Genomic DNA, 69,810 nt, shown 5'->3' on the forward strand with positions numbered 1-69,810 from the left:
CTTCCCTCCAGTGAATCCTCATGAAGTTGACCACGCCCCCTTCTATTAGGAGATCTTGCCCTTTCTCGAGCTTGTCGTTCATCCACAACATCCAGCTAAGGAAACGATCTAATACATAATTGAAACTAAATACTAATTTGACTAGGAAACTACCAGCTAACTAGGAAAGTAATAACTACAGCTAATGAGTTTTAATCGGGTTTCTTTGATTTCCCCACGTTTTCGTTATTTAGTAGGATTCATAAATTACGGGGTCTCTTCCCAAACCTCCTAATTTGCATCATAGAAACTCGAAGGAAAAAACAAAATGGTAATTGGCGAGGAAAATGCCCAAATACCTGAAGGATCGAACATACTGAAGGTCGTAGATATGGACCCGTAACTTAACATCTCAAACTAAACCTCCCTCAAACCAACTCTACAGCCTGCAACAAGACTGAAAACAACAACCCCCATCAACCTTTTAAACTTGCATCCATCTTAATTGATAGGTTATGAATCCTAGAGAGCATAATCATATACCTATTCAAATACCTTCACAGAAAAGCAGCTACACACATTTGTTAAAATACATTGTCTGTAAGAAGATACTTCCAACAACAGAAAAATCCCCCCGCCCTAAAATGAATGCCTTTTAGGATGACAAAAAAAAATACACTGGAAAATTTGGTTCTACCTGATTAAAATTCCATCCCCAATGTGACAATAGAGCATAATACAACCTGAAAAATTGGATAATATAGCAAATTTCTCATCTTCGTTCACTCTTATCAACCAAACAGGTTTAGTTTTTAGTGAAAAATCTTGTAGAATCAGAAACACAGAGTCAAACGAAAAAAGAAGCAAATTCTTCAACTTTATTTTCTAAACCTTCCTCCATTTCAAAATTCTTCATTTTCTTGGAATTCCCACTTAATTTTACCTCAAAATTGATTTCAAGGTAACGAAAAAAGGTAAAAAATTTCCTTGATGCTCCACTACAAAGCTGAAAATAGAGTGTCTTTAACCTTGTTGTAGAAAGGGTAAGCTTCGTACTGGTAAAGAACAATGTCCCGAGGTATCAATTTCTCCGTCAGCAATGCTTCCTTAGCGTGCACCTCTTGCATCAAAGAGGAATTTGTGACGGAGAAAAGCACAGTGCCAGCAACACTGCGCACGATGCAGGGGTTTGATATTCCAAAATGATAAGTTATTCCCTGAGAGAAACTCTGAGAATTTGAGGCTGCGAAAATAGCTCGGCTCCGGACGGTTAGTTGGTTTTAGAAAAATTTATTGTTCCAAATTAGTTACATTTTATTAATTAATTAATTAATTAATTTAAAAAAATATATATAAACAAATAAATAAAACTTATAATCTATAAAAAATGATAAGAATATTTCTATATAGAATTTTTTTCTTCTAATTATATATATTTTTTCTTTAAAATAAACTCATGACATAACTAATATAATATTGTTAATTATTCTTTGAGCATCATAAAATTTCTCATTAATGAACTCTCGCTCTTTAGAGTTTTATGGGTGTTTTTATAAATGATTAGGGATTGAGCTTAAAAATTAAACATGTTTTTGGTGCTTAATATATGGATGAAGGGAAAAAAAAATTGGGTCAACTTAGTCCATATTAATATTAATTTATTTATACTACTAAGATAATAATAATAAAAAAAGGATGAAGAGTTATATCCTACAATAATTGTTAAAGGTTATAACTCTTCCTCTTATAAATATATATGTTAATAATAACAAACAATAACAAAAAAAGTAAGAGGATTAAATATATATAAAAAAACATATTTTGTGTCAAAAAACAAAAGTAATTGTTATATGCAAACTTGAAAAGTAATTGTCATGCATTATTTACAGTGGATATACTGCCTACCGGATATTTGCTTGGTTTTGATGCAATTCAAAAACAAGAGTCCACTAGATGTGTTGAAACACAATTGATTCTATATATAATCTATATTGCAAGATTTTTCGACAGAGATAAGTCTTGCCAAGTGGCGTACCTCTAGGATGGAAGACCAGGGTTCGATTTCCACAAATGTTATATTTTTGTTGAATAAAAACTAAACATTTAAATGTCGGATTTGTCGCGTGTGGGGTATCGCCTCAGCATAACAGCTCTTTACCACTAGGCTGTTGCTTGGTTTTTTGTACAATAAGAAACATATATTTTATATACCGGAGTTTGCGTACAGTTGATAAAATAAATAATTGAAACTGCTTCTGTCAAGAATCGAACTTGGTTGGCCAAGTGAAAAGTAAGAACCTTACACGCCTACCACTGGAATACTATGTATTTTCTACGTGTATGTACATTAATAATAAAATTGTCTATTAATGATCTAATTAATGATGTGCCATTAATTATTTATAATCTATATTAATGGCGTGCCATTAATTATTTGTGCGATTCTGTTCAAATGAATCATCTATTGATTGACATGCATGTATTGAGATTTTTTTTTAATTAATATAAATTTTTTGAGAGCTTGCGTGGAACTTAATTAATTTTACAGGTCCTAAAATTAATAACTATGTAAGCTTTTAGTGGACTTGAGGTTTGTGGGACTCGAACTGGTGATCTTTAGGAAACAAATTCAGAACCTGACCAGTTGAGATACATCCCTTGTAATTAGAAAATTATTTTTTTAATTATACTAGCTTGAGTTTTTTTTCTCTCCATTAAAGGGAAAAACTTTGTTACCACAACAATAATGTTGGACTAGAGCTAAGAATATTTGAGAGTGTGATTGCGGTTGCTTTTTAAAGTGCTTTTCATTCCAAAACACATTAAAATAATATATTTTTTTATTTTTTTAAAAGTATTTTTGACATCAGCACTTGATGATCAAAAAACATTAAAAACATATTAATTTTAAAAAAATAAAATAAATTTTTTTTTTTAAAAAAAATAAATTTTGATCACAGTGTCAAATACAGTCTTATCATGGGATCCAGAAGTCAGTAGTATAGCATGTGGGGGTGGTCGGTGTATAACAAGTATATATTTTTTGACCCACGGTGTTATTTGAGGTTAAAAAACTCTATTACTACAATAATTAATGTGAAGGTATAATGTCTTACTAGAGCTTTTATTGTGGGATTCAGAATTCCAATAGTATCCCTTAAAAGAGAAAGCATGCCAGGTGGCCGATGTACAACAAGGGTATTATCGGCATAAAAGACGAACGCACGCTATAAATACAGAGTACCCCATCGTCGTACTTCCCAATTACTGATAGCCAAAAGCGTTGGGAGGCATCGCCGTCTAAAAAACCCTAGACTCAAGTCCTCTAGCGCGAGTTGGTTCGATTTGATTCGGGTTTTTTCTGCTGGATTTCTAGCAAATCGAAGAAACAAAAGCGATTTTATTTATTTGTTAATACCCCTTTGATCTTGGGTGGGTAATTCTAGTTACAGATCCAGATCCATTAACCAATGTCTCGGTGCTTCCCTTACCCGCCTCCGGGCTACTACCGGATCGAGTCGATTAAGGTTTGTTGGGCAAGTTTGATTTTTGCGTCTAATGCTCGACTTGCTTTCGTTGCAAAACTGCACTTGTAATTGTGTTCTAAATGCTTGCTAGCCTTCTTCGGCCTCAAGACTTGACCTATAGACTTTAGGGTTTTATCACTTAATTCAACTAATTAAGTTAAGTAATTAATCCATGTCTAGATATTGCAATCTTGATTCTTCCGCAATCCTATTCTTGATTGGGTTTTTTTGCATGTGTCATTAGGGGTTTGAATATAAAGAATCGTAAGAAAATTGGTAGAAATATTACTCCTGGAAAGTCAATTTTTAGGATGTGGGATGAATTCAAGAAAGCAAAGCAAAACAATTTAGTATGGAGTCGAATCTTGAGGATGAAGCCCATGAATTGACAAGTGATTTAACCTCTTGCAATGAATTTTAACGTATAATGTCTTAGCTTCCTGTTTCTTGACATAAATTTGGCAAGTGTTCATTTTGTGGGAAGATTTTGTAATTCGTGAGTTGGGTAATTCATACTACTTTGATCCTGGCCATCTATTCTAAAATTGTTCTTATGGTACATAAAAGATCCAAAAGGAAAAGGAGCTTTCTGTAACAGAAAGCTATAGAGAGGCAAAGAAGGAGAAGAAAGGAAGGAGGCAGAGGAAAGAAAACAGTAACCAAACTGGTTATTACGGGGTTAAGTCTCAGCAAGAGGGGAAAGGAAGGCTTCCAAAGGAAAAAAGGGAAGAAGCTGAAAAGAGTGGTCTTACTGAAGAACACAATGAGCCCGTATGCCTTCAAAATGTTTGCTATTTGTCTGATGATGGCATTCGGAGCAACAAGAGGAGGAAACTGGACTCCTCAACAACTACTGATGACAAACCTCGTGAGTTTTGCTCATTTCTTCGTTGATTGGTATATTTAATTGGTCTTGTTATTTCTCGCCGGCTTGTTTAATTTTCAAGTTGTTGTTATCATCATCAATCAGGCAATGTCTTTCGCATTCGGCTGCCCTTGACAAGGCATAAAGAGCCAGATGTGTCTCTCAATAGTAAAGGGTTGTGCTCTACTTCGGGTGGGGCAGATTCTGTTTCTGGGCAGAGTGAAATTGTCCGTTTATCTGATCAAGAAACTGTCAACTCAAAGGCTGGGGAACTTGCATCTCCACCAGAAAATATACCTTGCAGTTCAGTTTCAGATAAGTTGGAGAGCTCTGTTTCCGAAACTTCTTGGTTCAGATTTCATGATCGCAAGACGTTGAAAGCTGACTCACAATACAAAGGTTTAGTTGAGGATTGGGTTCCACCACCTCTTCAGTTTGAGCTTAAAGATTCTGACGATGAAGAGTGGCTTTTTGGGACCTTAAAGCAAGAAAGGCATGGAAACAAGAGACTAAACGCACGCCATGATATCTCGTGTCGTGAAAGTTCTACTCTGTGGCCACGAGCACATTACTTGCCCGAGTCTGATGTTTACGCTTTACCGTATACAATTCCATTTTGATGTGAAGCATCCGTTAATGGAGCCAATTTTGAATTTGTAGTGCAGATTTTACTATTGACATGATAGACAGGTTTAGAGCAGCCAGCGTGTACAACTTGTAAATGAATGTAATTCTTTTTTGTTCTTTGTTATGTACAACAGGTTTAGAGCAGCCAAGTGGATGTTACCCGCTCAGAATGTAATTCTTTGTTATCCTGTCAGAAACATTCTGTCTTTGAACATTTTTTGATGCCCTGGATCTTTTTAATATTTTCGTTGATTGAATTATCCATTGATTAAATAAAGAAAACATTTTTCCTTCAATACCGAAAGATTGAATTTCAGTCACCGAGCATAGATCTGGGTTGATTATGCAATGTCACGGTGCTTCCAGTGCCTTTGGGCTGCCTGACCGAATCTTGAAGTTTTGAAAATTGACACTTCTTTTAGTCTTTGCCAAGTGATGTTCCTGTTCTAAATTTGTTATTTCGGCACACAAAAGCTCCAAAGGGAGAGTGTCGAAACGGAAAAGCGTAAAGGGAGAGAAGGACAGGAGAAAAAGCTGAAAAGAGCGATCTTACTGAGGAAGACAAGCAGCCTGTGTCTTCTCAGAGCCTTTGCTACTTGTCTGATGGTGGGAAATCTCATGGTGAGTTTGTGCAATTGATTGGAAGCGCGAGTCTTACCATTTCGTGCTGGCATTTTGTAATCTTTCAGCTGTTATGATGATCAATCAGGTACCATCATTCGTATACAGCTGGCATTGAGAAGGCATAGAGGGCCTGATGCGTCTGTTGATGGGGAAGGGGTAGGGTTGCTCTCTACTATGGGAAAGCGGATTCTTTCTCAGGAGCATCAAATTATTGAAACTTCTTCGGGGTCTAGAATGTATGATGATAAGAGGCGGAAAGCAGAATCACTTTACCAAGGTTTGATTGCGAATTTAAAGGAATTTTTTTTTCATTTTGAGCTAAACAATCCTGATTTTGGGACACAACAAAGCAAGAAGCATGGGTGCCAAAGATTGAAAGTTTGCCGTGATGTCTCATGTCATGCTGAATCTACGTCAAGGCTGCGTTCACAGTACCTGCCCGAGGCTGATGTTTAGGAAAACACTTAGAGCATGGCCAAGAACTTGTAAGACGTTCATGGTGCCCAGTGCTTTTTTTGTTAAGGTGTCCATGAATGACCCTCTGTTGGGCACTGTTAGTGTCAATGCGGGAATTGCGATAAAAGGGGCTAGAAGCTGAGTGAGCCACTGTAATGTTTTTGTATTTCTTCTACATCTAATGCAATTTCCTTTCTATTCTTTTTACAATCTTGTGTTCATTTTCAACCATTGTATAAAATTCTTTCTTTTGCAAATCTAACACATGCCCATATACGGTCAATCTTATGGACAGTTTAAAGCCATATAAATCTTCAAATATAATCAAACCATTGGATCATTCCCAGAACATGTGCTGTTCCAGTTAAACCAAAATTCGGTTCTGCTTAGCTCCTTTTGGAACCAGTTTGAATTCTGCTGCCACCCGTTGGTGACTATCATCCTCCCAAACCATTCTTAAGCCTCGATAAACACTCCCTTACTCACTTCACATGAATCTTCCAAATGTTTTTCACAAGTTCTTTTTAATATAGGCCATTAAGTTCCACAGTGCAAACTGAGATTGGTAGTGAATGGGAATGGGATCTTTCTCATTGAAAAAATAGAAGAAAGAATGAAAAAAATGCTGTATGCAACAAAAGTCTCTTATTTTGGTGCAAACTGAGATCGGTAGTGAAATCCATTACGGCGAACTCACTGTGTATTTCAGTCGTCAACAACCAACCCTCTACTTCACATCCTATATGCCACCTTTTGGTTGCATCGGAACCAAGCAAGAAGGGAATGCAGCAAAATGATCAACCCTGCGATTCTTTCAGGTAGTCTCTCAACATAGAGCGGCTCTTTCGTCCTGCCCTACTTGGCGTAGTGACATCAACTCTACTTAATGATGCAGTATCAACACTACTATGTGATGCATCATCATCATTTAATTGCAGAAATGAAGTCTCCAGCCCTGGTTTGCAGCCAAAATCCAGGAAAAGGTCATCAAGTTCCTCATCACTTGACTTTTTTAAATCATTAGCATAGCTGTTCACCCATTCTCCTTCGTCTTTTTCACCTCTTAATAGCTCAAGTATCTGGAGCAGGGATGATTGAAATGAAAGTCCTTGTTAGCTTGAACTCAAATGTTATCAAAGAGAATTGAACCAAGTTAAGCTTCTAATATTTAATTGGCATGGCCAAACAATCTTTAAATTCAAATTTTTCTTGTCCACTGTTAGTCAAAACAAATTCTAGAGAAGCCTGTAGCAAGGTCTTGGCAATTTAGCTCGAAGCGTTGGTGATGTTTATGGATTCTTAAACCAAAACCGCATGTGATTTACAGGTTATTTTAACTAGGAAGAGATCGCAATTGTAACAGTCCTATATCGCTGTTTAGTACCTGGCTAATTTTAGGACGTAATCTAGCTGTTTGTCTGACACAGAGTGTTGCTGCAAGAACCATTCTTTGCATTTGAACAACGTCAAAGTTTCCATTCGTCTTTGGATCCAGCAAAGCTTTTAGATTCCCACTCTCTAATAACGGTGTTGCCTGCATTAGGTTATTCATCAATTTTGTTAGGTCATCCATTGAAACAGTGGTTTTGGGGAACTAAGAAGCAAGAACATCACTAAGATCAGCAACCAGTGAAGAGAGAGTGGGAAAACTCTTACCCACTTAATCAGGCTCTCCTGTCCTTTCAGATCTTTGGAAATGATTGGTTTCTTTCCTGTTAACAATTCAAGGAGAACTATGCCAAAGGAGTACACATCAATTTTGTCACTGACCCTCCCATTCATGAAATATTCAGGAGCTATATAACCAAAAGTTCCAACAACATCACTATGTATTGCATATGCTGAATCAGCAGGTCCCCATATGGCAAGCCCAAAATCAGATAACTGCATAGATAGAATTAGAACAGCATCAAGATTACGGTGCTTGGAATAAATTTTGCCTTGAAAAGTTGTTTTGATGTGCAACAATTTGTTTGCAATAGTACCTGTGGCTGAAAATCTTTTGATAGGAGAATGTTCGAAGATTTAACATCTCTGTGAATAACAGGCCGAGAGCATTCGTTGTGAAGATGATTTAGAGCCTCGGCAATCGCAATAGCCACTTTGAACCTCACTTTCCATGGCAATACAGACTTCCTTCTCTTACCTGCATCACCATTGACACTCGAATAACTACACTTATTCCTGCATCATGTCTAAAGAAGCAACCTAGATGCTCAAAGATACTTGCCTTGTAGTCTCTCATCTAAGCTCCCCTGGGATAAGAAATCATAGACCAGAATTAAATGGTTATCCTCGACGCATATGCCAATTAGAGGTGTAATGTGCTTATGCTTTAACGAAGACATGATATCTATTTCCAAGGAGAAGTCACTCCATGCTTCCTTGTACTGTTTTAGAATCTTCACTGCCACTTGCTTACCTCCAGGGAGATATCCTTTATATACGTTGCTACACCCTCCCTCTCCGACGAAGTTCTCTGTTGTAGAAAACAAATTCATATCAACAAAACAATTTGTCAAATAAATGAATCTACAACTCCTTGCCTTATCTAGTTGTGCTATTAGAAAAGAGAATTGAACCTGAGGAGAATTGACGAGTTGCTCTCTTCAGCTCCTCATAACCAAACTGTTTGCAGCCAGACGTGCACACTTTAAAGAAACAGTCCATCTTCTTTGGCAGCTTCATTGGCGCTGCTAAGCAAGCCCCCATATTCTTATCCTTGTAACCACGCATCTTGTTTTCAACATAGCTCTCTACTTCTTTGGAAACAAAATCAATTTGAAATTTCGTAGTTGCTTCTTCAGATCGATCGGTTAGACTCGAAACCCATTGAACCACTGAAAATTTTTCAGCCTGAGATTCTTGAAAAGATTCTAAAGATGCAGAAGTTTTTACACGGAGAAGAGGCCAGCCAGGCCCTGATCGTGTGGAGTTTTTGGTAAGTACATAATCTGGATGTGAAGAAACTTCCGGCTTAAAGCCAAATCTCGCATCTTCTCCATTGCTGCTGCCATCTCTTGACCGATTTTCAGAGGTATGAAACAATTGGATAACAGTCCCTTCAATCTTGCATTCCTTGACAATAGAATAATCTGTTTTGAGATTAGAAGGAATCTTCATTTCATTTGAATTCCTTTCGACCAGTGACATATTCCCTACTTCCGAATTTCTCAACGTGTCCAGAGCTGAACGATTGGTTCTTGGAAGAAGAGGCCAACCAAGCTCTGACTCAGGCAGCGCTCTTCTGATTACAGAAATTGATCTAAAAGTAACTTTTGCCTTGTAACCATTGCTGTCTTTCAAGTAAGCACTGTCATCTCTTGATACCTCTTCAATTCTTCGAAATGTGCAAGATGTGATTTCATTAACATCAGGCACCCTTTCTTCTCTTAAACCGGCATGGTTTGTATCAAGACAAGGCTTAGGATTTAACTTGAAACCTGCAAAATATGATCGAAATCAGAGTCTCTTTTTTTACAACTTCTACTAAAAATTTTCCAGAATTAAATGTGATGAATTAATCAAACCTCCCATCAGTTTAATTAAATCCCCTTTGAGCATTATTTTCGCCTCTTGAGCAGCCCAGACAACGATAGTTGCAGGCAAGTGATTGGCAAAAAACTTATCCCATGAACGCCTGTTCCTGAAAGATATTTAAATACAAAATCAGAAAGAAACTCAAGAACTCAACCACTTTCTTTTGTAGAATTTCCATCTCAACTCACCCGGGAGAGTTTCCTGGGTTTAGTTCCACTGACAGAGCTGCACAACGCTTTACCGCTTTCTTCAAAACCTTCTGGATAGAGCATGAACTTGAAACAGGACTAACCCTTTTCACCAATCCCTTATAGCATCGTGAACAGTCTTTTGTGCCTAAGCTGTCTTGAAAATCATTATCTTGAGAAGAATACACGAGTAGCGAAGAAGAAAATCAGGAACAGTTCAAAGAGTTAAACCAGTTAGTATTCAAGATTGAAAAAACACATAGACTTTGCTTGTAATTAATACCTGAACTGGTGAGCACCTGATGCACAAATTTGGCACCTTCAGAGAGATCACAGTTGAGACACTCTGCACAAGAATTGCCTATCAGGTTTCCATAAAAAACCTGTTCCATTTTCTTCAAATCTTCTGCTAAAATTCCCTCAAGAACGCTTAATTCTCCTTTCATTGCGTTCAAGCCTCTCTGGTCCAACCTTAATCTCCAACCTCCGCTAGCATTCATTTTAAGCATGTTTCACATTTCTGCCATTTATGACCATCAGCAATAACACTAGTCCCATATACAGCCCGCCATTACTATTCGCCCCATAGATAGAATATTACATTCTTTTTTTATGAATTCAAACAACAACCAACAGAAAGATAACAATAAGGAAACAACAAGGTAAAAACCACAAACAATTCTAAAGAAACATCTTAGTCATTGATTATATGATTACGAACGCTAAAAAGTGTGACCATAAAGGTAGAGAAGCCCATATGATAAAATGGTTGAATCTTTAAAAACATGGACAAGTAGACACGGGACCTTTGCTTGATGTCGAAAATTTGACTATGTTCTTTGTTTTTATCAAAGCTTACCAAACATTCTTAAATTATATGGACATCAAGACAAAAGATTGCCCGTCACTAGAAGAAAGTTTAGCTTAGCTTCACCGAAATTAAAAGAGAAATAAAAGGTAAAGTCTGCACGTCTCATTCATTTTTTAATACAAGTCCAACAATCTTCAGTTTTTGACCAAAGTCTACCAAACAAGCAAACCAAAGTCTTTGTGTGTTTTGTCTATGAATATCCTCCTTTGACCTGGTCCCAGTTTGGATAATTTTCTTTTCTTTCTTTTTTTGGTTTTTTTTTTGGGATAATCTTATGATTGCATTTTATTTGTCAAAGGTTAAGAAGGTTAAGGATTAATTCCTTAGCTTTTAATTTCTTTTCAGTAAACTTGTTTTTTAAAGTGTTTTTGAAATATTTTTTTACTTAAAAAATATTAAATTAATATTTTAGGTGTTTTTTATATAATTTTAATGTGTTAATATAAAAAATATAAATATAAAAAATATTATTTCTAGAATTTTCAATTAAAAAATAATTTATAAAAACACACATTAACAACACACAAGTTAGAAAAACTTTAGAGATATAGGTAATTTTTTTAAAGGGTGGGGGGTTTCTTGTACCTTGAGCCTTTTACTGTTTTATTCACATCATCATTCTTCTGTGATTTTTTTATAAAAAAATAATGCTTGCACTGATCATTGAGCCACACTAATATTCATTATTTATTTTTTAAAATTATATTTATTTTAAATTTTAAAAAATCTATTGAAATTGCCATTATACCTAATTTATTATATACAAATCAAACGTCATTAACATTTCACTCTTCAAGTAGTTTCTTACAGCTTTAACATTTAAACCTCGAATACTTAATTTAATTTAACTCTAACAAGAAAAAAAATCTAAATTGAACACGTGAATAAAACAAGCGACGCGTCGCTATATCTTAGATATCAACCATGACACGTCGTTTATTTAGGTAAAACTCAATTTTGTAGATCACATGTTCCCCAGTATCAAACGACAGGGTCGTTATCCGAGGTCCTAAAGCAGAGCGACATGTCACCCGTTAGCCTTAGATGGGTTGTTTGATTTAATGAGAAAAATCTCACATTTTCCCTTCTCAATTTAATTTGTAGGAATTGTTTAATAACTTCAATGTACTTTTTTGTTTCTGCTAAGAATAGATGCGTTCGAAGATAATCATACCAACTTCTAAGTTTTCTCTAACTTTACATTCAGAGATAAACAACGAAGAAAACAATCAATATACAAATTAATTAGTTAATCATCATTTAAAATTACATTTAAACATTTACCGAATTTTAATAATAAAATTAAACTATCATTATGGAGTTTTTTAGAAAAATATTTTTATTTATTTATTATAATGTTTATTAGTTTTTTTTCTATTTAAAATGAATATTTCTCCTAGTTTATTTTTTCTACTCAATATTATTAATATTTTTCTAGTTTTCATTTTATTTTATATAGATGGTTATAATAGTTTCTTGGCAAGTGAAGATATGAATAAAAGTGAAGACATGAATCAATAAAAATTAAATATTTTTGTTGTCTTTCTATATTTATGTTTTTCTTAGAGTTTTGACATGTAACCCACTCATTTATTTTTTACTCTTGTCTACGTTAATTGATATCAGAGCTCACGATCTTTAATAGTTATTTTATTTTATTATGTGCTGCAGAACAACCATAACTAGAAAAGATTGTAGAATAAGATGTGCATGTATAAGATGTGCATGTATAGGAGATGATGAAGATATTTCCCTTTTAAAAAGATCATTAAAGATCTAATGTGTTGTTTATGTTTGTGTCAGTTGTTATCACTCAAAATATTAGTGGTGAGACCCATAATAAAACACCTGGACAAGAATGTTGTTTTAGGGGGTCAATGATGGGTTAACTTGCGAAAACAATGTTAAGGAATCATAACCAAATGATCCAAGTGGAGAATATTTTTTAATTACATACTAAATTTAATGAGTTCCTTCTAACTTGAGACACTGATGTAGGTACTTTTTAAGAAAAAATATATTTTCCTATTCTTCTATTTTTTATTTTTTATTCTTTATTATGACATTTTTTCTATTTTAATATAATATTTCTCCTAGTTTATTTTTTATTCAATATTATTAGAGTTTTTTAGTTTTTTTTTATATAAAAAATTGTAATAACTTTTGGGCAAGTGAAAATATAAATAAATAAAAATTAAATATTTTAATTGTCTTTCTATACTTATAATATTTTTTATTTTTAAAAATTTTAATTAGTAACAAATCTCTTTATTGTTCACTCTCATTTACATTAATATTCTATACATCATATATATGCTTAAAGTATATTGATTTTTTTAGCCATGTCACAATATGTGGGCGCCCGCCTTATGCCAATTACCAAGTGAAGTGAATTATTTCTCTTAGGTCATGTTTGTTTTCCGGAAAATAGTTTTCGGGAAATCATTTTCCAAACTTTCCTGTGTTTGTTTGCCATTAGAAAAAGTGATCAACGGAAAACACTTTCCGGTCAAAGAAAAATTTGACTTGGTTTCCAGGAAAGCATAGTTATTAAACCCGGTTTGGAAATTAACCCGGTCAAAGGGCCGGGTCCCGGGTTTTATGGGTCAACCCGGGTCAACCCATAAAACCCAGGTTATTTTGTGGAACCCGATGTTAATCTACCCTATTGTTTTATGCAGAGAGAGAAATGACTTCTAATCTCATCACCATCACCTCACAAACACAAAGTTCATCTACCCTCTCTGTTCCTTCACTTTCCCATGCTTTAAAACTTAAAAACATCACACAAATCCTCTCTTCCCCTGTAAATTCCCGTGGTTCATCTATCCTCTCTCTTTTACATCTTTCCCCTCACAAAGTTAAAGACTTGTTGACAGTAATAAAGCCTGTGGTGCTGGTACTGCTACAGTGCTACATGTTGCCTCTTTCTCTCAGTGTTAATAAAGCCTACTAGATGCTAAACATGGATTCCAGAAAGTGGAGCCGACTTAGGATCCAAATACGTTCAAATCAAGTTCCAATCTGGATAAAAGAAAGAAGAGGATGAGAATCACGGCGGAGAGCTACTACCACTGGGAAGAAAAAAGCTTTTAGTACATGATTCCCCGCTCTTAGTCATCGCTCTGTGAAGGAGTGGGTGAATAAACATCCGGCAAAGGCTCGTCGGTTTTGTTTTGGAAGACAATAATGCTTGTCTTTAAACAGACAAAAAAAAAGAGGTCGATCCACCACAAAGGGACGTATTCGACCCTGTTTTGAAGCAAAGCAAGGAAAGGTCTCAAGATCTCCAAACCCAGATCAACTTGCAAATTGCAATCATCTTAAGCAGATCCAACTTCAAAACGCCGGGTCTCGCCCGGGTTCGCCCGGGTCATGGGTCGACCCGCCGGGTTGACCGGGTTTTGCCGGGTTGTTGCACTGGCCGGTCTTTTAACAAACCCGAACCGGTCCAGCCACCGGGTTGACCGGGTCCCGGGTCAACCCGCCGGGCCGGTCCGGGTTTAATAACTGTGCAGGAAAGTGTTTTTCCTTTTGACTGTGTTTGTTTTCTGGAAAGTGGTTTCCGGGAAATCACTTTCCAAACTTTCATGTATTTGTTTGCCATTAGAAAAGTTGATTAACGGAAAACACTTTCCAGTCAAAGAAAAATTTGGCTTGGTTTCCAGGAAAGTGTTTTTCCTTTTGGCTGTGTTTGTTTTCTGGAAAGTGGTTTCCGGAAAATCACTTTCCAAACTTTCATGTATTTGTTTGCCATTAGAAAAGTTGGTCAACGAAAAACACTTTCCAGTCAAAGAAAAATTTGGCTTGGTTTTCAGGAAAGTGTTATCCTGAAAATTTGGGCGGAAAACACTTTCCGGAAGTTGTGAAAAATTTAGAAATGTCATTATTTGCTGATTATATTAAATTTGATCCTCAAACTTTTGATTGCTGTATATATTTTGTTTTGAATATTTATTTTTTAATTTCATCTCTTAAAATTTATTTTTTATATTAACTTTGATCCTTATTTTTATAATTGCTATTTGCTTTTTCCTTATTATTTTTTATTGAAATATTTTATCTATCAAATTTGGTCCTCATTCTTTTGATTGTTACTTATTTTATTTGAAATAATTTATGAAATGTTAATTATTATTATTTTAATTTCTTCATCTTTTAAATTTTTTATTTTTTATTTAATCTCTATTATTTTGATTATTATTTATTTTATCTGAGATAATTCATGAAATTATATTTTTTTTCAATTTCATTCCCATTCAACTTTTTAATTTGTAAGATTTGTTCCTCATTATTTTAATAAACTTGAAAAAAATAAAATATTAATAAGTTATTTTCCAGCTCATTTTCCATAACATAACCAAACACTGGAAAGTGTTTTCCAACTTATTTTTCATTACACTACCAAATATCGGAAAATACTTTCCCGAAATTCACTTTCCCAAAATTCACTTTCCCCGGAATTCATTTTCCAAAAAAAAACTAATTTTCAGTAAACAAACAAGGCCTTAATACCGTATGTGATTCTGAAAGAATATTACAGGCCAAACCCACATTTGTTTAAAGAGAAAAGTAGGCCTAAGCAATGAGGCTCATCCATAACCTAACCCATTATCCCCCAGCATCTTTTCCTTAAAATTACGCTCGCAGCCCTCCGAGCTCTATAAAAAAAAAAACACATTATTATTATTAACATTAATTCAACATATACAAAAAAGCCTTCACATTTTACTATAAGCAATGAACATTTCATTTTAATCCTCTAATTTTTTAAATATATATATTTTTTAATTTTAAACTTAGTTTTTTTTTAAAAAATTATCCCTCAATATTAAATTTATTAGATATTGGACTTTATAATCTATTTCAATTTACTTTCAATGAAGTTATCTCGGTTTCATAACCTGGATTACAAGTTTTGTATGTTAGCTATGTTAACTCGGGTATTTTTTGTTATTTTTTAAATTAAATATTTTTCTAAACTTCATCTTTCAACATTGAATTGATTGAGAATTATGTTTATTAAAAGATCTTGGCATTTCACTATAGAAATGAATAATGAAATGTCAAGATCTTTTTTCAGTTTGGTGTTCAATTATTTTATTTTTTTAAAAAAAATTATCCTTTAATATTATATTTATTAGGTGTTGGACATCATAATTTATTTTAATTTGACTTCTATAAAGTTATCTTTATCTCATGACCTGAGTCACGAGTTTTGCGAATTAGCCGTGTTGACTTGATATTTTTTAATTAATTTTTTTCTCAACTTCATCATTCAATATTGAGTTTGTTGGGAATTGAACTTCATGATTGTTTTATGATTTGCTTTATATGAGATCATCATGATCCGGAGTGCGAGTTTTATGGGTTAGCCAAGTTGGGTTAGTTTTTTTTTTAAGAAAAAAATTAAATATTTTTATTCAATTTTATTATTCAACATTGGGTTGATTCGAAACTAGACTTTATAATTTTTTTTTCTATGGAATTATCCATGATTCTTGATTCAAGTTTGATAGGTTAGCCCGAGTGAACTCAAATCATTTTTTTTAATCTTTTTATTTTCAAATTGATCCCTCGATATTAGGTTTAATTGAGAATTGAACTTCATAATTTTTGTGTATGATTTTTATGGGGTTATTATGATCTTATGACTTGGATCACGAGTTAGGTTGGTTAACTCGAGTAATTATTTTTGTTTGTTTTTTTAGATAAATTTTTTTAATTTTATCATTTAATATTATATTTATTGAGAATTAAACTTCATAATTTATTTTAATTTGTGTTCCATGGAGTTATCTTGAACTCATAACTTATGTTATGAGTTTGATCAGTTGACTTATATGTTTTTTGTTTTAATTTCATTACTCAATACTGAGTTGATTGAGAGTTAAACTTTATAATTTATTTTGATTTGCTTTATATTAGGTCATTTTAACCCCATGATCTGGGTTTGATATATTAACCCAGATTGACTCAGGTTATTTTATTAGTTTAATTTTGTTTTTAATTTCATCATTCATTATGAATTAAATTTTATAATTTTATTTATTTATTTTTTAGAAAATTATAGAGTTTTATAATCTAAATAACAAATTTAATAATTTAAATTTATTCATGTTAATCTAATATGCTGTTCAATATTTATAAAAAATAGTTTAATATTTTATAATCAAACTATTATCGGTTGTCCGAAATTTTTTACATTATTTAATATTTTTATGCTAAAAAACAAAAGTGTAATCTAGTTATTATTTTAATTACATTCACACCCTACGGCATTTTCTTTCCGTTGGCATTTCTATTTGTGACTTGCCAGCCAGGCATCGTCACTGTATTGATTCCTTCAAACTCCAACTCACTGCAACTTCCTGATCCAAACAAGAACCGAAGAGAGGAAGAAACGGAGAAGACAATGATCTTAGCCGGAATAGAAGACGAAGACAAATGGCTAGCAGAAGGAATTGCCGGCATTCAACACAACGCCTTTTACATGCATCGCGCTCTGGTAATCAATTAAGCTTTGCAATCTCACTTAATTTCCAATCCGAAACCCTAATTCTGCTCTCAATTTCCAAATCTCAGGACTCGAACAATCTCCGAGACGCTCTCAAATGCTCAGCTCTAATGCTATCAGAGCTTCGAACTTCTAAACTCTCTCCTCACAAATACTTCGATCTCTGCACGTTTCTAACCCTAATCTCTGGACTTAATTTCTCTAATTCTTCGAAATGATTTGAATTAAAAATTTTATTTATTTATTTATTGTTAGATATGAGAGCGTTTGATGAATTGAGGAAACTAGAGATGTTTTTCAAAGATGAGAGTAGACATGGCGTTTCGATTGTTGATTTATACGAACTTGTGCAACATGCTGGAAATATATTGCCTAGACTGTAAGTTGCATATGTAATTTGTGCTGCTGCTTTTCTTTTCCTTTTTCCTGTTTGGTTGAAGTTGGCATTGTTGAAATTTTTAACAGGTATCTACTGTGTACAGTAGGATCGGTGTATATCAAATCGAAGGAGGCTCCGGCTAAGGATGTGCTCAAGGATCTTGTAGAGATGTGTCGCGGTGTTCAACATCCGATTCGCGGATTGTTTTTGAGGAGTTATCTTGCTCAAGTTAGTAGAGATAAGTTACTGGACCTTGGGTCTAAGTATGAAGGGTAAGAGATGTTAGTTTTAGGAATTTAGTGGTAAAGCTTTGTTAGTTTCTTATTGTCATTGACATTAAAGTATTTGAGGAATGAGTGCATTGATAATTTCACATGATGATATTTAATTTGCTTTCAATTTGAATTTAGTGTTGTTTTTCTCTCTCCAGAGCTGAGGACACAGTAATGGATGCTGTAGAATTTGTGCTGCAAAATTTCACTGAGATGAATAAGCTTTGGGTCCGGATGCAGCATCAGGTTTGATGTATATCTGCTAACACCTGTTTTCCCATTTTTTTGTTTTTATATTTTTGAAATGCATAGCACCACAGTACTTGCATGCCATACTGGGTAAAATGGATCATGAGAGCATGATTTTTGGCCATGCAGGTGTTTTGGTGTTTGTGATCATTCATACTCTTTGGTGATCCTGAGTTGAGGCCTTCAATTGGGCTTTCTGGTCTGCAGGGGCCTGTTTGGGTTAAAGAGAAGCTGGAAAAGGAAAGAAGCGAGCTTCGTGATCTTGTAAGCATTTAGTCTTTATCTGTCACTGAACAAGCACTCTCCTTGAAACGAACTTATAAGCAATACACGCATCTCATTTTTTTTCCCCTCAGGTAGGGAAGAACCTCCATGTTCTTAGTCAGATAGAGGGCGTGGATCTTGAGATTTACAGAAACACCGTTCTTCCCAGAGTTTTAGAGCAGGTCTGATCCTGTCAGTTTCCATTTGTTGCTTCTTTTTCCATTAGTTTGAAATCTATAACATCTGTATCTGATGATATGTTGATTTTTCATGTAAATATGCTGTTACAGGTTGTCAACTGTAAAGATGAGCTTGCACAGTATTATTTAATGGACTGCATAATTCAAGTCTTTCCAGATGAGTACCACTTGCAGACCCTTGAGACATTGTTGGGGGCCTGCCCCCAGCTTCAGGTAGATTTTTTTCCAGTTCAAGGACTGTTTTGTTCACATAGATGACTAAACATTTCTGATCTTTGGCTGTGGCCATGGTACTTGTAGTTGCCTCAACTATTATATAAAGTACAAGCAAAATAAATTCCTTATAATGGACATTTTTAAAGTCTGGATAGCATTAGCTTTATTATTTAGTTATTCCCGAATTCAATACACTCCCACCTGAAAACCTCAACCACGGCTGGGGGCCCACATTGGTATCTATTTATTTAGTTTTAAGGATTATTAAGTTAATAACTCTATTTTTTTAAGAATACAGACGTTGTATTTGCCTTCTTGTTCCTCTTTTAGTTAAGACCTACACATTGACATATTTTCTCTGTGCGACATTGTCTGGTTCCAGCCAACAGTTGACGTTAAGACAGTGCTATCACGGTTAATGGAAAGATTATCCAATTATGCTGCTTCAAGTGCGGACGTGAGTTATCTTTATGACTCTGACCCTTGTAAGTCATGCTATTGCATTTTTATTAATGATGCCTTATCTTCCAGGTTTTACCCGAGTTCCTGCAAGTGGAGGCATTTGCTAAATTGAGCAGTGCTATTGGAAAGGTAAATTTCTCCCAAGTAAAAGTAGAAGATCAGTGTTTTGCTGGTGTTTGATACGATGCATGAGAGTGCTTTGAGAAATAGACTCATGGGTTGGTTTTCCCAAAATAGTTGCTATTCTGTCTGCTTCCATATATTTTTATCTTTAAGAGGTGTTTTGTTTACAGTGGAAGAGCATTCTGTTTCATGCAAGTTGGCTTGTAGGCTAGCCAGAAGGCTTACATCTTATAAAGGTGTTAGACTAAAAACCAACACTAACTTAACATAGTGACAGAAGTGAGTGAATTTCATGACACCCCCTGAAGTTAACTGAAACACTTAAGTCTTTTCATATTTCGCTTTTAATTATGTGTTTATTTTTTATTAGTCTATAATCTTAATCCTTCATAAGTTGATCGGCAACCATTCCATGGCAGGTAATTGAAGCACATGTTGACATGCCTATTGTTGGAGCCGTTGCTTTGTATGTCTCTCTCCTCACATTTACACTCCATGTTCATCCTGAACGGCTTGATTATGTGAATCAAGTACTGGTACGCTTTCTTTTAATGAACGTGAATAATACTCTCATCTGAGCATCTAAGTTTTTCCCTGTTCTGCATGGTTTTTAACATGATATTGGCTGGTCAAATTGCCATACAACATTCAGGGCACCTTCTTTGGTCTTCTGTATCAATTAGATCACGAAGATGTTATTCCACAGAACAATTTTTTATATATTTTTAAATTATTTACAGGGGGCATGTGTTAAGAAGCTCTCTGGAAAGCCAAAACTTGAAGATATCAGAGCAAAAAAACAAATTGTTGCACTTCTGAGTGCTCCATTAGAAAAGTACAACGATATTGTCACTGCCTTGACACTGTCTAATTACCCTCATGTCATGGACTGCCTTGATTATGAAACAAACAAAGTCATGGCTATGGTTATTATTCAGAGCGCTATGAAAAATAACACTTGCATTTCCACAGCTGACAAGGTAAAGTATCCCTACATATTCAAATCTCATACATTATCCTTTGCAAATATGGTAATCTTTGCTGTTATTCTCTTTTTAGGTTGAGGTGTTGTTTGAACTAATAAAAGGGCTAATAAAGGATTTGGATGAGACTGCTACAGATGAGGTGCATGTTGAATGTTTTTTCAGTATGAATTTCACGTTATAAAGTTATGAACGATTAATATTTTATGGATAGCCTGCTTTCTAACACTCCCTTGATCTGCGATATAAATAGCTCGATGAGGAGGATTTCAAGGAAGAACAAAATTCTGTTGCTTGCCTCGTACATATGCTTTATAATGATGATTCAGAGGAAATGTTGAAGGTAAGTTGTTGGTTTAGAGGTATCCTGCAGGCTTATTATGATGTTAACTTTACTTTAATAGATTAATAAATTGTTATACAACCACCTATATTATCACTAAAATGAGGAAGTTAGATGAGCTTCTCTTGGACAAATGTCTTATAGTTATACAGTCTTATTAAAATTGAGAATCCAATTGACTGTGAGATTTAAATGTTTGGAGCCTTGAGGTTACAATGTTTAGGTCCTGTACTATCATAATCATACAATTTATCTTATTTAATTTTCTCAATAAAAAAAGTCTCTTTTCATTCAGATTATCTGTGCTGTGAGGAAGCATATAATGGCTGGAGGATCGCAACGATTACCTTTTACTGTCCCTCCTCTCATATTTTCTGCACTCAGGGTATGTTTCTTCTCATATCTCTGCAAGCTTGCCAGATTGTATGCCTGATTTTGATTTAAATGATTCAATTTAGCACAGAATGTGTGACATTGCATATTGCAATCTTTTGAATCAACCCTGCTATGGTTAAGAAGCACTTGGCTATTCACATAGGACAAGCTTTTTGTAGGGAGAAAAATTGGTCTTAAGGATTCTAGATTTCTGAGACTTAAAGAGTAGTGTTCGGTTTAACTTTGTGATCTCTGATCTCATAGCACCACTACTTACTCTCTTGAACTGAATTTTTCTTTGGAATTCTGTGTGGTTCCTAGTTGGTGAGAAAGTTGCAAGATCAGGATGGAAATGTAGTGGGAGAAGAAGAGCCTGCAACGCCTAAGAAAGTTTTTCAGCTCCTGAACGAGGTAAATCTATATAAGCAATCTTTTATTGCTGTTGAGAGGTCCCATGGTTAATGTCTTTAAATGTTTGACTCCTAATTGCCCTATATAAATTGTTCTTTCACCAGTTGAGTTTTGCTACCTTTTACGGAGAATTTCCTTTCCAAAAGTGTACTCATATTCCATCTCTTTTTTCTCTTGCATTCTTATCAACCTATTGCTGCCTTGCTGGTCATGTGTTCCTTGTTCATATTCCTTTCTTTGATACAACTCATCTTCTTGATGCTTACAGTATGTTATCTGTTTTTATCAGACAATTGAGGCTCTTTCATCTGTTTCCTCACCTGAGCTGGCATTAAGGTTATACTTGCAATGTGCTGAGGTATACCGTGGCTAAACTTGGTACCGCAGAAAATTGACCTGGAAATGATTAAAGGAATAATTTTTTGTTCAATACAAAAAAAGAAAGAGAGAAAGAAAGAAAAAGAAAAGAAAAGAAAAGAAAAGAAAAGAACAGCTGTCAAATTCATGCACATGTTCTCTCCAAAAAAGCATGTTTTTTTTTACCGCCGCACAGAGAAAATATTTTGTTGCGAATGAACAGGATATTGAGGAATTGTCCATACATAAAATCATAATTCTTGATACGGGCCTTTTCCACATAAAAAGGGAATCTTTTGTTACAATAGAAGCAGAAATGATGTAGATTATTCAAGAATCGAAGTCGATTTGCTTTATAAAAAGAAGATATCAATGAACTTCTATGAAATGGTTTCACGGGATTCAGCACCCATACACTGGCATTTTAAACGAGGGGAAAAGGGCTTTTCTTTAATTTTTTCTGGTCTAAAAGGCTATAATGTCATCTTACTATATCACCTTTGCTTTTATCATATCTTATAAGGGAAATCTTTTCTGCTCACTCTTGCGTGCAAACTTATGCTTAATTATACATTTTTGACCTCTATTTTGTTGTTCTATGATAATAATCAGGCTGCCAATGACTGTGATCTTGAGCCAGTTGCTTATGAGTTTTTTACACAGGCATTCATATTATATGAGGAAGAAGTTGCGGTAACTCGTGAACCATTTCTTTTTGCCAGAGCCACTCAGACAGAGTGACTCTCTGTGCATGTTCTTGAAATAAAGATTGTTGTGGGTCACATTTACTCAATTTAATTTTTTTTTATATTTACATCCATATATTGCTTTCAGGACTCCAAGGCTCAGGTGACTGCATTACATCTAATAATTGGGGCTCTCCAGAGGATGAATGTATTTGGTGTTGAGAACAGGGATACTCTGACACACAAGGCCACGGGAGTAATAGTTCTTATGTATTCTGTTATTACAGTGTCATGTCCTTGCAGTTTTTTTCCGAAACCTTTACTGTCTCCTCATTTCTCTATCTTCTTCCCTTTGTCAGCATTCTGCAAAGCTTTTGAAGAAACCTGATCAGTGCAGAGCAGTCTACGCATGCTCACATCTATTTTGGGTTGATGATCAGGATGGCATCAAGGATGGGGAAAGGTGCTGTACCTTTTTGCTTAAAACCATTGTATTCTACTTGAATAACTGTACAGTTCTATCCATGAACCAATCACTCCTCTGCAAGAACTTGTCCTCGTGATAGGTGTTCCTACTTTTGAACCTGCATTATTGCTATTATTCAATGTTGTCTCCTGGCCAATAGACTTGTATTTCATTTTGTGACAAGTTTTAGCTACTTATATATGTGAAGAACACTTGAGCGGATGACTCCAGATGCCTTCTCTAATTTCAGGGTCCTGCTTTGCCTCAAGCGTGCCTTGAGGATTGCAAATGCAGCTCAGCAGATTGCCAATGCAACAAGGGGTTGCAGTGGACCGGTCACACTGTTCGTTGAGATATTAAACAAGTGAGTAGCTTGGATCTGTAATTTTAATCTTATTATTCATATGTCACATATCATCTGGCATTGTATGATAATTACGGGGGCACATGCTTCAGGTACCTGTACTTTTTTGAGAAAGGAAACCCGCAGATTACTAGTGCTGCAATACAAGGACTGATCGAATTAATTACTAATGAAATGCAAAGTGACTCCACCACGCCAGATCCAGCATCAGATGCCTTCTTTGCCAGCACAATTCGGTACATTCAGTTCCAGAAACAAAAGGGTGGTGTTATGGGTGAGAAATTTGGGCCTATCAAGGTGTAAGTAAGATGCCTGAAAGATTGGAATCGAGTCAAACTGATTTGTTTGGGTTTCAACAGCAGGTATCGTCCTGGAGTGGTGGTTTGTAAAATTTTCTAATCCAGCATTTGATTTTGTTTTCTTCTTGAACTTTTTTCCCCGAAGTTCAGTAATTATAATTTGTGCATTATTCTCGGTGGGAATGTTTCAAATAATTATTGGTCAAAGCATTGTGGTGGTATACAAGGTCCTGTCTTTCTCAGGGTTCGAATTATCTGTACATCTATCATTCATGCACTATTTATTTGATTATGCATTGAAAGGTCAAGGGAGGATAAAAAGTATTTTCTATTGTGACTCTTAAATAGTGCCTGTTCTTTTTATATCAGATGCCACAAGTACATATCATCCAAAATAGTTTATAGGGTCCCTGCCTTCTGAGAGACATTCAACTTGCACTTTGAAGTTTTTTTCTCAAGTCATTATACGAATGGCTACTACTATTCATTGTTATAAAACCACCACCCTTGGGCTAGTGAACCCAAGGTGTTCTTTCATGATTTTTTTTGGAAAAAAAAGTTTGACACATCGTTTCAGATTTTTTTTTTCAGTTTGCAGGATCAATTAAAGTTTGATTATAAAACCCAGGTCGTCGTGGATCGGTAACTTCCAGGTAGGGCTACTCTTATCCTTGTAAAAGAATGCCGCTTTATATTCTTTTATTACACTGGAGTAAAATGTTCATCCTATTCCTTGGATGACATGTTAGCCCGCTAACATATATGATTTTTTAAAATATATGTCAAAATAATACCTTTTTTTAAAAAAAAAAAACTTTCAAAAACACCAAATGAAGCCTTCAAAGGAATGAACTTAATGAAATAATAACACTAACCAGCATTGTGCTATAATGACACTAGCGACACAACGAGGCATAATCATTACCATGGTCAATTATCATGACCGGTCCAGTGCTGAAGATGGCCATTTCCAGAAAAAAAAAAATTAAAAAAAATACAGAACAACTCATACCACCATTTAGGTTAACACGAAATCCAAAAAAGAGAATTACATTAGTTGAAACCGGATGCAAAATAACCATCACTGTCGTTACAATCTGCTGCGGATAAGATACGAAGTGGGCCAGAAATTCTGCAAGCCTCGGATAGGAGGCCAGCCCGCGCCAGGAGACAGTACTTCCACAGTAGGACCAGCCCATCAAAGTTAAAACGAGAGTCAAGTTTAGATACGACAAGCCAAACAAAAAAAAAAAAATGAGCGTGTTTGACGAGGAATGCAGTTCAATTCCAGACCGTGAGACTGAGGAAAACAAGAAACAATCAATCTGGTGTTTTCATGGACTTCCCTAGAATGTCAGTCAAGACTATACAATACACCCTGCTTCCTTGCTGGGGGAAAGGAATAGAGAAAGGTGTGACACTGCAGTGAGTGGCAGGCAAGGCCATCTTCTATTTCTGTCAAACCTAATCATGCCTTCGTCAATTACAATATGGAGCAAGCCTTCTGCCCCCTTTTCTTCTTCTTTTGCTTTGGAGGCTGGAGCACCACCTTGATGGCTGCGTCAAAAACCGCCTTCACATTCTGAAATTACAACAGAAATCCTATCAATGGCAATGGGCATAGACAAAGTGCACATAGAGAGCAAAATGAAGAGGATGTGTGTACCTGCTGTGTTTTTGAACTGCATTCGATGTAGAAAGGAGCTCCAATAAGTTTTTTCAATTCCTCTCCCTTCAGCAAAAGCAAAGCCACGATGACAAATTAATGATAGGAACTTACACGAAGAAATTTTTGGTGTGTGGAGTGTTGGGGGAAAAGGCAGATGCTTGAGGATGGTCATTTTTTACCTGGGCAGTATTAATCGGCACTGCACCAGGATGGTCAACAAAGAACTGCTTATCTTCCCGGAGATCTACAAATGGAAAATGAACATAATTATAAAAAAAAATATGTTGGCTTTGAGAAACATTATTTTGAGACAAATTTTAGTCAATTAGAAATGGGGAGTGTTCCTCATTTTCAAAAATTGCGTACAGCATAATCAAGCACCAGTATAAAAAAATTAGGTCTTCGTGAAATTTTTCATGACAGATGCAAAGAAAGAACAGCTAATAACCCTAGTTGGCAAACTCAACTAATACCAAGTCATTTTCCATCTTAAATAAAAGATATGACATTTAAATGGATGCCAATAGACAGAAGAGAACGGAGCATTAAAACCTAAAATACATTGAGCTCCCGAAACAGTTGCTACAAGCAACATGCTAAAATTATTACAGCCAAACACTCTCAAAAGGCATTAAATAAGAAATCTCCCACAAGCACACACCAATCTGTGCAACAACAGGTAATACTGATCAGGAGCAACATGTCAAAATTTATTACACATACCAATATGAAAGCAGCAGTGTGAAAAGGAAAAGAAGTGATGTGTTGTGCAGTTATTAAAGCTACGATATGCCTGGCATAATTGATCAAGGGTAAGGGACAGTGATTAGTTCATTTATTTGACGCAGTAGTCCTATAACAGTAGCTTGGGAAAACAAATTTAGATATACCCCATCATGATTAAGAGGTGGTGATAGAGAAAGTCTTACCAAGTTTTGTTCCAACAAGAATAATTGGAACCCCGGGAGCATAATGCCTCAGTTCTGGAATCCACTGAAATGGAAAGCCAGTAAAGAGTTTATCAGCACAAAGAAATATAGAGATGTAATATCACAGGAATTTAATCAAAAGAGATATCCACGAACAAACCTTTTTGGCAACATTTTCATAGCTGGCCTTGCTAATTAAAGAGAACGCAAGAATAAAGACATCTGCCCCTCGATAACTCAAAGGTCTTAATCTATTGTAGTCCTCCTGACCTGTTCAATGAATTTCTTTAAACTAAACACAAGAAAGCACTCCAGCTCATAAAATGCATAACAAGATTGCGTAAAGACGAATTACCAGCTGTATCCCATAATCCTAAGTTGACAGTGTTTCCATCCACAACCACATTTGCACTGAAGTTGTCAAAAACAGTCGGTACATAGTCCTGTTATAGTAAAAAACTACATAATATCACATTAACAGCCAGAAAAGTATCCCCACGACTCTTTACCAGAAAGCACAAATCACACTGCACAGCATGCTCCATATAATTCCTAAAAATTCACTGATGACGCCAATGTACATTGAAATATGCCCAAATATTCTTCAAAATGCAGCAACGAATAATTCCCAAGCTAGAAAACCAAAACTAATAATTCGAGATTCCAGAGTCAAATGATTACACGCACAATCATTGCATTTATCATGACATGTATACAACAGGAACCCTAAATTTTCCAGTTCAAATCTAATTTCTACCCTAAATGATAAACAAAAAAAAAGAACACTAAAAAAATGCAAAAAAAAACAAAGAATATTCAGTAAAGTTGCTTGCTATTTAAATTATTTTCACAAATTAAAACAAGATAATTACAGACAATGCTTGAAATTAAATTCTAACGTCAAGCAAGATAAAACGATCTCCACAAAAACACAATGTGCAAAATTACGAAAGAGGACAGGGAGAGAGAGGGAGAGAGAGAGAGAGAGAGAGAGTACCGTAGGGAAAGTATTGCTGGTGTAGGAAATAAGCATACAAGTTTTGCCAACAGCACCGTCGCCGACAGTCACGCACTTAATGAACCTGGACGCGCTCATTTCAACCGTCCGATCTCTTCACTTACCACTACTTCTTCTTCTTCTTCAATGCCTCTGATTCCTCCTTTGCCTCTCTTTTCTCCGATCAGAACTTGAAGTCGATAACAGTGACCTTGACTCGTGATTGTTCGTTACAAGTTCAAGAATTGAAATGATCGGACGCTAAGACTCGAGACGGAACCCTCATTTGAAGAGTGTGGAAAGAAACGGGGACAAGGTAACCCTGATTTTTCAATGCGAGAACAGTGTGAGAAAAAAGAGGAAGCGAGCGGGGGAGAGAGAGGGGGAGGAGGAGAGGGAACAATATTTTGCGGTAGAGGCGTTTGTTTGGGATTGGCTGACCTAGACAACCATTTGCCAGCTAAGGTGTGTCTGTCTAACCACTCCTGATAGTCCCCCCACCCCCCCCGCAACGTTTTCTGATTTATTTATGTATTTGCCTTTTTTCTTCTTCTTACGGCCATTTATTTAAGAGTTACAGGAAACATTTTTGTGTGTGGAAATTGATTTTTTTTATTTTTTTATCTTATTTAGTGCGGTATTGCTTGAGAATAAAAGTACGTTTATAAGTAATTTTTGATAAAAATAAATTAAAATAATTTTAAGTTAAAAATATATATGGTAAAAATAGTTGAAATCAATATTTTTAATAAGATACGCAGTATAAGTTAAAAGTTAGAACTGACTTTTAACTTTTATTTAAATCAAAATATGATTTTAATTTTTAAATAATCTTTTTATTTAAGTAAGAATTTATTTTTAATAAAAAAATATTTATAACTCTTCAGCAAGTTAATGCCAGTGTAGTGGAATTCTTTCTTTCTTTCTTTTGGGTATTTGAATTCTGGATTTAAATTGAATTTGTATACCTGTGATGGACATTTCATTAATGGTGTAGATGGATTGGACAGAGCTGCGTCTGGAGGTGGACAGAGCTGTGAAGGCAGTAAATAGACGTAATTGTTGCATTCAAGGTGCTGATAATGGTAGATCGATCTCTCGGAGAAAACTACAAATTTAGTTCTATCTTTTATAAAAAGAAATGATTGATTGATTGATTGCCACAGAAGTTCGGAAGATTTGATGTCAGATTTGACTTGGCCAATCTTTAGGTTATGAGTTATGATTTTTGAATTGTTTCTTAAAAAATAATTTTTGAAACCTTTTGTTCTGGGCACTATCCGTAAATGTTGTTGAAATCATGATTTTAAAAAAATTAAATTTTTTTTATTTAAAATTAATTTTTTTTATAGTTTTGGGTTGTTTTAATATATATCAAAATAATTTTTAAAAAATAAATATTATTTTAATATATTTTTAAATAAAATACATTTTAACTGTAACGACTGTCGTATCCTCGAAAATGAATATAATGCGATGCCAGTAAAAGTCATCCCTGTACTTCTGTTTTTGTTCTCACTGCATTCGTCCAATATTTATTAGCTTTCATCGATTTCAAGATTTTTATCCTCTTTATTTTTGTTTTTAAAAATATTTTTTTAAAAAATTTAATTTATTTTTATTTTAATATATTTCTGAATGAAAAACAATAATAACCGCATTTTTAATATGTTATAAAATTAAAGAATCCATGTTTTTCATAATTTTTTTTGTTAAATTTATAAAAATATGTTAAATTATCCTTAGGGAATTCACAATGGCCGATCATGTGGAGTATTTCTTTTCATTATTGCCTTCATAAGTCAGGGGTCAAATGGACTATGCTTCTGCTATTTCTTGTTTCCGGATTTTCAACCAAGTAATATAAGGAAAAACACAGACAAAAAAAAGAGGAAATATAAAGCATGTAATGTGGCATGGAAAGTCCGTCAACGTGTCTGGCATTTTTCCTCCATAAAATGGATGTAGTGAAGGAATCTAAAATACGTGGCCAGGTCTAATCCAGCCCAGATAGTCTTATCTTTATGATCAATTAATAATCAGAGGTAGTGGCTGGAAGCAAAATAATGAACCGCCGGCCAAATTGTTGTATTTCCCCTCTCGACACGAGATGTTGTTGGGATTTTAGAGGTCATGGCATCATGTCAAGAATGTTTGGTAATCTCAGCTCTGATTTATATTTGAAAGAGAGAAATCCAGCTCCACTAATTGCTTAATTAAGTATATAATTAATCCATAATCTGCAAAAGCAGATGGGGAGATCAGCCTGTCAGCAAGATTAAAGAGCTTGTTAGTTTGTGGCCTACCGAGCACCAATCCCTCCAACAACTTCCTCGGCTGATATCCACTTGGTTCTAGCTTCTTGATTTATGTCCTTGAGAGGAATAAGAACTTGAGCCTGACAAAAGTTTTGAATGATTGGAGCTAGAATATGAGAAAGTATATGAGTAGGCCCGAGTCTAGACAAAATTTATCCTTCAAAAACCGAACTGGGTTAACCTAGCTTAAATTCTTGACTGCTCTTAGCCTAAGCTGTTAGGATCAGATTGATTTTTGCTCGGAAGCTTAACACAATATGTTAACGTGGTTTGTCTACTTGTCTAGCAACCAATATTATTAGGTACAGAGAAAGCTACGATTACACAACAATGAAGGAGGAGAAAACTCAACTCAACTCATTTCCTATCTCTCTCAACTCATCTTGCCACTATAAGCTGCTGCAGAGGCAGCTCTCTCTCTCCCTCTCTTTTCATTCTTCTCAATTGGCTCTACTTTGCTCACAAACATCCCCGTTTCTAGCCTCAATTCCAACACCAATAGCAAACAACTAGCCATGATTTCTTCCAAAAAATAAGCACAAAATCATCCCCTAATTTTGCAGCCATGAAATCTTCCAGCATATTTCAAGCCCATTTTTTTAGCCATACAAATATGGTTGTCATTTGTGTCCACATTCTCAACATAAGCTTCTATGCAAGGGAGTTCGAAAATGTAGATGGAAACCGGTGGCAAATGAAGCTTAAGCAAGTGTCAACTGGTTCCAAGAAAAAAAAATGATTGCAATAACAAGACTAATTTCTTCAGATTCAAGTGTCAAATTCTCTTATACATTCAGTAAGGTCAAGAAGAAACTTTCAGCTTGATAGATTCAGTTATAGATAGAAAAATATATGTTTCTAATCCATTTGTTTTTGGTCTAGAATCCTTATTGATAGGAAAATGACTTTTCTTGCTGTAAACTGACTAGTTGTTTATAAACACCAGAAGGTTTTCCAATAAGCTGGTTATGGCTTCCGATTTCGACCACCCTCCCATGTTGAATCACTGCAATGCTATCAGCGTCGCGAACAGTTGACAACCTGTGTGCTACCAGAACTGTTGTTCTGCCTTCCATGAGTTTATCTAAAGCCTCTTGGACCAACTTTTCAGATGCTGTATCCAAGGCACTTGTAGCTTCATCCAAAAGAAGAATAGAAGGGTCTTTAAGTATAGCTCTAGCAATTGCTATTCTCTGTTTCTGCCCCCCTGATAACTGCAGTCCTCTATCACCCACATGAGTATGGTATCCTTCATGCATTCTGCTGATGAATCCATGAGCATTGGCCGCTTTGGCTGCCTTCATCACTTCAATTTCTGAAGCATTTTTATTCCCATACTTGATGTTTTCGTAAATTGTTGTCGAAAACAATGCTGGCTCCTGTTGAACCAGTCCTATTTTCCGCCTTAATGATTTCAGGTTCAAGGTCTTAACATCATATCCATCAATAAGAACTGTTCCGGAAATGGGGTCGTAGAACCTCAGTATCAAGGCAATTACAGTACTTTTCCCTGATCCACTTTGGCCCACCACAGCAAGGCTTTTGCCAGCTGAAACTTTGAGATTTAAATCCTCGAAAATAATTGTATCAGGCCTTGCAGGATACTTGAAACTCACATGTCTGAGCTCTACGTCCCCTTTGATATCAGTTATCACCTTTGACGTGGGATCATCAGGGTCCATGGCTGTTTTCCTATGGAGAATACTGAAAACCGATTCTAGTGCTTGTGAACCCTTCATAATGTCTGGTGTGAGCGCTACCGTTTCTGCTATAGCATATGAAGTCATTACCAAAACCATGAAGGACTTCATGACATGATCGAAATCGGATTCGTTGTGTGAGATTACTACTGATGCATACCAAATACCAAGTGCATATGCACAAAAACAGAAAAACTGGGATGCACCATATCCAATGCCTGATATATGTCCCTGTAAAAGTACTTGTTTGTTTGGTTTGTTTAGTTCAGATGCAAACTGATGAGCAATTCGTTCTTCAGCACCAAATGAAGCTACGGTACGAATATTCGCAATTGCTTCACGTGCCACGGCATTTGCTCTAGTGTAAGAACGATAGTCTCCCCCAAATCCCTTGAGAAATAATTGCTGCAGATTTCACAAGTAGGGAAACATAAGTTGGAAAATGAGGATGATACTATAGTACGAAACATAAAACAGAACAAACCAATCTGAAAATTGTTATCACGGAGGCTTTAAGGACTTGCCTCAGTTATGGCAGCGCCAATAAGTAGAGGGAAGCAAGCAATGATAACAGCTGACACCCTCCAACTTAATGAAAAGCCGATAACAAATGCTGTTACAGTGAGTGATACATTCTGCACCATTGTTGAGAGACGGTCAGCAAGAGTACTTCGAACTAAGGTCGCATCGGCAGCTAAAGTTGATGTCAGTGAGCCAGTACTATTCTCATCTAAATCAAACCAGCCAATCTCATTGCAAAGGATAGCTGCATTTGAAACAAAAGAGAGTTTCAGATCTACAAAGCTACACAATCAAGGATTGAAAGTTGCCTTGATTTACAACTCGCCAATTCTGTTGATTGTGGACAGCATTCATTGCCTGGATTGTTCATCATACAAATGTTGAATTTTGCAGATGCTTGACATTGCATGACATTAAATAATTAAGTGGATAAGAAAAGAACCTGAGAACATTGATAGGCGAACACGAGTTATCAGACGCTCCCCCATTAGTGTATAAAAGTAGTGTTGAAGTATATAAATAGGAACAGTAACAACAGCCGCTCCAACAAAAATAAGAGCTACGAGATGAACCTCTTTTTTCATTTGAGAATTATCAGGAGAATAAAATGCAGTCAGCATATGTGTAATTCCAAGGGCAAACAGAGGTGCTTCCATGCCAGCCATCATTGCGCCAACTGACCCAAGCACTGCATAAGGCCATTCCGGTGCATTTAGTTTTACTAGTTCCCAAATGGATGGGGTGGGAGAAAAGTTAGCCGGGGACAAGTTTTCATCATTTGACTTCAGCTCTCTTGTTGTAACTTCCTGATTTTGACTGCTTGTAAGTTCTCGAAAGCTAGATTTTCCAGCTGTTCCAGAATGTATCGAGCTTGCATCTGTAACATGTTCTGATACTTGCAGACTCGCCATGCTTGCATATTCTCCTCCCTTGGATATCAATTCCAAGTGACTCCCACTTTCAACAACTAGGCCATTTTTCAAAACAATGATTGTATCAACATCTCGAATTGTAGATAACCGGTGTGCGACGACAATTGTAGTCCGATTTGCCATAATTTTCTCCAGGGCTTGTTGCACAATGAGTTCAGATTCTGCATCAAGAGCACTGGTGGCCTCATCTAAAAGTAATATCTTTGGATTCCTCAGCACTGCTCTTGCTATAGCCAGTCTTTGTTTTTGACCACCAGAAAGCTGTGTTCCTCCCTCTCCAACCTAAATCAAGAAACAATCAAACATATCTTGAGCAATGGATCAATGGATCTTTCCTCTTCCTTTTGCTTACCATGTCTTAAAAATTTCTTAACTTCATTATATATGAGATGTCTTTTCTTAAAGTAAAAGGACAGAGTTAATTTAAGGAGATGAAATGATGGACTTGGAGTCCTTCATTGCTATCGGTTTGCTATGTTTAGACATATGTTGTTATTTATATGACAAGAAATATTGGACAGGACGCACCTGGGTGTGATAACCATCAGGTAACTGTAGAACAAAAGAATGTACATTGGCAGCTTTAGCAGCTTCATAAATCTGATCCATGCTTGCATCTTCTTTACCAAACAGAATATTGCCAGCTATGGTTGTAGCAAACAATGCTGGTTCTTGACTGACCAATCCCATTTGTTCTCTTAACCATTTCAATTCGAGAGTTTTAAGATCATGCCCGTCCAGCAGAATTTTACCTAGAAAATGTGCGCATTATAAGATATGCATGTGTGCACTTACAGTTTCTATATAATTGACTCGCAGAAGTCATCTAATGAATTTACTATCTTAAATAGCCTTTGCTAAGCTAACATTAGGTACCTGAAGTAGGTTCATAGAAACGTTGAACCATGGATATAACAGTGCTTTTCCCTGAACCACTTGGACCTACAACTGCAAAGTTCTTCCCAGCGCTTATTGAGAAGCTCAAATTTTCGAAGACCATGTTGCTCCGTGAGGGATAAGAAAAACAGACCTCGCAGAATTCGATCTGCCCAGATACTTTTGGCATCACAATTCCATCTACTAAATTTTTAGAAGGGCTGGAATCTGTTTCAATCATGCTCATAATACTGGCGGCAGCAGCACGGCCTTTGGAAATAGCAGCAATATTTGGAGCAGCTTGGCCAAGAGCACTATAAAGACAAAGGGCCTGTGATTTATCAGGAAAAAGAAATGGATAGCCAGTAACAAAACCGCAGAATTAACAGCTATATCATTCAGAATGTGACTTACAATCCACTAAATATGACATTGAGTATCACTGTGAAAGCTTTTGCACCATTTGTGTCCCCACGCCTAACTAGTATGCTGGAATACCAGAGAAGCATTGACCAAGCACAAAATAGGAGTCCATATGTAGATCCAATACCAACTCCTTTTGCAACCCCACTTTTCTTCCCCAATTTAAGAGCTTTCTTAAGGGACTTGGAGTACTCTTCTAGTGCTTTCTCCTCTCCTACGAATGAGTATACTGTACGTATCTGCGAAATAGCCTGTCCATCAAAGAAGGGACTTGTATAAGCTCTTCCCCAACCTTCTAAGTTTCAGCATATGCAGTTAATTAAATTTGGAAGCAGCAACAAGAATTTTTTTTTTTTTAATCAATGAGGCAGGTTATTACCTCATCTGCAACCTTGCCAGCTTCAGCATAAGCGGCCTCACCCTTTTCTGACAAGGTAGACATAATTATAGTATAGGCTCCCCCGGCAACGGCCATCAACGGAACCACAGCCAAGGTGAGGAGCGTAAGTTGCCAAACTGACTTAAACCCAAAAACGAATCCAATGAAAAACTGAGAAAGATAACGAACTGCATGGCCTGTCTGCATCAAGGTAGATGAGATGTGTTTGAGGTAAGTACTCGAGTCAAAATAAAGATTCTGAGACAAGGCAGTAAATTTCCGATTACCTTGTCACCTATTGCATCTTGCACTAGTATGGCATCACTTGATATATGAAATAAAATGTTGGAATCTCTAGCTTCTATGTCGAAAAAGTTCATGTCCTTTCTTAAAACAGACTGAAGATACTTTAGACGCAAACGTGCTGTCTGCCTCTCACCAGTTTGCATCCAAGATGCAACACCTGAAACATTGATACAAACAAAAACGCTAATGCTCAACTATCAGAAGGAAAGATGAGCAGTTTACAGGAAGACAGATTTGGTTGTCATGTCAAGTTTGAAATAAAAAAAAAAGTACCAATCCATCCAGCTACAAAAACTCCAAGCCCCAAATACACCAGGTCCAAGGAATACTGCAATAAAACAAAAGCATTAGATGTTCCCAGTTAGCATACAAATACTTAAACAAGAATTCACAGGCTACAGAGGCTGGGAAGATCACACCATGTGACCAAACTAATTTTTCGTTTGTACATTTACTGCTTCTAAAACATATTATTGGAACTGCAAGTGGCAACTCTTCTATACGTTGGACAAGAAATTTCCAGATTCCATCAATAGTGTCGGGTCTAAACTCATAGTACTATAATCATCTCGACTGCCACAAAGATTGCCATCACCGATGACTCAAAAGACTGATACTATTAACTAAACAAGTAAATGACAAAAAAAGTACCTTGGACACCTGTGAAGACATTTGATGAGGATCAGAACGTACATGTCCGAGAGAATCAATCAGATGACCAAACAAAACAAAGAACAAAGGAAACACAGCACCATGAGCGCATGAACCGACGAGTCCTAAAAACATCAAGAAATGGTCAAATTTATCAGCAGCAGAAAATAGACCAAAAATTGAAACAGTAGGCTTTTTGCTTGAATTTGATGGCCGCTCCATCTTCGGAAGTGAATTCTGGTCCAAGACCTGATCGGAGGTAAGCTCTAATTCTTCCATTGTAGAATTAAGCTGAAGAAAGAAATGAGAGAATGTGACAGATCAGATCAAACTTGAAATAACGCCAAAGGGCATGCTTGTTTCATAAAGAGCTCGTGGAGGATGAGTAGCTAGCTTCTCTTGCCTATAAATGTAAAGGTTTAAATAGTTAGCAAGCCAACTACTCGGTTCCTGAACTTTCTTTTGCATGTGTAAATAAGGTGACGGTATGATTGTAAACTTGGGGTGCTAAAGGAGTATACGTTAGCTAGCATGCTTCTCAATCATCAAATCATTTTCCTTGCATTTAAGCCAGCAGTCCTCAAAACCGTATTTTTAGTTTTTCTTGACTCATTATAGAGTATGGAGTCTAATGAGAAATTACCTACAGACCTGACCTTCGAAGAGAAATTTGTGAAGACCCCATATGGTCCCAGTGCGGAAATCATTAATGAAGTGAGATGGATGGATATGGTCTTTGAGATGGAAAGATCCCTCTCTAGGGTATAGTAGTTCGTCTACTCTCGCACTCAAGTCACCAGAAATTGGCTCGACAGTACCTTATTGGCCCAAGCTACAATCTGTCCTCGGGTGGAAAGTCGAAAAAGAGAAAAGCGGACAGTTGGGTGTAGCTTTCATCTATAACTGTCAGGAATAAGAGCATGCAAAAGAACGAAACTAAACATTTACAGCTACATGATCGCCATAAAGCTGGAATGCTAGCTGGATGCTAGTGTTAATAAGGCATCAATAAAGGATTCCTGCAGAGGGGACGGACCTTCATTTGGCATTGCATTAAAATGGTAGAAGCTGTTTATAACAGCCGATTTACTGGATGAGCACATTCGATTCAAATAGATCAAGCAGTTAGCTACTGTTTTAGATTGCCTATTTTGACGAGTCTGCTCTTATGCAACTCTTTTAGCCTAATTAATTTCCTGGTGTATGTATGGTATTCCTTTCCACATGAGATACCCATCTGCAGACAGATGTTTCGGATGTGCCTAACTTGACGTTCACCTAAAGAACACCGAAACAACGCCGCCAATCAAACATCTTAAGCAAATTTGCTCTTCAGAAAGTTCCTTCAGCCATCGACAGAATTGCCATTTTCAGCGCATCAAATTATAATGTGAAATTCAATAACAATACAAAAGTGCTGTCCTATAATGCACGATCAAATAACATATGGCATCAACACTACCATCAATGGCAGCTATATTTTGTCAATCATGTAAGAATATATGTCCTTCAGTGTATCCAGAGTCCATCATGCGCGCACATTATTGGTTAGATATCCGATAAGTAAAAACACGGTCTAACCCGTATTTTCAAAATATTAATTTGTTTTACACTAAAAATTTATTTTTTTATATTTTTGAATCGTTTTAATGTTCTGATCTCAAAAATAATTTTTTTTAAAAAAAATATATTATTTTGATGTATTTCTAAACGAAAAGCACTTTGAACCGCAACCGCAACCATAATCCCAAACATGCCTAAGCAAAATTGATTTGAAACTATCCTGCATAAGAAGAGTCCCATTTTCTTTCCTTGGATATGATGTCAAATTTGACCATTTGATGTTACTATTTATGATGAAGTTGTGGAAAAACTTTGCAGAAAAAAAACTCTTCCCGGCAAGTTTTAGGCCTATGTTGTCCTGCAAAATAAGTTTCTCATCGAACAAGACATACTTTGATTTTTTAAGTAAATATTTGAGTTTGTTTCATCAAGTGACAAATATATAGAAAATTAAAAGGATTAAATATGTGTCTAATTACGTGCACATAAGATATTTGTCTGCTCTCTTTCTTGTTAAGTGTGCTTTTTGTATAGTGAAGAAATGTTAAGTGTAGTATTGTTCAGATCAATCATCTTCTTTTTTTTTTTCTGTAACCTTGAAAATATTTAAAAAAATACAAGTAAAATTATATTATTCATAAATAATAATAAATAGTAAACTGAGGTGAGCTAGCTTGGTTAGACCGAAGCTCAAGCTTGATTGAGCATTGGCCTAACCAACCTTTGTGGAGTTTAGTTGGCCTGAATAAAGGAAGTGAGAGAAAAGAAGGAGAGAAAGGGGAGGATAGCTCAGTTGGATTGTGGTCTAACCGAGCAAAAAAGTTTGGTTGGGCTATGGCCCAATAGAGCTTCAACATGCCTTTTTTTTTTTTTGTATTATCAATTTCTTATGCAACTCAATGAACCAGTGCTAAAATTTTGAAGTTTTTTTATATAGAAAACGCTAAAAGGTGTTGTATTATTACTATAGATAAACATTATTCATACACTCACAAGTTATTGTGATCTCACTGTTTATTTTTATTAATTTATTTTGGTCTTTAAAGTTTCATTTTCAGAAATTTAATCCTAATTGAAAGCCAATTGCTTTTGATTTTTTAAGTAAAGATGAAATTGAAAGAAGATGTACTGAAATGAAAAGGACTCCACAAATGGATGGCATTCCAGATTTTGGTGGAAAATACACTTAAACCCTCCATCTTTAAAAACAATACAATTTATACAATTTAAGTTCCTTTAAATTTTGAAAACTTAATTTTGGTATAAAAATCTATTTTATTTTTTCTTTTTTAGTCCCTGACTTGAGAAAGAAATGAGAGGTTGTTGGATTCTACTGATATGTGTTTAATTTTTAAAGAAATAATTCTAATTCAACTATATTTTTTTATGTTTTATATATTTGAAATTTATTCTTAAAAAATAATTATGTTTGGGTATTATTTCTAATAAGTGCAGTCTTGCGAGATTTTTTTTTCTTTTGATTTTATTCAATTAATTTTATGTGAATTTATCTCTAGTATTATCATTTGATTAAATAAATAAATAAATAAAATCATTAAATACGATCGGGTAAATGGTTTATGTTGCAAGATCAAACATCTTGATCTATATTCGTCTCTCAACTTTTCAAATTCATATTTAATTATTATTAATGACTTTTTTATTCATTAATATAAACGATTCTCGATTTATTTAATTAGATATATGAATAATATTTTTAATTTATATTTAATATTTTTTTCATGTAAAAAATCATGCCGAGAAACCAGTTCATTTTTTTTATGTTTTTAAATCATTTTTATGTCCTGATATCAAAAATTATTTTTTTAAAAAAATTATTTTGATACATTTCTGAATGAAAATCACTTTGAAAAACAACCGCAACCGCACTCCAAAAAAGACTCTAGGTGGTTAGACAAGCTTAGAGGGCGTTTGGTAGCGAGGTTACGTCTGCGTTTTTAACAAAACACAGATGCAACCCGTTTGGTAAAGAAAAAAAGCAATTTACTATTCATGGGACCCACGACATTTCAGCGTCCAAAACGCAGTAGAAAAAAAAGCAGACGAATGCTGCTTCTTGCGCCCTTCATGCTAATTAATTAGCATGAACAGTGTAGCATGGCTATATTGTTCCGGTCGGACCGGTTCCGGTTCAAAGCTCAAAAATGCATTGAACCAGGTCCGACTCAGTAAAATAAAAAATAAAAATTATTTTTTATTTTTTAATTGTGTTTTATTCAAAAAAAACTAGTGTTTAACATTATTCAATGACACTGCATAAATTAGACAGATCGCTTGATGATGTAACATTTATAGAATTTGATCGCAATTCCAATTTTATTCCTGGTTATATTTTACCTGATGTTGTTGCGTGCTTAAGAAACAAAAAAAACAGTAGTCCTTGTCGTATGTATTTCTTACGTGATGGAATTGTAAATAGTTTAATGGAACAATAAAAAATATTTTATATAAAGTATTATTTATTTCATGATGTAATAACAATAGTTAAATCTACAATATTTAAATTAAAAACCATCAATATTAATATATATTTTTTAAAATTATTTTATAACCTCAATTTCAAAAGCATTATTAGCCAAACACATTAAACTACTTTTTTTTCAACCTCAATTTCAACCACAGTGTTAACCAAACATATATTTTTTCAAACCAACCTCAACTAAAAGTATTTTTTATAAAATAATTTTTTTCAAACCACAACCATAACAGCAATCGCAATACTAAACACACCCTTAAGTGGGCAGACAAGCCTGCAGAAGGCCGGCCGTAAACTATGGACTCCATTTCCTTTTACAGCCAAAATGAACTGAACAGAATAGAGAATTCCCAAAACAGATTTAAGAAGCATTGAAGTTTCAACTACCAGTTTCTGAAGGTGTAATGACAATCATGACGGCAAAAAATAGTAAAATTCAAGTCCCCATCCATGATATCAATAGTTTTCTATGATTTCCCTGCTGCCAGAGGAGATCATTTCGCACCCCACTGCCCATACAACAAAACATATACGTATTAATGTCTTGAGTCAACTCATTTATACACTCGAGAAATCAGAACTGCACCATCGTTTATACATGCACAGGCTCGGATGACAGCAATGATCAGCAGGGAAGATAACTTCGGATTTGAACTCACTCGGCCCTGAAGCTGTCACGAATTCGGCTATAGGCCTTAAAAGCCCAATATAAAACCTAGACCAAATAATAGCCCAGTATGAGTGGACTTTTTACCGGATAATTATTTTTTTATTTTTAACATTAGTATATCAAAATTATTAAAAAATATTAAAAAAAATATCAATTTACTATTTTTTCAAGAAAAATAAATCCAAAAGCATAAACTACCACACTCTCAAACACTTGCTAAGTTAAAACCCATGTATCTTTTACCTCTAATTAAATGAAATTTGAGTCCTTTCATGTATTTTTATCACTAATTAAACAAGGAATTTGTGATGGTAAATTAGATATTGTATCTCAAATTGCTTGTAATTAATAATGGAAAGGTTGATTTCATCAATTTTAATTAGAGGGTTTTATTTGAGTGGATATATATGCAAAATAAAGGGACCAACATGATTATTAGATAAAAGTTTACGATCATGGATCCATAGTTATTCCAATTAATTTACTCGTAAAAATTCAGTAGCTTAATTGGCAATTTATAGGGATAATCGAAATCAAGAATCATGATCTCATAGCTTAATATATTCTTTCCAGGTATATTAAGTTTGAGTTTTTCCTTTATAATAATAATAAAAAAATATCATATCGTTGCCATAGTTGTATCCATCCGTGCATGTTTGATCTCTTGCAATGAAATTCAATCTTGATAATCCAATGCTTAACACGAGATTAATTAAATAAATAAATAAAAAGAGGTGGAAGGAAAGTTACCGTGCTTCAATTACTATAACATAACAGTATAATTATTATATTACCCATTGAATATTAAAACTTTTAACTACATATTAGATTGAAGTAAGGTATTTTTTTCACCATTACATAATTATTTTTATGAATTACATGGAGCTAGTTTAGTAATTTTATTTTTTAATAAACAGTAAAATTATTCATTTAACCCTGAAATTAAATAAGTTAATGCCTACTACTTAATAATATTTTTATATTTTTAATTATTTTAATACTGTAATTACTTTGATGTCTTTAAAGACAAAACTAATGAGTTCTCATTCAAGGGTTTTTTTATTGTTTTTCTTATTCAAGTTTTTTTATTAATATTCTTTTCATGATTTTATTATTTAAAATTAAATTTGTTAAGAATTAAGTTTTCTGATTAAATCTAAATCCAGGATTTGCAAGGTTTTAAAAATTAAACCATGTTTAGAAGTTTTGTTCAGATTTACTTGATTTTTTTCTTTTTTAAAACTTAATTTTAATAACAAGTTTCTTGTTTTTTTCATAGTAATTAAATTACCACTTGAATTGATGAATTGAGACTTAATTTTTGTTCAGCATAGCATTTGTTTTAAGTAAAAAAAAAAATTTGCTCAGTATATTTAGTCATAAACTATACTTTAAAGGAGGAATTGAGCAGCCAAAAGAAAAGAATTTTGGACTTCGAAATCTTTTTTCTTCTAGCTCTTTCACTGTAAAAAAGTACACGATATTATTGTTGTCATCCCACACGTGAATATTAAAAAGACAGGCACTCCTACATGTTTGTACTCTAATTCCCGTAAAATCCAATAATTTCATCATAATTGTTAAATTCGATCTTTTTATAAATTGAACTGGTAATTCATTAATTTACAATCTAATCCAAATTAATTTAAAAATTAATCTGATTAAACTCAATTAATTTTATTAAATTAACTTTAATTAAAAAAAAAACAATTTCTAAAATAATATCGTTTGATGAAATTAGCAAAACTGTAACTTGGCCATTATACCAGCCAAACCACCTTGATGAATACGATAATTATGATTTCAATCATATTGAAATATGATTCTATCTCTATTTTTTTTTAACAAGATTTCATAGATATAATACCTCTCTCTCTCTCTCTCTCTCTCTCTCTCTTCATGTTATTGGCCTACTTGAACAATAAAGAAAGTTGTTTTTAGCCTTCTCATTTCCTTTCAACTTGGCCATTCCCTTTCAGGAGACGGGATCAATAGATGAATCGAAACTCAAGAATGGTAATGATCAGAATGTTTCGAGCGACTGGATCTTGCGTACATGGAGAACACCAATATTGCAATGTGTGCCAAGTGACAGCCAGCAATGAATGGAATTGGGCGGTTATAACAAGGGGAAAAACGATAATCCAATCTCCTAATACTTCAATTCATTGTTTCTGACAAAAAAAAAAAAAAAACAAAGTTCCTTGTTTCTTAACATTAGATTTCTTGAAAAATACTATAGAAAAACAAAATACATGCACTTTCACATAGAAAAACAAAGGTACAGATCATGTAATAATATTGCTGATAAGACAAGAGGAGGATTACATAACCCTCTCTCTCTCTCTCTCTCTCTAGACATGAGGAAAAAAATAAAAATAAAAAGCTACCAAGCTTCTTTACGCTTGTAAACTGTTTGTGCACCCCAATTCAAAAACGCAGGTGGTGATCACAAACTTTTCTTGGATTGCTAGAACATGAAAAACCACAAGGACAACAACGAGAAAAGGCCACAACCAGCAAAGCACAATCTCTCGGCTTTGCTTTTTATCCACGGAAATTAAAGATTAACCTTCACTTTCACCAACTACACAGTTATAGCCAGAAAGGAAATAACTTCACTTCACCGGATACGTAAAAGTCGCCGGAGATTATCTGTAGCTCCAGCATCAACCCCGGAAGCTTCAGCGGTGCAACTACGCTTTGGTTTCATGGAAAACTTGGGCAAGGGCAAGCTGCTAGGGTGTGGAGATAGTGTAAACACAGAACCTGGAAACTTCGGATCACAATCTTTCGTAAAAACAGGATTAGTGATAACATCGTTACCTGATACTGTCACTGATGATGATAAAACCTTAGAAACATCTCTTGGCAAATCTTTTGGGTCAGGTCCTAATGGTACAGTAGATTCAATAATCAAAGATTCTTTCTTTGGCTTTTCCTTTTTGGTGTTGGGTTGTTTGGATTTCTTTGGGGTGAAAGATTGGTCTCTGGGTCTATTAGTCTTTCTTGTAGCAGTAGGTGGACAAGAAAAGCCCCGGCTTAGAGAAGGGAGAGAGTTGTGGCGGGGTTGAGAGGTTGGAAGAGGAAGGAGAGGTGGCTGGGCTTGCTTCTGATAATAATATTGTTGGTGTGGATTTAAAACTGAAAGAGAAGATGGAGGGTAGGAAAAGGAGAGGAGATTACGAGGAGGAGCAAAGAAGAGGCCTCCGTGGATGCTGTTGCTGTTATAGTTCACAGGAGGCAAGTTTTCCGTGGATCTTGAAATGAAACTGCGACTAGTATGATTGATCTTCTTCGTTGGATTTGTGTTTTTCATTTGCTTGTATGGAGAGATAGATTGATGATGATGATCTGCTGTTGATGGTGCAAAAATTGCCTCCATAGTTTCAAATTCTCTAGCTTTTTTAATGATCTAAAGATGATAAAAGATATCCACAAATTAAAACAAGAAAGCAACAAAGAGGGCAAATGGGCAATGATCTTTCAAATAACACGATCAATAGCCTGATGAAAACTCCTTTTTTATCTATTTAAAAAAAGGGGATCGAAATTGCTGCTGCTTTGCTCGAGAAATTTGCAAAAATTTTAGTAACAAAGAAGAAGAGATGAAATGATTCGGTAATTATAGAAAATTTACGAAGTTTAAAACAATAAATTAAAGAAGGATCAATATAATAACATGGGATTCTCTTCGAGATTTCCTAGAAATTCTCAAACAAGAAAGACCCTTGATAGATTAAGAGGGCTATAAATCGAAACACACTTTGTTCTCGTGAAGAGAATTGAAAAAAATATTAGTGTTTGGTATTCCTCAACGGATCCTGAAGAATCCCTTTGGAATTGGAGGAGATTGATATTTTCTAGTTTGCTAATTTCATGAACCTTCGTGTGGTGGTACGTCTTTTTATAGGACGCGACCCAGGAACGGCTATTTATTTTTTATTTTTTGGAACAATATCATATTAATCCTCTAACTATATATGATTTCTCAATTAATCCACTAACTATATATGATTTCTCAATTAATCCACTAACTACCATTTTTATTATTTGCAACCCCTAGTCTGAATACCTTTCCATAGTCAGATCATTCGTTAAAATAATGTATAGTTACTGTTAGAAAACGCACGAGGTGGTCACTTATTTTCTAATTAATCCTAATTTTTCCTATTCTTCGAAATGAAGATATGCACATTTCCCTCTCGATATATACAAACATTTGTGTAAAATCGGATACTTTTGCATGTAAGACCCTAGGAAACTAAGGTCATTGTTTGCATTATTCTACATCGGATCCAATTATTTTAGTGAAGAGGAGTTGATTGAAAAATAAAGTATATACGGGGACCCATTTGAAAACAATTGACAATATGAGGACTTAATCAATAAACTATATATGACTGGAGGACTTATAGGAGGTTTGTCTTTTTTATAATTTTGTAACATTTGTTTTTGTATTTTAATAAAAATGTCACGATTACTCCTAATTACCGACACTGTTGCGGTCGGTTACCTCCAAAGACCGAGAATACTGTAGGGCGGCAACCGCCGATGTATTGTGGACCGTCGATTATGATATTTTGAAATAGCCGCTGAGGAGATTGTGACCGTTGATTTCCTCCTCAGTTCCTCGAAATTTGTCTCGGGAATCATGGACCAGAAGAATCCTAACCTCACATAATTTAAGCGTGGTGGGGCCCACTTTAAATAATAACAATAATAAAAGAAAGGTACCGTATTATTGTTTGCTCGCTGTGACCTAATATGCAGGGAATAATCTCAGCAACACAAATGAAAGATTTTTTTTATGTTGAAGCACAGGAGCTGGAGCGGTCCTGTAATAATACAAAAACCTCGGCATTCATACGTTTATAGCACGAGCGGTTATCCAAATTTCGTTCAAAATGGTGTTGTCCAAAGAAAAATTAAAATCAAATCATTTTGAAAAAAAATAATAACAGGCCGCCTTGTTACGTTCATCCAGCCTGGCTTGATTAATTTTTACTCGATTCAATATAAAATCTGATTTAGAAAAGATTTAGATTTAAAAGGATATTTGATTTGAAGGCATGGTGGTTTTTTTTTTTTTTTTGTAAAATTCATATAAAAAATATTTTTTTTATCTTTATAAAATTATATTTATATTTAAAAAAATTATATTTTATAAAAAGAACCAACCAAATCTCCAAATCAGATACGCATTCGCACACCAAGAATTTGCAGAAGCCGAGATATGCTCAATAACACCAATAACCAAAGATAAATACTTTGGTTTGATTACACGTCGTTAGATGAGATCCGTCCTTGACTTGGAAATGTGTGATTTTCTAGTGCATGGTGGCCAGGTCTCATGCCTTTTATTAAAGGTGCTAATTTAATATGATACTGGATGATGCAGGAGATCACTTGGATTAATAAATATACTCTTTTGATTGTTTTTCTCCCCGTCATCAATCCTTGAATTAGCTTTATAGCAATACTGAAATTCATGCCATGTATAGACAAGATTGTCAATGAGCATGGAAGTTTTTCTTTTTTCATGAATGTTTGTCATTTGATTTTTTTTTTATGTTTTTAAAATAACACTCGGTCATGTTTTACATTTTATAATTAGTTTTGAATTCAATTGTATAATGCTTTTTAAGGTTAATGTCAATTTAAAAATATTGATGGAAAAAAGAAAATTAGCCTATTATGTAAGTCATATCCTAAGATGTTATTTTTTTATATCTATCACAACATACACACACACTAATATATTGGTCTGCGCTTCACAGCGGGTCAATAATAATTTTTTTTAAAATGTAAAAAAAATACTAAGAGTATTGAGAATATTTTAAATGTTTTGGGCCTGAAGGTCATGTCAGATCCAATTTTCTTGTGTCTGGCGACCAAAACATTTAAACTATCATTAAAGTATTCTTAACAAAAATTCTAATTAAGTTTTTATATAAAAAAAAATTAAACCACCCTTGAAGCATCCTATATAAATTTTTTTAACCTTTTCTATTTGTTATATAAAAAAAACATTTAAACTACACTTGAAATATCTTAAACAGAAATACTAATTAGTTTTTTTATATATTTTTTTTATTTTTTATAAAAAAAATATTTAAACTATTATTGAAGTATCCTAAACAGAAATTTCAATTAATTTTCTAAAAAAAATTATTTTCATTTTTTATAGGCTCAGGACCTTGGGTTTGGCGTGGTACCCAGACCCAAGAAGCTTGTGTTTGACATGCTTGCCAGATTCAAGGTGCTTGGGTGTGGCAATCCTTATATGATCCAAGCAAACAACAAATAATTAGATGATAATTATACACTTTAATTAGTTATCAGAAAAAAAACATAAACAACTAAAAAAACATCTTGTGAAAAGATAAGAGGAGAAGTTGAAAATAAAACTATTATTATAATTTACAATGAAATATTTCTTGATTTACCGTGATTTTCTATATCGTTTATTTTTGTTATATATATATATATATATATATATGAAGTTATTGTATATTTAAAAACTTGATTGGAAGAAGAGAAACTATTTTATATCAAGAGTTGCATTCCTCTAAAAAAATATATATATAATAAAAATTATAAATGAATAATACTTTCTTACGAGAGAGTGAATCACAGCTTACGATATATTTGAACACTTCCTCTTAAAATAATATATGTAGCATGGAGTATAATAATCAACAGTAACCACGCCGTGGACTAGTACTGTGATAGACTTTGTTTTATATTTAATAAGATGATATTTAGTTAGGGACACTTGGCGGTCAGATTTTCAAGGTCTTTGAAGTACGTATAAGTCTGGCGATTTGCTGGTATAGAAATTCTAAAGTATTGATAAAATAGACTTTTAGTGTATATAAATTTGACGGCTAATTACACATCATATTGGTAGGTTGAACAAAAAAAAAACAACGATAATGACTACTTAATTTATTTCTCTACGGGAATTGTGGACAATATTTGACAGTGTAATTATATTTATATTTTTAAGTATTTTTTACTTAAAAATATATTAAAATAATTTTTTTTATTTTTTAAAAATTATTTTTAATATCATCACATTAAAATGATTTAAAAATACTAAAATAATTTTAATTTTAAAAAAAACTTTGAAAATTAAAAAAACATGCGTTACCAAACGGCCTCCTTCCTTCAAATGCACCAAAAGCAGCTTGTTTGGAAGTCAAATTTGGACGGTAAAGAACATTTTGAGCTTTATATATATATATATATATATATATATATATATATATATATATATATATATATATATATATGGGTGATTTATTAAAAAATAATATAAATTATAAATTATATTTTAAAATATTTTAAATTGAAATGATTTTTTACGGTATCATAGTTTAGAAATAAATATTAAATGATTATGAATTTAAATCTTATTATTTTTATTTTAATTAATAAAAATTAAATATAAAATAATGACGAGTTTGTGTAAATTATTAAATTTTAAGTATAAAAAATTTTATTTAAAAAAATATATTAAAAAATAATATTTTATATCTAAAATTTTTAAATTAAGATAATTATTTAATACATAGGTACTTGAGTAATAGTTACAGAGAGCTTAACATCACGGGACAAATAGCTATTTCAAAAATGTATCCCTCAATCAGGCGTGAATTAATTGCCCGTGCCAGCTGTTTAATTACAGGCAAGTCTTTTCTTGGCTTCGCTTTTTTTTTTTTCTTGGAAGTTTAGATGGAAGTTTCTAATAATAAACAACAGGAAGTGGCTCCGTTTGTAAGTGTTTTTTTTTTAAATTATTTTTTATTTATTTTAAATTAATATATTTTTAGTATTTTTAGATCATTTTAATATGCTGATATCAAAAATAATTTTTAAAAAATAAAAAAAATATTATTTTGATATATTTCTGAGTGAAAAGTGTAATTATATTTTCAAACATGCTCAAATATTTGAAAGAATAAAATTGGACATAACTTTAAAGTGGAATAAAAAAGGTTTAGTGACCAGAGCGTAAATCAATAAAAATTTCAAGGATCAAGAATGGAAAAACTGGCTATAAATGTGGACAATGAAATATGAAGGCAGCTAAAAGTTATCAACGATAAACTCCCCATCTCTTTTGGAGTTTTTTTTCTTGTTAGCATAAAACGATAAAAAAAATAAATAAATTCATAAACCAAGAGTGGAAAAATCAACTGAACTTTATTACCCGCTAAAGCTAACATTTGGACCGGAGAATTTGAATGAAGTAACGACAATAATTTTCACAGAAGACGTCGATGGTGCAGAGGCGGCAGTGTCCAACAATGTCGATAATTATTACAACAATAATAAATCTTTAGGATATATACAGCAAACAAATTGCTGAGAAATTTAAAGTTGACCGTGAGCTGGTGGCAGCAACAACAGTGCATCCATTACGTACCATGCATCCATTATTTTCATCATATATACAGCAAACAAATTGTTATCCACCGGATTTTTTTATTTTTTTTATCGGAGTAGATCTGCATTCTCGGAGACCCACATCTTGTATACTTTCACTTTGAGTTTATTTAAAAGACTTCGGGATGAAAAAAAAATATAAAAATCTTAGGTTTTTCTTGTTCTCAACTTTCCCGTGTGGTCACCCTTTTAATTTTATTAGCATGTTTTGGAGTGTATTTATGGTTATTTTTTAAAGTATTTTTCACTTGAAAATATATTAAAATAATATATTTTTTAAAAAAATTATTTTTGACATTAACACATCAAAATGATCTGAAAACACCAAAAAAAACATTAATTTGAAATAAAAAAAAATCAAATTTTTTTAAAAATACTTTTAAAATATAAAAACAAACATGGCTCTATAAGATTGTTCTTTAAAGATGAAAAAAAAAAAACTTAGGTTTTTCTTGTTCTCAACTTGCCCGTGTGGTAACCCTTTCAATTTGACGTAAGGTTGTCCTTTAGAGAAAAACAAAAAATCTTCATTTCTTTTGCTTAGCATTTTCTTTCTCGAGGGTCACAAGATGACATTATACATTTACATAGAAGGCCAAAGCACGAATCAACGTGATCTCCTTTGCTTTCCTTATGCTAGAAAAAGCCAGCTTGTACTTCAATTTTTTTTAGGAAAAGTAGATGCTAAAAAAATCAATGCAATCATTAATATTTATGGAAAAAATCAAGTAACACATCAAGTAATAAAATTAAAATGTTCAACTAATTAAAGATTGTAATTTATTTTCATTACTTGATTATAAATAATTATAACAGTATATCTTATCAATAAATATATATTTTTTATTTTTTAATATGATATCAAAACAAAAAATCTTACAACAACCATTCCTATCGATCTTGTATGTCCAAAGCCATAAGGGCAAATACAGAATGGAGAAGAATGGTAGCTCCCCACGAATCTACCATTCTTTTATATTTTACTTTCTCCCCCAATAATCAATCTATATATATATATATAAACAAAGTAAATATGAATTTTTTAACCTATGTTCCACATCATACTAACTTTACAAGTTCATGATCACGTGGAGTGGCGTCCTAGCTACAACTTGCGGCACCGTCCATTTCATTAAAAGCCCGCGTTCTTTCATATAATAAGGTAAAGGAGTCGCTATCTTGAAGATAAAGAAGCCAGCTTATGGATTAACACGTAATCAAAGTTGGATTTACACGAGTTCTATAAAAATATTTATTTACATTTTATAATTGCAGGTGACTTTTTACTCTTTAATAACAATCATTAGTCTCTTAAGGTAAAATCAGATCGGGTTTTAATTATATTTTAGTAAAAAGAATGGTTTCTTTAAAGAATGGTTCGATGATAAAAGTCGGGACTGTTTTTTCTTTTTATTCTTTCTGCGATCCAATCCAAGTCATCATGTTCCCTCGAAAATTGCAATACTTCGTTCCTAAGCTAAAAAGAAATTTTCCATTTTCAGTTATGGCCATGTCAAGAAGAGTTTTTTTGGGATTTTAACATAATAATTTTTTTTTTGATAAAATAACACAGTTTAAAAAGGATAACTCTTTCTAATAGCAAAATTGCTATACAAGATTTAATAAAGAGAGACGAGGAAAAAAAAAAAACTTTAGAAGCTTATCGAAATTCCAATAACAATACCATATGTACTGTTGAAAAGATTTTGACAAGACGAATTCAATGATACTAAAAATAATCACTAATGATGATTGAAATTGGTCACATGAGTGACCCAAAGACAAGTGAGCTCCGACACTTTTGGATGACTCGTGTGTCCTACTTTGTTCACCTTTTGTGACCTTCTTTAGTGTCATTGAATTCATCTTGTCGAGATTTTTTTAATGGTATCAGCAGTATTCTCATCAAAGCTTTGGTATGTCTTTGATGTCATTTTATTTTTATTTTTTTCTCTCTCTCCTCGTTGTAATTTGTTAAGAGATAGGATAGAGAAAAAGTTAAAAAAATAACATGACTCTGGATGCAAACAAAAGCTCTAATGATCACATCGTATTATTAGAAAAATCTCAACAAGATGAATTTAATAACACAAAAAAATCATAAATAATGAACGGAAAAGGTTACATGAATAGTACAAAAATGATCTAGCTCACTTGCCCGGGGGACAATCACTTTATCAATATCGCACTCTCTCATTGCCATGCTTACTTTCTTAAATGGGCTGTTTCTTTTTCTTCATCCGGCTCAGTTGATCATGTTCTCTTTTTAACTATCTGCCCAGTATTCAGGGCCTTGAATGTTGCCCAATTACTCTGGGTGTACACATTCCAAGCTATTTCATGCGGGAAGATGATTAAGATATTAAACCTGGCTGGCCTCATGATAAGTTAGACATATTTTGGAGCTGATCCGAGAACGGTTGTAATCCGAGCTTTTTTCGTTGGATTAAATCTTGGACCGAATCTATAGAGGGATTTGATGGCACCTGGTTTGGTGGTATCATGATTTCTAAGTTGGATTTGATTCTCCTCTACCATGGCAAGTTGGCAACTTCGGTATTTCGGCGAGGTTAATCTTTTAAGAATCAATGATATGTCGAGCTTCTTTAGAGATTTTGTGTGCCTTGTTACATGGTCCAATTGGGTTTAGTCTTCAGACTTCAAATGGGATTTCCTTTGCCTACTTTGTCTGTTCTATTAGTGCAGATTGCGCAATCCTATCATATAAAAAGGTGAACGACATTTACAAGAAACGTAGCTGTGGATGGTACATGCTGACATATTTGTGCCCTCAGTTTTCATTACCATCTCTCGTTTATCATCACACACGTGGTTGCTTTCAAACTGAACGAGCTTTTACGTGACTTTCTCTATCAATATACACTAAGGGTCCTCTTTTGCCTCCAATTATACTACTACACATGACCGAAAGTGATTTTCATTTCAATGGCCACCACAGAAATCCCACCATCCTCCTTTATCAATGTCTAACCATTTTCTTTTTGGAAGTTTATACTGATTTAATGCTGCTTGACATTCTTCATGGCACCGGTAGTTCTCCTTTACAATTTGTTTTAAACAAAATTTTAAAAATGGTGCCAAGTTTATCTTGCTTGACCATATATACTCGTCGGTGGGTCACAACAAGCACATGCTTGACATGGAACTGGCAGGTAATCATCTTGCTGATGCTTTTAGTGGAAGGGCAGGGGTAAGAATGAACTGCTATGGTGGTAACCAAGCCTGGTAAAACGACGCCCCTTCGAATATTGAGCCTAGCCTGATCTCAGTCCTGCCATGTTCACCTTGATCAATTGCGCAAAACCATTTACTGTCATGCTACGTTTTCTAATCAGTCCACGCGCAATGTTTTCATAATTAATCAACCGATGCTGCTTTCAAAGGAAACAGTCGTGACAACAATCTGAAAGTAATCTAAGTCAATAGCAAAAACATAAAAATGATGTGACAACAAACTAAAGCAAGTAGTCTCCATAATTATCTCCAACATATGGTGAGATTGATATAGAGAGAGTACTATTTCGAGTCCCTCGCCCACCATCTTCCAAAGGAACCTTTTAATTTCTACTCAAGACAGGAAGCTAATAAAAAGTTGGCTTGTCCTGTGAGGAGCCGGATTGAATAGAACCCTGTGTTGCTTCTACGTCCCCTTTCGACAGCTCCACTTTGTGTGGTGAGGGGCAATGCTGTAGATGGAGTTAATTTTGTAATTTGAATGAAAATTGACATGATTTGTATTTTGATAGTGTTTTGGGATGAGATCATGGAGTGTTTTGATTTGCTAAAACACTAAACAAATTATTTGATTGTTTCTGGAATTATTGCAAGTTTAGGGGATAATCTACTCTGTAGGGAATTGAAAAAACAACCACAAAAGAGAGAGAGAGAGAGAGAGAGAGAGAGAGAGATAGGATTTCATGTATGGGGTGATAAATGAGTTAGCAATAGATATCTAAAGATGATTTACAAACAAAAAAAAACCCACATTAAAACTTCATAATCCGTCAAGTGATAAATGATAAACAATGAATTATAAAAATAATAAACAATAGTTTAATTAAGCGTAAAAAAAGACAACTAGCGCCTTGCACTATATATATATATATGAAACAGTTTCTACGATTTTATTTTATTTTATCTGTGTGATAAGTTTTATTTTCAATTTTGGAAATATTTATAGAAAAGTAATTCTGATTTACATTCTATAAAATCATAAACTATTAGCTATAATATCAACCTAATTATAGAAAACTATTTGCACTATTTAATTACACAAATATTTCAGCTATTTTCCTGACATAAATAGGAAATATTTATATAGAAACTATTGATTCTATGCTAATAAATTAGTTCTTTGAGGAAATGAGAATTAAAAAAATAGAATTTACTAGATATTTTAAATCAGTTGCTTTATATTTACTTAATCTATTCATATTTTTTCAATGATATTGATACTTTTAAACTATTTTTCATACATTAAGATTTAATGATTGTTATTATTGATTATTAGACAAAGACTTCTATGCTTAAATGCGTGCTTTTATATGAATTTTCTTTCTTTTGCATTATTTCTTTATATTCAAACCTAAATGCAACCTAGAGCTTCATAAGATATTAAAAACAAAATGCAATAATTCTATTCGAATATTATAACTCAATCCTTGTACTCCATCAAAATTAATTTATTAGTCTCTATGGTATAAAAAACAATTAAAGCCCATTGATTACTTCATGTTTACCAACCTCAATTTAGTAGTTTTTTAATTTCAAAATTACCTTTCCTTCATATGGACCATTTTCCTCATTTTACTAGATTCTCTTTTATTTAATATTTTCTAAAAAAAATAAACATAAAATCATGAACAAATTTAAAAACACAGTAAATATTAATCAAAATATACAATTTTATTAATTTATTTTATTAAACTTCAAGGACTAAGCTATGACTTACTCCTTGGAAGTATTAGGGAAAAAAACCCCTCGGAAGTCTCCCAAAACATTTAAAAGCCAAAAAAACTAATTAAAAAAAAATAAACCCGAAACAGAAAGACCCAAATCCCAATGATAATCAATTTCTTTTTCTGGCCCAGCTCCGCAATAATTGTCACAGAGGCCACAAAACCTGGCCCTACTCACTTCCCACCTGCTCTAAAACCCTAAAATAACCAGCCAATCAGAACCTCACAGCTCAGCCTTTAAGACGTTACTGACGGTACCTGAATAACACGCGGGTGAAACTCTCATTTTCAAACCGTTGTAAGAAAACAATAAGTCGTTAAACGTAAAAAGATTGGCCGCAGGAATAAATGCCACCTTTATTGCTCTTACCTGATAAGACCAACCTACAATTTAGGATCATACAGATCTTTATTTCCCACTTGTAAGGATATATTACTTGTTTCTTGAAACTCTGCTACATTTTCAACATTGGGTTGGGTTCCTTTTTTTGTTTTTGTTTTGGAGAGTGGAGAGATAGAATTTTTTTTACGAGATGGGAATTCTGAGTAGTATATTGGGATTCTGTGGATTTGGAATAGGAACATCAATTGGGATTGTAATTGGCTACTATATGTTCATCTATTTTCAGCCAACTGATGTTAAGGTTGGTGTTTTGCTGTCTCCCTTTTTGTTCTTTCAGTTGTGTTGCATTTTCTTGGTTTTGTTTGGTCTGAAATTCTTACCTTTTAAGATTCCATGTTTGGACATTTATGACTGTTTTTTGCTATTGATTAGTGGTTAAGACATGTAAATGACAGGGAAAAGAAATCATGGGACTGTTTTAAGCTTTAGCGATGTTGAAAACGCGGATCAGGCCATGCATGGTCAATTTTTTTTTTTTTTTTTGCAGTTTTATGGAACCAATTTGGAATTTACCTTATTGACTTTTTATGTACCTTCATGGTTCGTTTTGTAAACGTTTTGATTGAAAAGAGGACTGGTGCCAAATACCATGACAGGTTGGTCTTGTTTTATAGATTTTTGTCTATTTGGATTGACCGTTGATAGGTTGTGGTTTTGATTAGAGTAGGAGATGATCATGTTTGGGACTCCAAATACAAAATATTGCAGAATGTATTAAGTGTTAGTTGTTAGAGGGCGTGGAAATTTATAGATTTGCACATTCCAACATGTTTTCATATTGATTATACAAGGAAGATGGGTGAGAATTTCATCACTTCATCTGAGTTTATAAGTTTGGAAAATGTAGCAGGAAATGTTACTGTATTTTCATTAAAAAATTATTTTAATTTAAAACTTAAGTTATTTGATGAGATTTTAAAATATAATTTATATTATTTTTTAATATTTTTTTAAGTAAAAACTATTTAGACTTGAAGTTTACATAGATTCATACTACTTTATATTTAATTTTTATCAAATAAATATTTATATTATCCTCTAATTTTCTGTTATGTATTGCGACAATTAACATTTTCATGTTTTGAAATTCTTGCACAATTTATGCCTAATAAACTGTCAATTGCGGGAGGAAGAAAAAGGATATGTCATGCCTTCTGCCAAGGGGTTGTTATATTTATCATGTTTTTTGAGTGATTGGTTGTGAGTTCTGATTTCTCCAGGATCCTGTACTCCGTCCTTTGATTGAACAAGACTCAAAAACTTTGCTACGTTTGCTTCCAGAAATACCCCAGTGGGTGAAGAATCCAGATTATGATCGGGTACGCTATAGCCCGCAGTTGTCTTTTGCTTTTTAATTATGGTAGAGAAATGCCAGATTCCACAGCAATCTTCTTACAGATTTGAATAAACTTTCTTTTGTGAAGGTTGACTGGCTTAACAAATTGATTGAGAACATGTGGCCTTACATAAATACGGTACGGGTGCCTAAATAATTTTCGGTTTGTTATCCATGGCTTCATTTCTATTCGTGGGCATACTTTGCTTGATGCTTCAAGTTTTCTAGGCAATTTGCAAGACTGCAAGGAATATAGCAAAGCCCATTATTGCTGAGCAAATTCCAAAATACAAAATTGACTCTGTTGAATTTGAAACACTTACCTTGGGCTCCCTGCCACCAAATTTTCCAGGTTACGCTGCTCTCTCTGTCTCCACACGCTCTTAGGCTTCTGCATGCACCTTCTTTTTTTCCCTTTCTCTCTGTTTTTTTTTTTTTTTTTTTTTTGTCACAGTGATCTAAATAACTTCGTTGCTTAAAAAACTGTGGAAAGTTTTGACATATTTCTTCTACATATCTTTCAATTGTCAGGTTTTAAGAGGAGTTGTGCAGAACTCATTTCTGCATCTCCGACCTATTTTGGAAGGGTTGATTATCTGGGGAAAACAAACCCTGAACCAATAAAATTTGTTGACATTCAAGAACATGTTCAGATTTTTGCCCTCTTAATAATAACAGTAATCTTCTCGTTCTAAAGCCATTAAAATGATCGCAAATGACTGATTGATGAATATGGAAAATACATCGTCTTCAATCCAGTAAAACAAGCAAAATGGAATCATCTCCTTTGCTTGAACATCATGTTTTTGCCCCCCGGTAAAAGTATCATTCTATTGTATCTGATGCGTTAAGAAGGTGAGTCAGGTGACTCCTTCTTCTCACTAATGTGGCGCATATATACAATTTCATTTTGGGATTACATTGTTCTATTCCTTGCATTAATAGATCTCAAGGTTGTTTCGAGGGACACAGCTTGGTAAATTTCTGAAGATTGATGATTCTTGGTTCTACTATATTCCAGGAATGAAAGTTTATGTCACTGATGAGAAAGAGCTGATCATGGAACCAGTATTGAAGTGGGCTGGGAATCCAGATATAACTATTGCGGTTAAAGCATTTGGTCTGAAAGCCACAGTTCAGGTATTCTGATTTGCGACTGCTAATAAACAGAAAGACCGTTTTGTCAGTCAAAATGAAATAATTGAGTATGTTACAAAAATACTTGCACATGTTCACATCCCCACCCCCTTGTCACCTGGTTCTATGTACAAGTGAAACCATTGATCTCTTTGGACCATTTCAGGTGGTTGATTTGCAAGTATTTGCTGCTCCTCGTATCACCCTAAAGCCTTTGCTTCCAGTATTTCCTTGTTTTGCCAATATATATGTGTCTCTGCTAGAGAAGGTACGTGGTGATGGTTAAAATATATACCAACTGTTGTGCAAATAAAGGATATTTTACTTGGTACAAAGGAATCTGGAATCGTTATACATTCTTTCTGATTTTGCAGCCACATGTTGACTTTGGATTGAAATTGCTTGGAGCAGATGCTATGTCCATTCCCGGCCTGTACAAATTTGTCCAGGTATTGATATTTTTTGTTTTTGTTTTTTTAGATGGTTGGGTGGACTGGAGGGGGAGGTGGTTTCCTCTCGCTATTAAGTTTCAAGATATATTTTATTTTCATCATTGTCATTTCTAGAATGCTATTTCAACAAATAATATCTGCAACTGTTTACCATAACTTGAGTCCTCGTGCATGACAATGTCTATTTGTATATTTATTTGGAGGTTAATGCACGTATTCTAAGGACAAATATTTTCCTTAGAAAAGCATATATTGCAGCGCAAGGTTGCGATTCCAAGGAGCATCCAACTATTTTGAACCACCCCCGATCAAAGACAGTGGAATAATAAAATATAGAGAGTTTATTTTTTCGATCCCTCAATTTTTCTTCCTTTCTTTTCCTTTCCTTTTTTTCCTGTTCAGGAGCTTATCAAAGATCAGGTTGCAAATATGTATTTATGGCCAAAATGCCTGGTAGTACCAATCATGGATCCTTCAAAGTAAGTATTCGTCAACTCCTTAAGTCCATGTTATGATGCAATATGTTTGCTAGGACCTGCTAAGCTTTCCTAAAAATGTCAGAGCCATGAAGCGACCTGTTGGGATACTCACTGTGAAGGTTCTGAGGGCAATGAAGCTTAAAAAGAAAGATCTGTTAGGGGCATCAGACCCATATGTGAAATTAAAGCTTACCGAAGATAAGCATCATTCAAATAAAACAACTGTTAAACACAAAAACTTGAACCCTGAATGGAATGAGGAGTTCAATATCACTGTTAAAGACCCGGAATCTCAAGCCTTGGAGGTTCTTGTCTATGATTGGGAACAGGTGTGTATGTATCTCTGTGCATCTTCGTAGGATTAACCACACAGCACAAAGTGCATCGTTGCTTATGCTTAAGAAGTTATTTCCCACCATGATTTTGTCCTTCCGTTCCGAACATTCATGATTGCAAGGGATTTTATGTTTCATTTCGCATAGGTTGGCAAACATGACAAGATGGGTATGAATGTCATTCCACTGAAAGAGCTGACTCCTGATGAACCAAAAGTTCTTACTCTTGATCTGCTAAAAAATATGGACCCAAATGATGTTCAAAATGAGAAATCACGCGGACAGATTGTTGTTGAATTGGTATACAAACCTTTTAAGGAAGATGAGATACCAAAAGATATCGATGATCCAAATGCGGTGGCAAAAGCTCCTGAAGGTACACCTGCTGGTGGTGGTCTGTTTGTAGTTATTGTGCACGAAGCTCAAGATGTGGAAGGAAAACACCACACAAATCCTTACGCTCGATTACTTTTCAAAGGGGAGGAGAAAAGAACTAAGGTATGCCATAAGCGTCGTCACGATAACTCACACAAGCATAATTTAAGTTGTTTTTCACCTTTCAATGGCGAAGACTCAAATTCCGTTTGCATACTGTATTTTAGCCACATAGCCATCAAGTCGCTTCGTTTTTCAATCATGATATTAATACAATTTCACTACTTCAAAATTAATAATTTATATTTAAAATCGATACAGCAAGTGAAGAAAAGCAGAGATCCGAGATGGGAAGAAGAGTTTCAGTTCGTGCTGGAGGAAGCACCCACGAATGAAAGACTTCATGTGGAAGTTGTTAGCTCCTCCTCAAGGATGGGTCTATTGCATCCTAAGGTACAGAAATTGCATTTATTTAATTGCCTTGATACCATCACTGGTATGCCTGATCCAGCAATTTTGAGGCCAGTCTGCTGTTTCACATTTCGCCGATAGTGTCTGAGTTATGTTTCTTTGTTCTCGATATAATTTCCAATCAGGAAAACCTGGGTTATGTGGTGATAAACCTAGCAGATGTCGTAAACAACAAGAGAATCAACGAGAAGTACCATCTCATTGACTCCAAGAATGGCCGAATCCAAGTTGAGCTGCAATGGAGAACATCTTAAGGGGACACATATTTTGGCTATCGGTAGGTATTTGGTCTCAAGCATAAAACATTCCCTGCGCTTTTTGTTTATAGTGATTTTAGCACTACAGTTTAAGCATGTTCAGTACATCTAAGCTTGTTGAAACGTTTTTAAGCATGTTTAGTAAAAATCTGCAGCAATTTCTAGCAAGGTTCTTGTGTCTGACGAGCATGTTAGTACATCTAAGCTTGTTGAAACGCTTTTAAGCATGTTTAATAAAAATCTGCAGCAATTTCCAGCAAGGTTCTGTGTCTGACGAGAACTATTTTTTTTTCTTTGATAAACATGTATATTTTTCAAAATTAAAATGGTAAGTAGAACGTTACAGATAAGTACTTAAGCATGCAGTTGGTTACTTACTTATTTGTGTCAAGGGAACCTGCTAGCTTGTGAAAAAGAGAGATCCCTCCATGATAAGGACATCGTTGTCAAGCTGTCCATGGTCTCTGAGTTACACTTTCTTACCTCTCATCCCTTATTACGGCAAGCTTATTACTCAGTGATATGTTACAGCTTACGGCGAGCCAACTTTTCTTGCCTCGGTGGTTTAGATCATCATTGTAGCATGAGGAAAGAAAGGCAGTCGTTGCTAAACGTCACCTTCTAAATGAAACTCTCTAATTACAACCTCTCCTTAATCCTCCCATGCCACCCTGTACAAAGCACGATCATTGGAATAATAATAAAAAAAAAAAAGCGAATTAGACCCAAATTTGTTAGATTTGTTTTTTTAATGGGAGATTTAATAGATCTTCAGTTAAATACACGAGGATAGTTTTTTTTTTTTTTCAGTGTTTTGACATGTAATAACTTTTGTTTTTAGATATATTTTAAAAGTATAAAAATTATATTAGTTTTTTTTAATACTTTTCAATTGTTTTTATAGACTAATAAAAAAATTAAAAAATCATTATAATATATTTTCAAGTTAAAAATACAACACAAAAATACAACTTCATCAAGTTTAGCTAGCGGAAAATCTTAGAACAATTGTTCATTAATCGTTTAATATTTCTAAGTAATAATGTGTTTTTTTAATATATTGTAAATATCTAAAAACGTTATCATATAAAATAACAATTATTTAATATATTTAATCAATATAATTGATTTTTTACTTACAAATTTATTTTGTATTCTAATAAATACATTCAGAGATATATTAAGGGCATTTGTTAGCTTTTCCCTTGCGTAGTTATAGTTTAGAAAAACTGCAGTCATTAGGACTTAACCTTGTATCTCGATAAGAAGTAAATCCTAAAATGGATGAAGGGTCTAAAAGTTTACCGAGATCGAATTACGATACCGAGATCGAATTACGACATAGGCATCGAACTCAAGATGGTTTAGAAAATAACCGGAGGAAGAATGTTTATACGTTGATTGTGATGAACAACGTTCGGATAAAACTTATCGATGCCTTGAATGTGCATATAAATATCGTTGTTTGGTATTACAGTACATTTGTGTTTTAAGAATTTTTTGAAATTTTTTTTAACTCTATCTTATATTTTTATGTTTTTGAATTATTTTGATGGATGGATTTTAAGAATATTCTTTTAAAAAAATATTTTAAATAATTTTTAAATAAAAAACACATTAATAAAAACTTCTATCATATTTAAAGGAAACTTAAAATGTATCTAAAGCAGAGATTATGGATGTTCTGGAATACAATAGATAAAGACAATAAAAACGAAAGAGATAAGATAGAACTTGAGATAGACAAAATTGTATTTGATGGTGATGTATATAATATAATAATTATTTTTGTATCTTATTTGGTTGATGGTGGATGAAATATTATAAAATATAAAAAAAATCAATATTATCCTCAATATGTATTATTATTAAACTCACATATTTATAAAATAATAATTACATATTTTTTTTTGTTAGTTTATATTAAGTATTGAAATTAATAATAGTATAATATCTTTATTTATAAAACTCGGACCGGCCCAACAGGTTGCCTAGGACCTGGCTAACTCGAGGTCTGAACCAGTCTCGATTAAAGAAAAAAAATAAAGGATTAACTTGATCTTATCCGGTCAAAAAAGAGAAATGATTAACCTGATCAAGCGTATATGAGATTGTGAGGTTATTTTTCAAAATATTATTTTACATAGAAATGTTTTAAAATAATATTTTTTTAAAAAATAAAATTTATTTTTAATAACAACATATCAAAACATTAAAAAAAAACTTAAAAAATTAATTTGAAAAACAAATGATTTAAAAAAAACATGACAAACACAACAAAATGCTATATTTGGGTGATTGGGCCTCTCCTGGGCCGGCCCTTGACATGGATTCTTAACATGGGATTTGTTTTTTAGCTCCGCTAAAAATCCTCTTAGATGGATCTACCAAAACCCTCCCCATCCAATTCCTCCTTTCTGGGCGCCTCTTAGGTTTTCTTTATGGACCGATACGCAGTGAGTAGTGCTGGATCAGACAAACTTGTTTAAAAATAAAATAGTAATTATAATTTAAAATATTTTTTATTTTTAAAAAATTAATTTTAATATTCAAATAATATAAAAAAAATATTTTAAAAAAAGTGTTATTTTAATCCCATTCCAAAAAGCTGTCTGTGTAAAGAAAGAAAACCAAAGTCAAAACTAGCTTAAAGTAGATTAAAATTCCGATTTGTTATTATAATAACAATTATTTTTTAAAAATATTTTTATTTTAAAATATATTAAACCGTGGGTAGTTGAGCTGTAAGACTGTTATGATTTGGGCCACCGAAGAAAAAATCACAGAACCCAGAGGTGCTGACATCATGCTCCCAGTCGTTGATTTGATGGAAGGCTCGGAGAATCTATCACCGCAATAATTGCACGGTTGAAAAATTACAGAGCTGTGCATAGAAAAGTGGGCTTCTACTAATCTAATCTTTGATCTATCAATCTCCCCCTTTTCCAGAACTAGCTCTTGGCTTTTACTAAAACGGGTAAAAGTTACCATCATTACCTATCAGTAGCTTTCTTGTCAAAAATAAATAATACAATTTATTCATAAATTGAGTAATTGCATGGCATGTTATTATTCTTTTTAAGATTTCTTTTTTACTATAATACATTACAATAAACATTATTTAATATTTTCATAAACAATTATTTTTAAAAAATTAAAAATACAGATATAATATCAATATATTTATGATATGATTTTAAAATAATTATTTTATTATCAATTTAAAAACACGTAAAAATATATCATCGTTGTCTTTGTTATCTTATGTTTTTTATCCTAAAATAATAATTAAATAAATAACAATTCAAAATACATTCAAAATAAATAAATAAATAATATATACAATTTATTTATTACGAGGATTGTGCCATCTTGCAACATTTATAATAATCTTAACATCAATAATTCACTTTGTAGTCAGGTTAATTGTGTTTTCGTCATTTCTCTAATATTGTTGTTTGATTACTTGATTTCTTTTATTATTATTTTGATTATCTACATCAACCAAAAATACTAAAGGAGAGGGGTTTTGTCCTGTACCCTTCTCATGTAATACTATTTATTTAAATAATTTAAAATATATATATATATATATATTGTTGTTTTTTTTTCCTTTTCATTTTAATATTGCTATATTACATTTATTAGAAATTTAATTTTATAATTTATTTCAATTTATTTTTTATAAAATTATTTTAAACTCATTATTCAGACCATAGTCTAACAAGTTCACTAGATTAACTCAATTTTGTTTTTATTTTTTTTTAATTTTATATTTCAATATTGAGTTGACCGAGGATTAGATTTTGTTATTTGTTTTGATCTGCTTTTTATGAGGTTATCCTTATCTCATGATTCGGGTCACAAGTTTGGCGGGTCAATCTTGGTTGACTCGAGTTATTTTATGTATCTTTTTTTATTTATTTTTTTTAATTTCATCTTTCAATATTGAATTGATTAAGAATTGAGTTTCGTAACTTGTTTCAACTTATTTTTTATTAAGTTATAATGGTCTCATGACATGTGTTACAGGTTTGACAGGTTAACCCGAGTTGACCCACATCTTTCTTCTTTTCTTCCTGGGCAAACATAAAACCTCATTCATGGATGCTTGCCAGTCCAGGATGTTCACATTGTTGTCTTCTTCACGCAACTGCACAGTACATCTGGACCTTCACAATCTCATATGGGTTTTCCGTTTAGACACGGAGGAAGCCGACTCCATCATGGTAGATGAACCCGAAGAACCATAATTGTTCGATAATAAATTCGCTACGCCAACCCAATTTCTAATTGTGATTAAAAAAACAAGAGATAGGTCTTTGATTAAGCAATTAGAAACCCTAATTTATTTATAATGATAGCTTATACCTTACATTAGTTTTAAAGTTAAGTGTGTAGAATATATAAAAAAGTTAATAATCAAGTGATTTAAATAAATAAATAAATAATAGAGGAACTCAACCAATTAAACAACGATAAAATAAGGATAATGTATATATAACTGATCCCTTTATACTTTCTGATTTTAATTATAGATTTTTATAGTATAATGGAGATGTGTGAAATCCTATTATTTTTGGATAATTTGGTGCACAACTCTTTCTACTTTTTTTTAAGGAGAAAAAAAACTTGGACACGCGGCACTTAACTATACATGGATTAAAAAACAAGTTATTACGTGAACCCGCTTCAATATCTTGTTGACTTGTTTTAGTGTAGTGAATTTCATATTATCACTTTAAATGGTTGTTATTGTTTATCATTATAATATGATTAGTTAATTTTTTTTATTAAATCATCAATTTAACATTGTTATGATGAAATTTTCACCGTAATTATAGCTTTTAAATATTTAGTAATACTTTAAAACTAATATTATACTTCTATTTTAAAAAGCTATAATTTATAATTTTTTAAAATTCATAACTACAATTTTTCCATACCAACTCTAAGATGGTGCTTGGAAATGTGGTAATGGTTTTTTTAAAAAAATTTTTTGCTTGAAAATGTATCAAAAAAATATTATTTTTTTTAATATCAGAAATTCAAAATAATTTAAAAATATAAAAAAAATATTAATTTAAAAAAATATATATTTTTTTTAGAAAACACAAATGGTCTTGCTGGAAAACATTGTTCGTGAATTTCAATGTACATCGAGAAGACGTTACACAAGTTCCTGAAAGAACCTAGCCATCAAAAATTTTGTCTAGTCTGCTTTCCACTCTTAACACTTTTGGTATGGCTCTGTGCATGCCTCTTCGGTCTTTGACCCAATGGGGCTAGCTCCTAGCTGGAAAGCTTCCAACAAGAACCTGGTGGTGTCATTGAAAAACAATCATGAATTCACTGGTTAATACACATAATAGACGAGGCTGTGTCCAGGAATGTGTTTCGTGTTCACGTTAAATCACGCAGAGATTCTCTGGAATATGAACGCAATGAACTCCAAAGTACATGGAGACCGTGTCCCATGAGGCCCTCGAGCACTTAAAGCACGGCGGAGATGGATTCTCTTCTTTTTTTCTCTCGACAATGGTGAGCTCCAATCATCACATAGTTTTGCCATTGCATGTAAAAGCAAACATCTTTATTCTCCAAATCATCCACTTACATGGATTTCTCTAACTAGCTCGGAATCCCCCCCAATCCCTTCGCTAGGACATTATGAAGAGGTTCTCAACAGGTGCGTTAACATTTGGGAAACAAAGAATAGATGCTCGTCTTCGCCGAGCAACTTGTGTGGTTCTCGAATTATCAGAGTAATCTACTCAGGTAGTTTCAAGAATTTAATATACGGATAGTGATTGAAAGTGTAGTTGTTATTGTTTTTTAAAGTGTTTTATTTTTAAAAATATATTAAAAAACTATTTTTAACATTAAAATATTAAAATGATATGAAATATCAAAAATATTAATTTAAAAAAAAACAAAAAAATTTTAAAATTTTTAAGCACGGTATCCCTAGCTGATTTTCATACATTCATCTTATTCGAGTCTTGTAAAAATATCTTTATTTGAATATTCAGATGTATTTTTAAAAATTGTTTTTTTCTGTAATCTTCAATTAAATTTAAATCTCATGTACAAACAATTAAATTTATCTGAATACGTCATGTTGATTCAAGAAATGTATTTTTACAATCATTAAAAAAAATATTGAATATTGTTTTAAAACCATTAAAAAACTTAATATCAAATTAAAAATTCACGTGCTCTTGGAATCATAAAAAATAAACTTGATATCGAATTAATATATAAATATCTCAAACGCACTTTTAATAAAATCAATTAAAAAAATAGTTGTTTAATATTGTAATAATAATAATTTTTCAAAATAATTTTTGTTTAAAAATATATATTTTAATTTTTTAAAATTTATATTCCACATTAATACATTAAAATAATTTAAAAATATTAAAAAGTTAATTTTTTAAAAATATATATTTAAAACACGAGATGTCAATCCCAGATCCGAAATGATAACTTTGAAGGACTCCAAAGTCCAAATAGATGTGTTGCGTAAGAGGGTAATGAAATTTGTGTGAGGAAGTAGACATAATGAAAGGCCAGTACAGGGCATTCAATGTAGGGGCCCACCACTGGACGGTCAAGATTAGTGTAGGACGAGAAAGGAGCAAGAAGAGTGGACTTTTTAGCTCACATCCAAAGAGAGTCAGATTATAAAGGTGACTTACTGAGGAAAAGACACAGACAGCCTTTGCAATGGGCCCATCAAAATTTCCCAAAGCCCACTTCATCAGCAGCCCTCCTGAAAAGGACACAATCCACGTGGATACTTGTAGACCCAGGAGGCAGGAAAAACGAAAGGTTAGAAACTAGATTGTTTTTTACCTTTGAGAACGCATGCCGTTCAACACTAACGTTAGGACTTAGGTTCTTGGGTCGGCGTATAGTTCAGAAGAGTATAGTTACAATAACCAATCCACATTCCCTGGCTCAAGGGTTATCTAAGGGTTAGTCTATAACCAATAAATTAACTCAAGTTATGATTTAAGAAAAATGAAAATGAGATTGTTTTTTATATAAATAATCCGTTCAACATAAAATATAGGATTTTTTAAATTCCAAATCAATGACTTGATTCCACGTATCGCATAGAAATTTATATCTATGGCTAGTAATGTGTTTGGAAATGTATTGGTTGATGCTCTTATAAAAATATTTTTTAATTAAAAATATAATTATATTTTTATTTTTATTTTTTAATATTAAGATTATAAAAAATACTTAAAAATTATTAATTTAATATTTTTTTAATCAAAATATAATTTGAAAAACATATTAAACTACTTTATCCGTAGAGTGTAAGACATGAATGAAGAATGTATTTGTTTTTGCATTTAAAAAATGCTTTTGAGATTTTTGATTTCTTTGCTTTAAAATATTTTTTTTAAAAAAAATATTTTAATTCATTTCTAAATAAAAATAATTTTAAAAACAACTGCTATTACAATTACAAATACTACCCAGAACTCATTTATTTTTATATTTTAAAAATGTTTTTGAAAAAGTTGATTTTTTTTTCTTTGCATCAAATAATTTTTTTTTTCTTATGGATTATTTTGATATGATAATATAATAAATAATTTTTTTAAAATAAAAAAATAATATCTAAAAATATTTATAGGTAAAAAATAATTTAAAAGATGAGAAAACTTAACACGTTAACTGGCGTTGTTGACACGAGATAGAGGACACGACAGCATTATCGTGGGCCTGTTTTCCAAACCGCCACTTCACACCGTCAAACACAAACGTCAGGTTTAAAACGACAATCCCCAGCCCCATTACCCTGTTAATTTGTGTCAAGCCTTTTTCTCAGATTCCAATTCCCTCCATGGAAGAGCGAAGAAAATCTCAAAGTCTAATCCCTTTAATAAACGTACGTCCATTTGTAGACCTTGCACAAAAATCCACCAATGGAAGCTAAACTACTGTTACTGTGAAACCTACAACGTACAAAGTGGGACCCTAGCCATGGCTAGTCCAAGGCACAAAACCCCATGCAAGATGCAACGCAACCGCTACTCCTTTTGTGAACCCAGCTCTCTTGATTTTTATTAATTCAATTTCAGGCTTGATACTGCGAGTCAGTGCTCACAGTCCTGCAACCAAACTATACTTCTTATAGCCTGCCATACCCCGACGTGATTGAACAGAAAGAACCAAAGTACAAGTACACTAGCATAGTATTCACTTCTACGTTATCGTCTAACATTTTCTGCTCGAAGAGAAAAACTTGGGAAAAAATGGGAACTCTTCTGTGTTTTCTTCTTCCTTTTCTTGTACTACTGTTCACTGCTTGCAGTGGATACAGTGAACTTGAAGTCCTCTTGAAGCTGAAATCTTCCATGTACGGACATAATGGCACTGGCCTTGAAGATTGGGTGGCTTCTCCTACATCTCCTTCAGCTCATTGTTTCTTCTCTGGAGTCACGTGTGATGAGAGCTCACGTGTGGTGTCACTTAATTTGTCGTTCAGACATCTTCCTGGTTCAATTCCTCCAGAGATTGGGTTGTTGAACAAGCTTGTGAATCTTACTTTGGCCAATGATAATCTCACGGGGGAACTTCCTGCGGAGATAGCCATGCTTAAATCTCTCAGGATTTTGAACATTTCTGGCAATGCTATTGGTGGGAATTTCTCTGGAAAGATCACTCCTGGCATGACACAGCTTGAGGTTCTTGATATTTACAACAATAATTGCTCGGGTCCACTGCCAATTGAAATTGCAAACCTGAAAAAACTCAAGCATCTTCACCTGGGAGGGAATTTCTTTTCTGGTAAAATACCAGAGGAGTACTCGGAGATTATGAGCTTGGAGTTCTTAGGCTTGAATGGTAATGACCTTTCAGGCAAAGTTCCTTCTAGCTTGTCTAAGCTGAAGAATCTCAAGAGCTTGTGCATTGGGTACTATAACCATTACGAAGGAGGTATTCCACCTGAATTTGGATCATTGAGTAATCTTGAACTTCTTGACATGGGTTCTTGCAACCTTAATGGTGAGATTCCTTCTACTCTAGGCCAATTAACCCATCTGCATTCGCTGTTTCTTCAATTCAATAATCTCACTGGATATATCCCTTCGGAATTATCTGGTCTAATTAGCTTGAAATCACTTGATCTTTCAATCAACAACCTCACTGGGGAGATACCCGAGAGTTTTTCAGCTTTGAAAAACTTAACACTCCTCAATCTCTTTCAAAACAAGCTGCACGGTCCAATCCCAGACTTTGTTGGTGATTTTCCAAACCTTGAGGTGCTTCAGGTTTGGGGAAACAACTTCACATTTGAGCTTCCCAAACAGCTCGGCCGGAATGGGAAGCTGATGTATCTGGACGTGTCATATAATCACTTGACAGGATTGGTTCCTCGGGACTTATGCAAGGGAGGGAAATTGAAGACGTTGATTCTCATGAATAATTTCTTCATTGGATCACTTCCTGAAGAAATTGGCCAGTGCAAGTCCTTGCTCAAAATCAGAATCATTTGTAATCTCTTTACAGGCACTATCCCTGCTGGGATCTTTAATTTACCTTTGGTGACCCAAATTGAGTTGAGCCATAACTATTTCTCCGGCGAGCTTCCACCGGAGATTTCAGGAGATGCACTAGGCTCTCTTTCGGTCTCTGACAATCGGATTACTGGTAGAATCCCCCGGGCTATTGGGAATTTGAAGAGTTTGCAGTTTCTATCTCTGGAAATGAACAGACTTTCTGGTGAAATTCCTGATGAAATCTTCAGTCTGGAGATCCTCTCCAAGATCAGCATCCGTGCCAACAACATTAGCGGTGAAATCCCAGCTTCCATGTTCCATTGCACTTCACTTACATCCGTTGATTTCAGTCAAAACAGCATCAGTGGGGAGATTCCAAAGGAGATTACTAAACTGAAGGATTTGAGTATTCTTGATCTCTCTCGAAATCAGCTTACTGGTCAACTACCAAGTGAAATTCGATACATGACAAGTCTTACAACTCTAAACCTCTCCTACAACAATTTATTTGGCCGGATCCCTTCTGTCGGCCAATTCCTGGCGTTCAATGACAGCTCATTTCTTGGAAATCCAAATCTCTGTGTAGCAAGAAATGACTCTTGCTCATTTGGTGGTCATGGCCATAGAAGGTCCTTTAATACTTCAAAGCTAATGATCACTGTCATTGCTCTTGTCACTGCGTTGCTGTTAATAGCAGTGACAGTTTACAGATTGAGAAAGAAGAATCTGCAGAAATCACGGGCCTGGAAGCTCACTGCATTCCAAAGGCTCGATTTCAAAGCAGAGGATGTGCTCGAGTGCTTGAAAGAGGAAAACATTATAGGCAAAGGTGGCGCTGGGATTGTCTACCGTGGGTCAATGCCAGAGGGTATTGATCATGTAGCTATCAAACGACTTGTTGGTAGAGGCACCGGACGAAACGATCATGGCTTCTCAGCCGAGATCCAAACACTTGGAAGGATCAGGCACCGAAATATTGTTAGGCTGCTGGGGTACGTATCAAATAAGGATACCAACTTGCTGTTGTATGAGTACATGCCAAATGGGAGCTTAGGAGAGCTTTTGCATGGTTCAAAGGGAGGCCATTTGCAGTGGGAAACCAGGTACAGAATTGCTGTGGAGGCTGCCAAGGGACTCTGTTATCTTCACCATGATTGCTCTCCTTTGATTATACATAGGGATGTGAAGTCCAATAACATATTACTTGATTCGGATTTTGAGGCTCATGTTGCTGATTTTGGGCTGGCCAAGTTCTTGCAAGATGCAGGTGCATCAGAATGCATGTCCTCTATTGCTGGCTCCTATGGTTACATTGCTCCAGGTCTGTGATTTTCTTGACTAAATTACTAATTATCTTCCTTTATTAGCTAATTATTACAGATCGTGTCAGCAGAATGATGTGCATATATGCTCCGACACCATAGTATATAAGCTTGTATGCTCGTTTAATCCATTAACTTTATGAATTGGGTGTTATACATTAATTGGCCTCGTTTGAGGTCCATATTGAGGTAATTTGGTTACTTTACACGC

At 33.9% G+C, this 69,810-nt stretch overlaps 8 protein-coding genes across 11 annotated transcripts in view; 4 read left to right on the forward strand and 4 right to left on the reverse strand.

The window, feature by feature from the left end:
- Nucleotides 1–3,237: 3,237 nt before the first annotated feature.
- Nucleotides 3,238–5,294, forward strand: LOC7490631 (uncharacterized). Its single transcript, XM_006386106.3, has 3 exons — nt 3,238–3,506; nt 4,074–4,374; nt 4,477–5,294. Exons 1-3 carry the CDS (start codon nt 3,450–3,452, stop codon nt 4,989–4,991), a joined length of 873 nt encoding a protein of 290 aa, XP_006386168.2. The 5' UTR covers nt 3,238–3,449; the 3' UTR covers nt 4,992–5,294.
- A 1,282-nt stretch (nt 5,295–6,576) lies between these two features.
- Nucleotides 6,577–10,572, reverse strand: LOC7490632 (protein kinase STUNTED). The gene is made up of 9 exons (XM_024594358.2): nt 10,090–10,572; nt 9,807–9,978; nt 9,609–9,724; nt 8,661–9,521; nt 8,309–8,557; nt 8,064–8,224; nt 7,735–7,962; nt 7,463–7,612; nt 6,577–7,157 (listed from the first exon to the last, which is right to left on the reverse strand). The coding sequence occupies exons 1-9, from the start codon at nt 10,313–10,315 to the stop codon at nt 6,876–6,878; spliced, it is 2,445 nt and encodes an 814-aa protein (XP_024450126.2). The 5' UTR covers nt 10,316–10,572; the 3' UTR covers nt 6,577–6,875.
- A 6,390-nt stretch (nt 10,573–16,962) lies between these two features.
- LOC7496914 (vacuolar protein sorting-associated protein 35B) lies at nt 16,963–23,897 on the forward strand. Of its 3 annotated transcripts, XM_024594359.2 has the most exons (22): nt 16,964–17,185; nt 17,263–17,359; nt 17,450–17,573; nt 17,660–17,845; nt 18,004–18,091; nt 18,302–18,358; nt 18,451–18,540; nt 18,649–18,771; nt 19,157–19,231; nt 19,306–19,365; nt 19,779–19,895; nt 20,100–20,339; nt 20,419–20,484; nt 20,596–20,685; nt 20,981–21,070; nt 21,382–21,471; nt 21,761–21,829; nt 22,441–22,521; nt 22,663–22,770; nt 22,874–22,977; nt 23,231–23,344; nt 23,437–23,897. In XM_024594359.2, exons 1-22 carry the CDS (start codon nt 17,093–17,095, stop codon nt 23,645–23,647), a joined length of 2,373 nt encoding a protein of 790 aa, XP_024450127.2. In that variant the 5' UTR covers nt 16,964–17,092; the 3' UTR covers nt 23,648–23,897. The 3 variants fall into 3 exon arrangements, 2 of the variants coding, with proteins under 2 accessions (XP_024450127.2, XP_024450128.1); XR_002980073.2 differs by lacking the exon at nt 23,437–23,897 and having other exon boundaries at nt 16,963–17,185; nt 22,663–22,784; XM_024594360.2 differs by lacking the exon at nt 16,964–17,185 and having other exon boundaries at nt 17,263–17,573; nt 17,677–17,845.
- Nucleotides 23,898–24,666: 769 nt separating this feature from the next.
- Nucleotides 24,667–27,751, reverse strand: LOC7490633 (rac-like GTP-binding protein ARAC5). The gene is made up of 7 exons (XM_002301924.4): nt 27,239–27,751; nt 26,597–26,684; nt 26,402–26,511; nt 26,242–26,305; nt 25,492–25,556; nt 25,310–25,375; nt 24,667–25,225 (listed from the first exon to the last, which is right to left on the reverse strand). The coding sequence occupies exons 1-7, from the start codon at nt 27,335–27,337 to the stop codon at nt 25,127–25,129; spliced, it is 591 nt and encodes a 196-aa protein (XP_002301960.1). The 5' UTR covers nt 27,338–27,751; the 3' UTR covers nt 24,667–25,126.
- Nucleotides 27,752–30,292: 2,541 nt separating this feature from the next.
- On the reverse strand, nt 30,293–35,813 carry LOC7496915 (ABC transporter B family member 13). Of its 2 annotated transcripts, XM_024594356.2 has the most exons (10): nt 35,346–35,813; nt 34,968–35,022; nt 34,676–34,851; nt 34,389–34,589; nt 34,001–34,260; nt 33,587–33,900; nt 33,239–33,462; nt 32,221–32,992; nt 31,781–32,022; nt 30,293–31,661 (listed from the first exon to the last, which is right to left on the reverse strand). In XM_024594356.2, the coding sequence occupies exons 1-10, from the start codon at nt 35,622–35,624 to the stop codon at nt 30,444–30,446; spliced, it is 3,741 nt and encodes a 1,246-aa protein (XP_024450124.1). In that variant the 5' UTR covers nt 35,625–35,813; the 3' UTR covers nt 30,293–30,443. The 2 variants fall into 2 exon arrangements, with proteins under 2 accessions (XP_024450124.1, XP_024450125.1); XM_024594357.2 differs by lacking the exons at nt 34,968–35,022; nt 35,346–35,813 and having other exon boundaries at nt 34,389–34,585; nt 34,676–34,821.
- A 6,885-nt stretch (nt 35,814–42,698) lies between these two features.
- Nucleotides 42,699–43,460, reverse strand: LOC7490634 (uncharacterized). Its single transcript, XM_002301926.3, has one exon. It carries the CDS (start codon nt 43,458–43,460, stop codon nt 42,699–42,701), a length of 762 nt encoding a protein of 253 aa, XP_002301962.1.
- Nucleotides 43,461–53,785: 10,325 nt separating this feature from the next.
- On the forward strand, nt 53,786–59,013 carry LOC7490635 (synaptotagmin-2). Its single transcript, XM_024594361.2, has 12 exons — nt 53,786–54,152; nt 55,132–55,230; nt 55,336–55,386; nt 55,476–55,599; nt 56,269–56,387; nt 56,551–56,652; nt 56,759–56,833; nt 57,239–57,315; nt 57,398–57,644; nt 57,798–58,148; nt 58,347–58,478; nt 58,622–59,013. Exons 1-12 carry the CDS (start codon nt 54,042–54,044, stop codon nt 58,748–58,750), a joined length of 1,617 nt encoding a protein of 538 aa, XP_024450129.2. The 5' UTR covers nt 53,786–54,041; the 3' UTR covers nt 58,751–59,013.
- Nucleotides 59,014–66,636: 7,623 nt separating this feature from the next.
- Nucleotides 66,637–69,810, forward strand: part of LOC7490636 (receptor protein kinase CLAVATA1) — a 3,952-nt gene continuing 778 nt past the window's right edge. The window contains exon 1 of the mRNA XM_002300661.4: nt 66,637–69,598. Coding sequence (XP_002300697.4) covers nt 67,030–69,598 — 2,569 coding nt within the window. The 5' untranslated portion in view covers nt 66,637–67,029. The remainder of the gene's footprint in view (nt 69,599–69,810) is intronic.

The sequence above is a fragment of the Populus trichocarpa genome, chromosome 2, assembly GCF_000002775.5.
Source record: "Populus trichocarpa isolate Nisqually-1 chromosome 2, P.trichocarpa_v4.1, whole genome shotgun sequence".
Lineage (NCBI taxonomy): Eukaryota > Viridiplantae > Streptophyta > Magnoliopsida > Malpighiales > Salicaceae > Populus > Populus trichocarpa.

What these genes read in the sequence shown, in the direction of transcription:
- LOC7490634 (XM_002301926.3), bottom strand. Translation starts at nt 43,460, where the DNA reads ATGGAGGCAATTTTTGCACCATCAACAGCAGATCATCATCATCAATCT.
- LOC7496914 (XM_024594359.2), top strand. Translation starts at nt 17,093, where the DNA reads ATGATCTTAGCCGGAATAGAAGACGAAGACAAATGGCTAGCAGAAGGA. An exon ending in TTTACATGCATCGCGCTCTG is followed by an intron (nt 17,186 to 17,262) that starts GTAATCAATTAA and finishes TCCAAATCTCAG; the next exon opens with GACTCGAACAATCTCCGAGA. An exon ending in GGGCCTGCCCCCAGCTTCAG is followed by an intron (nt 18,772 to 19,156) that starts GTAGATTTTTTT and finishes GTCTGGTTCCAG; the next exon opens with CCAACAGTTGACGTTAAGAC.
- LOC7496915 (XM_024594356.2), bottom strand. Translation starts at nt 35,624, where the DNA reads ATGGAAGAATTAGAGCTTACCTCCGATCAGGTCTTGGACCAGAATTCA. An exon ending in TGTCTTCACAGGTGTCCAAG is followed by an intron (nt 35,023 to 35,345) that starts GTACTTTTTTTG and finishes GTTTTATTGCAG; the next exon opens with TATTCCTTGGACCTGGTGTA. An exon ending in TTTTGTAGCTGGATGGATTG is followed by an intron (nt 34,852 to 34,967) that starts GTACTTTTTTTT and finishes TCAATGTTTCAG; the next exon opens with GTGTTGCATCTTGGATGCAA.
- LOC7490635 (XM_024594361.2), top strand. Translation starts at nt 54,042, where the DNA reads ATGGGAATTCTGAGTAGTATATTGGGATTCTGTGGATTTGGAATAGGA. An exon ending in GTCTGAAAGCCACAGTTCAG is followed by an intron (nt 56,388 to 56,550) that starts GTATTCTGATTT and finishes GGACCATTTCAG; the next exon opens with GTGGTTGATTTGCAAGTATT. An exon ending in GCCTGTACAAATTTGTCCAG is followed by an intron (nt 56,834 to 57,238) that starts GTATTGATATTT and finishes TTTCCTGTTCAG; the next exon opens with GAGCTTATCAAAGATCAGGT.
- LOC7490632 (XM_024594358.2), bottom strand. Translation starts at nt 10,315, where the DNA reads ATGCTTAAAATGAATGCTAGCGGAGGTTGGAGATTAAGGTTGGACCAG. An exon ending in TTTAATTAAACTGATGGGAG is followed by an intron (nt 9,522 to 9,608) that starts GTTTGATTAATT and finishes CATATTTTGCAG; the next exon opens with GTTTCAAGTTAAATCCTAAG. An exon ending in CTTAGATGAGAGACTACAAG is followed by an intron (nt 8,225 to 8,308) that starts GCAAGTATCTTT and finishes ATGGTGATGCAG; the next exon opens with GTAAGAGAAGGAAGTCTGTA.
- LOC7490633 (XM_002301924.4), bottom strand. Translation starts at nt 27,337, where the DNA reads ATGAGCGCGTCCAGGTTCATTAAGTGCGTGACTGTCGGCGACGGTGCT. An exon ending in CCAGCAATACTTTCCCTACG is followed by an intron (nt 26,685 to 27,238) that starts GTACTCTCTCTC and finishes TTACTATAACAG; the next exon opens with GACTATGTACCGACTGTTTT. An exon ending in TGCCGATTAATACTGCCCAG is followed by an intron (nt 25,376 to 25,491) that starts GTAAAAAATGAC and finishes CTTTTGCTGAAG; the next exon opens with GGAGAGGAATTGAAAAAACT.
- LOC7490631 (XM_006386106.3), top strand. Translation starts at nt 3,450, where the DNA reads ATGTCTCGGTGCTTCCCTTACCCGCCTCCGGGCTACTACCGGATCGAG. An exon ending in ACCGGATCGAGTCGATTAAG is followed by an intron (nt 3,507 to 4,073) that starts GTTTGTTGGGCA and finishes GGTACATAAAAG; the next exon opens with ATCCAAAAGGAAAAGGAGCT. An exon ending in AACTACTGATGACAAACCTC is followed by an intron (nt 4,375 to 4,476) that starts GTGAGTTTTGCT and finishes ATCATCAATCAG; the next exon opens with GCAATGTCTTTCGCATTCGG.